Source organism: Lathyrus oleraceus, chromosome 4 (assembly GCF_024323335.1).
Source record: "Lathyrus oleraceus cultivar Zhongwan6 chromosome 4, CAAS_Psat_ZW6_1.0, whole genome shotgun sequence".
In the NCBI taxonomy this organism is placed as follows: Eukaryota; Viridiplantae; Streptophyta; class Magnoliopsida; order Fabales; family Fabaceae; genus Lathyrus; species Lathyrus oleraceus.
Window position 1 is genome coordinate 240,841,860 of NC_066582.1, and position 72,089 is coordinate 240,913,948.

Below are 72,089 nucleotides of genomic sequence, written 5' to 3' on the forward strand. Positions count from 1 at the left end.
AAAGTGATGGCGATCCCTCACGACAATCTCATGGTCAAAGGCTTTGGAGATTAGCTTTACTACGGTATGACAATCATTACATATACGCAAATTCTTTATTTTTCTGAATCTTCCTATTCTGATTTGTTCCTTGGCAGGTGGGTTTTACTTTGCTGCACCAATTGCTGCTAAAGACTCATTGCAGACCGCTGAACAATGTCATATAGAGACAGCAGAATTTCAGCATCAATCAATGTAATAATGAGCCACTCTAGGAAATCGGATTTCCTATTTTTGAAGAATTTCTTATAGAAATCGGATGTTGTGCTCCACAAATTTCAACTTGAAATCAAGACTTGCAAATCTCTGAGTTAACTCAAATTCATCCCGGAGATACTCCCATATCTGGCCGTATTTGGCATCTTTCCATGCGATGTCTCCAACAGTAGCTACGACTGATGACGAGTTAATAACAGTAGGTACAGTTTCATCACCCTTTTTTATCAGATGCAATTACAGGTTCCTCGCTTTTATCTGATACGGTTACAGGTTTTTCACTTTCTGCAACAGAACTTGAGAATATCATCTTCATCCTGAACAGGTTCCTCAATACGTTGCAGGTTACAATCTTTAGCCAAAGATCCAAATTTCATAGCTTCCTCAAAAGTTCAGTTTCGATTTGCATCTACACGGATAATAATCTGGCAGCCAACTTTCTTTCTTACTTTTTGTATTAATGTGGCATCTTGGATTATCCTTTTTAAGGAATATTCCTTGAACCTTGTTGTTTGGAGCGAAGCCACCGAACTTCACATTGCCGACATCGTTCTGATAAGGCAAGTTGTTGATATTATGAGAGTTTTGAGCTAAAACTGTGAATGGTGCTCTTGAAGTTTTGCTTGAATATTTATTTTGACATTTCGCTTCTTTGATCGATTTGGTAGGTTGGTGGCTCAAGTTGTAAAACATGGGCATGGCGGAGAGCGTATGCAGCGGCATAAAAATCATTAACCATGAAACGTCTGGCTTCATGAGAGAATTGCCCCTTCAAGTCTCTATTCAGTTTGTCAGCAAGGTGACGTAAACAATAGCCATGGTAGCAGTTTTCAAATATTTCAGACAATGACTTGAGTTGAATCTCATTTTGGTTTTGGGTACTGACTGTCGTGTGATTTGGTTTGATTTTCGCAGGGCTTTGGTTGTGTTTGATGCAAGGTCATCAAATATGCCGGCAATTCTGTTTGCCGCTGACCCACATTCTGCTCAAATTTGCATATCAGTATCCTTGAAGCAGTCTGCAAGCCACCTTTCAGCTGACTGTAAGTCCTCGTAATTGGGAGCAGAATCACTATCTGAAACATCAGATATCCATTGTGACACTTTCGGGAAAATATCCGCATTGGAATTGCCCGTCCCATTTAATGCCAAATATGCTGAAGACATTTGTACATCAGCAAGGGAATGACCCGTTCTGATTGTTGAACTGCAGCATCCTCCGTCTCTTGGCTTGTGAACAAGTCTCCGAACTTTCCACCTCTTCCCTTTGAATATTATTTAATTCACCATTGTTGATACTGTATGCAAAATCCCTTCTTTGCCTAGTAACCGTGGTAGCTCTTGAATATATTATGTTTTTTTTTTGTTTCATCCTAAGCTTAGAACTTTCCGATATTCAATGGATGATTATGGTTAGATGAATGAATGATTTGGAATATGAATGATAGTGTGGTGATCTTTAAACATGAATGAATGGAAAACCTCAATGTGAAAATGAAGAAAATATGAAAATGCAAATTTAAAAATATGACAAATGTAAAAATATGAAATAGTAAAATATGCGCATGAATGAAGAAGTATGTATGGAATTTCTTTGGATTATGAATGAATGTTTACTGAATTGTATTGAATGGAATTGGATATATTAAATGAAGGTTTGAAAGTTTGAATGAATTGTATGCTTATAGTTGTAGTTTGAACTTGATTGAAGTGATGGTAGAGAATAAGAATGGTTGTAACTTGGTTTATGGAAATAGGTGTTTTGGTTATAAAATGGATTTGGATTTTTTTAGAAATAATCTAAGACTAATCTACATGTCAATTAAAAACAAAACAATAAAAACCAATTAAAATCAAATTAATCTATAATTTGTTAAAACTACTTTGATATCAAATTCTAACATTTTATTTGGAAATTAAAAATCAATTAGAATTCGAATCATTAGTAAAAACACAATTAATATTAACTTGAAATTTGGAATTAGATTTATTTTGAAATTAAAATCAAATTGAAAATTAAAAAGTCAAATAGTTAGAATCCATTTTATAATCAAAAACACCATGATCAAAAAAAGTTAGATAATGACCAATGTTTATCAAAAAAATATGGATGTGGGAATGGATGGTTGCCTTTGGTCATGAATGCATGCAAATGAACTTTAGGCCAAGCGCCAAATGAAAAAATTCAGGACCAAAATCGGGGTATTGTAACACCTAAAAATTTGCCCTCCTCTCGTGGGACTAGTTTAACATATTTGCATAACATTTCTTAGGTCATTAGGCATTGCATATTGCATATCATGTGGTTACATTGTGCAAGTCATCCTCCTAAGTCTTGATCAGAAGATGAAGAGGTCATGATGCAAGCTAGGGTTTCATTGGACTGGATCATTAACTATCTGAGGGTGGTGGTTCAAACTAGGGTTTTGATTCTCAAGGAGATTGATATTGATCTTGATTGGAAGTGATACATCATCATCATCATGGTTTTGTTATCATCCAAGAGATTCAGAAGATTGATCATATACCTTGGGATTAGGGTTTTGACCACTAGTCAACCCTAATCAGTAGCATTGGGCCAATCAGGGCATGGCTAGAAGATGGGGTCTACAGTGGATATGGGGATCATCATGTGGTTATATTGAGCTTATGAAGGCTAGGGTTTCATCATTGAGCCATTTCATCAGAGGATTGAGGCTCAGATTGATCAGTGCCTTGCCAAATTCATCTATCAGTTGAAAAAGTCAATTGTGGTCAACTGTGCTTGATTTTATGGATTTGGAGGTGGGAGAGAGTTGGATATACTTCATTCATGTTGAAACAAGTTTCATTTGGCATTTAAAACATCAAGAATGAAGAAAATAAAGTCAGACAAAAAATTGCCAAAAATAGAAAGTGACTTGTAATTGAAGTTTCCAAAAATGGAAAGTTTTTCACCACAAAATTGCATGTCCAAAAAAGCTTCAAATGAAAATTTGTTCAACATGAAAGTTGTAGATCTTGCTCTCAACTTTCCAAAAAGTCCAAGAACTTGAAATTCCCCTGTATGGTTGGCAAGTTATGGTCCATTCATTTTCCAAAAAGGCCTATAATCAAAGGGGCATAACTTTCACATGGAATGTCCAATTTGGGTGATCTTTTTAAGAGCAAACCCCATTTCATATGTACTTTCATGGTGTATGGTCCAAATTCATCAAAAAATACTCATAGCAAAAAGTCAAATTTCAAGTGGATTTAAGTGCATTTTTGGTGTGAACATGTGATTTTGAGAAATACTTGGAATTTGAACATGAGACCAATGCCAACACACTCCAAATGCAAAATGTGACTTGTTCCAACTGTCATGTGCTGTCATAGTGCATAATTTGGCAAGGTCATTTTTGGACTTTCATTGAAAATGGCATTAGCACTAATCACTTCAAATTTGGTAATTGTGATTAAGGAAATGGATTAAGGTGAGGTATATATCATTAATCATAACAGAATTGTAATTACAATCACATTCTCCAAAGATCCATAACTGAATTTCACAAGAACCTCTCAAATTCTCAAAACTTCATCAAGCTTTTTTTCATCAATCTTCATCAAATCTTCATCATTCTTGCTGATTCTTCGTGGATTCATCTTCCACAAGGTTCATTGAGGAGCTGTTTTGCTGAATCATTGCCTAAAACTCCAAGAATTGGAATTGTCACAAGTGAGCACAACAATGGCAAATGGATGGATCTTGCACATGAAGCATTTTTGAGCTAGGACCTGCACTCCAATCATCTTCCTAGTCATTAATCTCGATCTGTTTGGCATCATTGGACCTTGAGAAGCACAAATTCGCAGCTGCCTTCATCACTAGGTCAATTTTCGAATCTCACCTTTGCTCAAATCATGATATGCATTTGAAAGATCTTTGAATGTAGAACATCATGATGTGTTTAGTTTTTGAATTGGTTAAGTGTAGGATGAGAAATCTGGACTTGAAGTTTTGTGTGCATTTCTTTTCTTGTTCGATTTGCTTCGTATGTTAGGAATTAGGTTAAAATGATTGCATATTCTTACTCCTTGTTGAGAGACGGTTCCAACGGTTATAAGATTGTAGCATTTGGTTAAAGTTTGATGTTCATGATTTTCTGGATTTTTGAAGTGTTCTTGTGAAGAACACGATGAACAGTACGTGTTTGATCTTCAGTTTTCTTGCCTGGATTTTGAAATGTGTTTAGCGCCAAGCCGAGCCAATCAGGAAGCGCCATTTCTTCTAAACGAAACGGCGTCGTTTTGCTCAGTGGCTTTAATATTACGCTTTTGCCATTGGCGTATTTAATTAATATATTATTTCATTTCTTTTTCATTTGTTTTTACATTTTGTTACATGAACTTGTAAAATTCATAACTCACTCATTTTTCATCCAAATTAAGTGAGACTTTTTTCATGATGATCCTTGAGATGTGTAGAATTTAATCATGATTTTTATTATTTTTGTGCATGTGTGTAAAATTAATTGGCTTAGGGATTGATTGTATGTGTCACATTTGTGTATACCATGCCATATCTCTCATGAAATGATGATGCCTTCAAATAAATGGATGAAAATTGTTGTGCTTGTTCTGGACATCTTGATGGTGATTTTCATGTAGAGTTTATGATTTTTGGATACTTGGTGAGGGAGATATGAATTTTTGAATTGAGGTGTGACAATTTGTGTCACACCAAGCTAGGTCAACTTCATGATTTTATTTGAGATGCTTAGGGACCATGGATTGAGCCAATTTTTTGCATGATTGAGCATTGATATGTCAAGATTACATGTGAATTTTGTTGGACTTATTGGTTGCATTTTCTAATTGATTGAATATTTTCTTCCCTGTGTGCTCATTTGGTAACTTTGTGTGACACATGTTGGTATTTCATTGGTGAAATTCTCATAGTGTATTGGATGAAGATGAAATTTGACATGTGGATTGTAGACACATTATCGGTCATTGTGGTTTTGTTCCCATTCATTTCTTAATTGTTGTCACTGTTTTATGATTTTTGGAAGTTGATGCTTATGTTAATGCCTTGTGTTGGCTTGTTTGAAATTGTCTGAACTTCTTGATTTTCATTGACCTACTTCCTTTTGTCCAATTGAGCTGAAAATTGACATGCTATCCATTGAATATGTTCTGTTTAGGTGTGAATTTTTGTGGAATTAATTGAATTGTTTTGGTATGCTTTTCATTGAGATAGTTCTGTTTGGTCTTTTGAAGTTGCAAATTGTATGTTGGATGCTATTTTGTGCATAAAATGATAATGGTGATTGATATGAGCATGGGACCAATTGCATTTGTTTCTAAATTGTTTGAATGTGATTTTGGATAATTTTCACTTGCTGTTTTGATTTTTTTTCATCCCCTTTGGACCCTAGGCTTGGCCTAGTGGTCTAGTTTCTCACATTTGGTTTGGATTTTCAGGTTGAAATGAAAAAGGCCTTAAGGAGAGCAATGCAAGTTGTAAATTGAGTTTGTTTGATGTTGTAAATTAACATTGACTTTATGTTGTAGGGTTTGATGCTTGAGCTTGGGCTCATAGCTTGCACTTGTGTGCATTAATTTGTGTTTGACTGTACAGATTAACATTTGCTGTTTACTGTTGGTTTGTCTGAGTACTGATGATACTTGATTGATTTCAGGTACATTAAGTTGCTTACAGTTCCTTAAGAACTTGCTTGCTGCTGCTTGGTTTTATAAACCAGTTGAGGTAGACTCTCTTGTCTCCATGTAGTCTGGAAGACCTGGCCTGTTACATGGCCAGGCACCTGTCTGAAGTCCTCCTTAAGAGGCGATGTTTGTGCTTGTTTACTTTTTGTGCCAAGCAGGTAAAGACCTCTATGAGGCAATTGGCGGAATCCAAGGGATATGCAATCTATCCCCCGCTATTCTGTTAAGTCGTCCCTCTGCTCACACCACTGTGTTGATGCATTGGGACATTAACCCAAGATCTTGCGATGTTGCACAGTCGAGTCAGAGTCTTGAGCGTAGAAGGGTCCCTCCGTTCTGGACCCACGCTCCTTTGTCTGAAGCTCTCCCTGGCCAGGGATAAGAGCTGTGAAGTCTAATCTTCACTCACCTTTCATCTGCTTCACCCTGACTCTCAATGTCAGGGTTAAGAGCGAACACTACCCTGTACAGATGACTTGCCTCGGCAGTCCACCCTTGTTTGAGCCTCACTTGACTGGATATAGTGTGTGCTACGTGAAATGTTTGTTTTATTTTGATTGATGCTTGCATGCTTGTTTTTCCTGGTTAGGATTAGCTTGCTGTTGTGCAAGTAGATAGAAACCACAACATAGGGCAATGATGCATGATAACACTAGGCTCAAGTACAGCTCCCTAGTAGTGTGTCTCCCCTTTGTATCTGGCTAGAATTTCTTTCCCTTTCAGGGGAACTACGTCGCCCTGATCCTCATACCAGATGAGGTACGTAGGCAGGAGACCGTGCGAGGTCTCTCCGGGCACTTTTCTTTCTTTTTTGTGTGTGTGTGCTTGACAGTTATAGGCTCGAGTTCCCGACTCCCTATTAACTTGTTTGGTTGTTGTGTGCTTGGAAGCTGATGTAAGTCCATCGAGTCGCATTCGGGTTCCAGTGTGCGTGTGTTTTGGTTCGGATGCCGATGTAAGTCCAGTGATTGGCTTTCGGGCTCCACGTTTGCCTTTTTGTGTGTGTTTTGGTTCGGATGCTGATGTAAGTCCAGTGATTGGCATTCAGGCTCCCAGTTTGCCTGTGTTTGTGTTTGCTTGTTTGGCGTGCGTGAGCCGAACTACGGCAGCTCTGGTTCTCGTTCCAGACGAGATACGTAGGCATAGGATGCGACGTCCTATCGAGCTCTCTTCCTCTTAACCCCATATGTGTTGTCTTCGGTGCGTGTGTGTGTGTGGTGTTTTAGCAACCTTTTCTTTTCTTAGAGCGTGGATCCCGTCGAGTACGACGGACGTGAGGGGTGCTAATACCTTCCCCTTGCGTAACCGACTCCCGTACCCTTTCTCTTTGGTCGCGAGACCATGCTTTTTCCAGGTTTACTCTGAGCGTTTCCTTTCCCTCTTTGGGATAAATAACGTATGGTGGCGGCTCTGTGTTGTGTTTTGTTTTAGCCCGCCGGTTGTTTTTCGCGGATGCGACAGGTATGACACGGGTATTCTAATTGTTGCTAAGAATCGTCGTCGTACCCTGTCTTTTCTCTCCATCCGAGTCAGGTATTCCAACCATTGCTAGGAATCATCGCTGAACCTAGTTGTTATCCCCCACTGAGTCAGGTATTCTTAGTTGTTGCTAAGAATCATCGCTGAATTCATATGGTTGATCCCCAATAGATGTCAGGTATTCCAGTCGTTGCTAGGAGTCATCATTGAATCAATATTTCCCCATCAGAGATAAGTGTTCCAACCATTGCTAGAAATAATCTCCTTTTTCTCTCCTCGGCCGTTGCTAGGGGCAGACACCCTTTCTCCTTTTTCCAAGAGGATCATTCCCTAGTGAAGTTTCTTCCCCCCGTCTCCCTGAAATCTTAACATCAAAAGATACTTATGTTGGATGCATCACATTACATGCATAATCCCAAACTAATATATCTATATCACCATTATACCTCAACAAAGCAAATTTCCGTTACTCCTAATAATATTTAATCCCTTCCTACCATGAATGCATTGAAAGTTGTTGCTATCCATACCTTCATGTCCGAGAAGATTAAATGGGGGCAACTGTCATACCCTCAAGTTTGCCCTACCCATATCATCTTCTTGAGCCTTGAACCCTAAGCATACATCTCATACACATCATCTCATATGCATTTTACACTTGATGACCACAATAATCCACAAGCCCGGGGCATGGGATTCATATGAAACGACCTAAGATCCTTTGAATATGTTGAGGTGTGCCCAATCCACCTTACCCTTAATATCATCCTCAAGCATCCCAAAAAGCTTAGAGGATCACTCAACACATCACACTCACTCCCCCAAGTCCAATTTGGGATGGTGAGTCCCCTTTGAAGAAGCTTCAAGATTCATCATGTCACCCAAGGACCAAACCCCAACTCTTGACCCTTCATTTAACTTGTATAAGTCTTTATTAACCATGGATCTTGACCATGCCATTAAGAAACCCTCAAATACAAAGTTTTTTCATGTCCCAAATCCTTTAAACACCTTAATTTAGCCCCTACATCTCAAACCCTAATTCATCTGACAATGGTTCTTGATGAAACTTGTGGCTCAAGAAACCCTAATTTGGGGATTTCTTGACCATTGAGCTTGATCATTTTTGGCCATCCAATCACCCTACCACTCATTCAACATTATTTCATGCCTATTACAATCAAAATCATCCATTTAAACATCTTCCCAATCCATGTTACAAGTAGTTGGTTCATACTTAATTTTTCAACTTTCCATGACTTGATCCACCCATGAATTTGACCTAAAATCATTCCACAAAAGTCCAAACTTCATTCCCCATCTTGATGTGATCATATGATTTCAAAACATCCATTATTTTGCTTTGAAAATCAATAAATCAAAAAAACCCCAAAACTAGGTCATGTTGGTAGGTCACATTTTGGCAAAAGTGGCCTATGGGAAGTTCCAAAAACCATAACTCTCTCATTTTTTGAGCTTTTTAAATTACACTTAGATCAAAATGTCCTAAATAAGTTCCTCTCCAAATTTGTTTCAATGTCTAAGACCTAATACATTGAGGAAGGGGTTCAATTTTGCTATTGGCCAAGCTGGTCCAACATGCCTACGATGCCCTAAAGTCATGTCATGACCTCTACTTTGACACATTACCATTTCTAAATCATAAAACCTTTTGAACTGGTTCTTTTTGAATTCAATCAAGTTCATAAGAAATAACAAATTTCCCAAAATTGAAGCAAAATGCACGAGCCAATTTCATTTGGCCTTGATTCAAAGTTGGTGTCTTGCCATGATGCACAAGTCAAATGCACATCAATCAGAATTTGCAATTCAACATGCCAAGCCCTCTAACTCACTCCTTCTAATCCCAATGGTCCACAAACATCTTAAAAATGATACTGAGGTGTGAATGAAGGTCAACTTGCATGCCAAAACACCTTCAAACCAAGAACCCGATGCCATGTGCAAAATTCAACTTTTTGCCCAAAATGGCAAAAAGCAAATTCTACAGTAGGGCTTCTTGTTGCCTTTGGTTATTCCAGAAACATGCTATGGGCCAAGACAAACTTGCCTTCAGAGCAAATGGTCATAGATGTTCCCCAAGTCAACACCAAGCTTGCTTCCACTTACATGCCGATTATGTCCAAGCTCTTTCAAATTCCCCCAAAACCATCCAGACACCTTCCCTATAAATAGGAGAAGGTGTCCCATTTCCAAGATGCTGAAAAATGCCCCCATCACCATTTTAGTATTTGCACAGAACCACCATTAGCAGAGCTTCAAGTTTTTAGTTTCAAAGCCTTTCAACCTCAAATCATCACCCAAAAACATTCACCACACATCACTCAAGCTTTCCAAACACTCAACCACCCTTCCCTGAGCCTCATCTGACCTGAGCTCAACCTTCAGAAAAATCACCTGAGCAACTTTTGATCAAGTAGAAATACTCACTCCCATCTCTGAAACAAGTTCCTAATCGCTTCGAAATCACCCACTGAAGATTTATCCTAACCTTTTAGCTTTGATTACTTGGTTTTTAGAGTTTAATTTTATATTTAGGTCATTTGTATTCGTCATTTTCTTGGCGAAAAAGTCCCCATTCAGAGCCAATCAATGGCTCATGAGTGGGGAGAACATTTTGTTTATGATCATACAACAAGTCTTGATGCTTAAAATTGGTTGAAAACTCATGTTTTGGAGTTTGGATTCTGAGTTGATTCCAGGTTGAAGACGATGCTTTGGTCGTTACCTCACGCGTATTTTGAATTCAAAATATTTTTGTGTCACACTATGATTGGCTGAAACGCGTGCATGTCTTATTTATTTATCATTCTTATTATTTATTTGTTTTTGTTCGGTTAATATCACAACCGGGCCTTTGGCCCAGTGGGTGAGGGGTTCAATTCCCCATGACCCCAAGGTCAGGGGTTCGACCCCAGCTTGTACAACCTGACCATTTATTTTTCAAGCGTGTGTCATTTTATTAATTTTATTTCCCCATTTTATTTTCCTTTTTATTTTATTTTTTAACTCTCTTATTTTTATTATTTTGAAAATATGTTGAACACCAACCCCCCTTATTTTTTCCTCTAGAATTTAATGGTGACTTAATTTATTTCATTTGGATTATTTTTGATGGACTTTTAAGGTCTTGAAGTTAAGGGCTAACGAAAACCACTTAAGTCATGATATGTTTGGATTAGTGTTGATTAAAACCTTCCATACTTCAAACCGACCATTGTATGATCATGTGTTCACCCATGGTAATTTGAAGCATGAATAGGTTGCCCCTATTTCAAACAACTTGGTCATTTGACTTTTGGATGAAGTCCTATTTTGTTAACTTGTGATTTCATCTGATACACTGTTGTTGCACTTGATTTGGTTAACCTACTAATCTCTCTATACTCTTTGGTTTATCATATTCACTTGTTCATACTAACCTTCTAACTTGTTAACATTATCTTGCCCATGTAACTTGTTAATATAACTTGCTAACTTAAAACAACTTAATCAATATTTCAACTATGGGTTGTATAGTCTTCCCTTTGTCAATCTATTGATAGATGGACTTGAGGTTAAACAACTTTCTTTGTTATAAATCTATGGTAGGTTGATCCATTGATCATCTTCCGTACTTTGTATCAATGATAAGTTATCCCTCGATGCGCCATATTTTGTATCTATTGACCTAAGGGTAGATAATCCCCTAATGTTGGTTCACTTGTTCATAACCATAACTTAACCTAATTTTTTATTACCATTAACCTCTTGTTATTGTCATCTAAAAACCACCAAATCATGATAAAATTATAAGACAAAAACAAGTCATGGTACTTAATCAACTTGGACTTAGAGGATCCCATTTAGGATCTTTGCTTGGAGGATTTTTCTTTACCATCTTATGACACTTTGTTTCAAACTTTGAGTTTCATTTATAACTTACATTCATGTTGTAATAATGACATCATGGCACCACCTTAGGGGGACATGTTTGTAAGACCATTATCCTTTGTTTAGCATAAGTCACTTTTGCACACACAAGGATTTCTCTTGGGCTACCTTACAATGAGACCCTTTTATTTCTTTGTTGTTTACTTTGCATTCATGTTGCATAAGTCAAATTTATTAACCAAATAAACAAACCTTTGATCCAACGTCAAGCGGATTTTTCTTAATCAAACTTAAAACACTTAATAATTATGATTAACATTATGCACCACAGGCCTTAAGTGGTGGAGAAGGAGTGAGAATGGAGCATTCCTACCCTCACTCTGATTATTTTGGACGCAATACGTTTATCTTGTTGTCTAGAATATTCACTTTGCCCATAGACTTTAGTGCAATCTAATCACAAACTCTTTTCATAAACCTTTGTTTAAGGTAAAATCAACACAACCCATCAAACCTATTTTTTTGTGCCTTAGGGCATCAACCCAAAAACCTTTTCTCAAAGGTAAAATCAACCAAACACACAAACATTTTCTACTCCGAACTATGGAGCTCTGATTCCTCATCCTCGAATGAGTGATACGTAGGCACAAGGGCCACAATCCTTGGCAAGCTTTATAATAAAAAAACATAACTCCTCTCTTTCACACACATTCTTTTGAAAATAAAACAATAATAGGTAAATCCCCATGTACGTAAAATAACCCAAATGGTTCCCATGGAATACCATGGACGTGAGGAGTGTTAATACATTCCCCTTGCGTAACCGACTCCCGAACCCTAATCTCAGTTGCGAGACTGATTCTTTATCCTTTCCCTAGCGCTTCCCTTGCGCTTATATTTTTTAGGGTTTTATCGACTATTTCCCTTCGCCTTCCAATAGAGGCACACAAATAATATTCGACGACGACTCTTCTGTTTTTTCCGTTCAGTTCGTCCATTTTTCCTCACTCTGAAACCCCGGTGGCGACACACTGCAAATTCCAAACAGAAAAATAAGTTTCAACAATAATAAGTGAACATCACCATATGAAGTTTGTTTTACGTGAACACCATTCTAGATTCCAACTGAAATCAATAAAATTCAGAAAACATCCTAAATCTTTGACAAGTACTCAACCTGTCTCTCATCTCACCATGACTCACTCAATTGATAGGGTAGTCTCTCAATCAGCATGAAAAACATCTTATATTGAGTTTGATCATGTTCTAATATAATTCATCAAATAAATCAAAATACACACACTTGAGGGTGTCATACCTTGAATAAAAGAATACGACCTTGCGATGCGCAATCCATGCTCGCGGGATGGACTAACAGAGTCTCCAACGAATTTTATTTATTCCTAAAGAGGGAAAGGGAAAATATCGATAAAACCCCTAAAATAACGACAATGATTATGGTCGTCACAACCAAATTGGGTTCGGGAGTCGATTACGCAAGCGGAAAGTATTAGCATCCCTCACGTCCATTATACTCAAAGGGAATCGTTTAGTTAGTTATGCGCATTAGTGTTTTCTGTAAAAAAAAAGTTTAGATTTTAAGTTATTAAAGAAAATAAGAATATGACTAAAAGGTTTATTTTTTTATTAGGATGCCTGACGAGACTCTGAATCTCGCTCCTACGTATCTCCAGGTGCGATGGAGAACTAAAAGCTACGTAGTTCTGGGTAGAAAATGTTTATTTATTTGTCGATTTTAGAAAATTTACCTTTGAAAATTAATTCAACCTGTCTGTCTGTAGATCCGAAAACTTATTGAATGAAAGGCATGATGCATGTATAAATTTATTGAATGATGGATAAAATTGCGGTATGATTTCAGAAATTAAGTACCCTACACTAATTGGCTCACCCCTTAAAAGAGACAAAAGTCCTAAGCACCGCTTCACAATAAATTGTGACTGATTAGATGCAGTTTCTAGAGTTTGCACAAAGAATAAGGCCCATGCCACAGGGATTTGGCAAAATTCAGCGGTTCTAAGTTGCAACGCTAAGCCCCACTCAATCACCCATTCAGCCCCAGGTCTATAGAAAGCATCAAGCATTTCTTAGGACATGATTTCGTTTATAACACAATGCTCATTTCTATAAGTCCTAAAGCACAAACGAGAGAATGTTGAAGATTCAAAATAGAATTAATAGCACTAGCAAAGTAGTCAATGTACTTACCTCACACATATGAAGTATAAGAGCCCACATCACTAAAAGCAACATTTGCATAAAACTTGAGGCCAATGGTTTTGTTGGTTTTCTGAATTAAATCATTAAAACTGACCCCATTATCGATGTTGCAACATTTCCACCACTTCTTCAAAACCCCTAAGATCATCGCATGCAAAAGCTCTTTCTCTCACGATATGTTAGTCCACCAACTTTAAATACTTTTCACCAGTTGCTTCAGAAAGAAACTTCAAATTTGGAAAACTTAGGGCATTTGGTGCGGGAGTAACGCATGATGATGAACCTCTTTCAACTCTGCCTTTTTTTGGACCCATTATGCCTACAACAACAAAAAAACTGCACAAAGAAAATATTAAGTAGAAGATGATGATTAAAAGATATTTGGGGTTAAGAGAGATTAGAGAAAAGGATTGTGAGGGAAAAAGAGATTTGAAAATCTCTATTTATAGGCAAACTTTCGTTCTCATCGTGCGCTTCATGCGTCCATCGCGTGCGTGATGCTAACGATTCTTCCAACATCTCTTGGCCAACGTCTTTATCGTGCGTGTCATATGTCCATCACGCACGCGATACTAAAGGATTCCAGATTCTCCAACGTCTCTATCGCGTGCATTATGAAGCCATCGCGCATACGATATAGCCCAGTCACACATGCTATAGGTTGCATGATTTTTCCAGGGGCTTTCCTTCTTTTTTCTTTTCTTATTTTCCTTTCACCTGTCTCTTCTCTACTTTATTTTTTTCACATGCGTTATTTTCTTACCAGATAACATACAAAAATCGACATGTTTTTAATTAAATAAAATGAAAAATTTTAAAATACACTTACTGATGGGTTGCCTCCCACCCAGTGCTTCTTTACCGTCATTAGCTTGACGGTCCATGCCTAAGGCACATCAAACGCAAGTGATACCCTCACATTGGATAATTTTCCTTTATTCCTTCCTTTGTTGTCCTTGATACCTTTGTCTTCAATCTGGTAGCATGTTTCTAGATCATCTGCATATGGTGCCCATTCATAAGCATTAAACACCATTTTTTCATTATTGAACTTCAAGCTAAGTTCACATATTTCCAAATCTATTAACGCTTTCCTGGTCGCCAAGAATGGTCTTCTAAGAATAAATGAACCACTTGTGTCTCCCTTCATATCTACTACCATAAAATATGCAGGAAAAACTAGATTGTCGACATGTACTAACACATCTTATAAAACACCATAAGGATGAGTCACAGATAAATTAGCTAAGGTGAGATTTATATTACTGGGTATGATCTCTCTCAAATTTAATCATTTCGCCTTATTAAGAGGCATTAAAGTGATACTCGACCCTAAATCACATAGAGCATGTGGGATCTCTACCCCACCAATAGTGTCAGAGATGGTAAACTTACTTGGATCCTTAAGTTTTGTTGGCATTATTTGGAGCAATGTCGTATCGCATTTCTTATACATATGTACCTGCTATTTATGCAGCTTCTGCTTTGTACCTATTAATAACGCCTTTATAAATTTAGAAAATTTTGACATTAGCTCTAAAACTTCATGAAAATAAATACTTACCTGAAGCTTGGTTAACATCTATTTAAACTTGGTAAACAACCCCACCTCATCTCCCTGTAGTAGTTTCTTCTTAATGAATGGATATGTCAATTTTACGTAGTTAGGTAGCTTTGGGTTAAGGTCATTAAAAATTTGTTTCTTAGTATTTCTCCAAGGGGAGTTTTTGTCTATCAATTGCTCAATGGTGACCCCCTCTCAGCTTGGTCACTCTGGTTTTCACTCTCCTATTTCTTAGACCCTACTTAGTCCTCTTCAATCAAGACTTCTTCCACTACTTCATCCTCACATATGTTTGTGATTACCTCGGAACCCGCTTCTAAAGCCTTGCAAGTCTCATTTTTAGGATTATCCACAGTGTTACCTGTAAATCCTCCACTAGAACTAGGTAAAACGGCCATTTGTCGAGATAGTTGACCAATTTGCATCTCCAATTTTTTTATAGATGCATCATAGTTCTTACTCATTACTTCATGCTATTTATTTACCTGTTCAAAACTGCTCTGAGTGGTCTGGATGGGTTTATTGAGGGTCTCCTCAAGGGGTAAAGGTTTCCTTTGGGTTGAAGCCTGTTGATTTTGCTGAACACCAAGATTATCACTTGTATTTTGATTATTGCTCCATCTGAAGTTTAGGTGATCCTTCCATTCTGGATTGTAGGTGTTAGAATGTAAATTATTTCTCTAGAAATTTTTAAATTGAGCTTCTTCACTCGACCCTTTCAAAGAGCACATTCCATTTTCATGTCCCTCTCCACAAAAATCACATTTTAGTGCTTGTGCCAGACTCACGTTAGCTTGACTCAAACTGCTTTCAACTAGATTTTTATTCAATAATTCAATTTGAGCTAAAAGTGTAGTATGAGTGCCAATAACTAACATACCTTTTGGTGTGCATGCAATTTTAGTTTTCACTGATCTTTCATTCTTTGAACGATATTCATTTAAAAACATCTTTTCAATCAAGTCTTTAACCTGTGGTTGTGTCATAGTTTTGATTGTCCCTCCCGCAGAAGCATCTAGAAGCAAGCATGTTTGACCCTTGAGACCTTTAATAAAATTATGCATTTGCTCCATGTTATTCATGTTATAATTTGGGCACCCACGTAATAAAATTTTAAACCATTCCCATGAGTCATACAAAGATTCAGTTTCTTGCTGCTAAAAGTTGGTGATTTCAGCTCTTCATTCAGCAAATTGAGTGATTGTGAAAAATCTCTCCAAGAATTTATCCTCCAACTCTTTCCATTTACATATAGTTTCATTTGGAAGGCAAATCAACCAATCTTTAGCTCTTCCAATTAGCGAGAAACTAAACAACCTCAACTTGACTTAGTCTCTAGTGACATCAATTGGCCTGCACATTGAGGCTATTTCGTAGAAGCGAGCAAGTGCTCCCATGGGTCTCAAATTGCATTCCCTTCAAATGGATTCTCTCTCAAACCTGAAAGCAAAAAAAAATTATGTCAAAGTTAGTGGGGTTTGCAGGTACAAGCCCTCTAGAAATCTGTTCCTCATCAGTCCTTTTGCAGTAGTCCCCTATAGTGGATGGTGGTGGTATGTCTACCATGATAATTTCCTCTTTGGAGTCTGGAGAAATCATTGAATTGTCTTCTACTAACGTCCTTTGAGTTAGATTCTCTTATCTAACCACTCTCCTTATGGCATGTGCAGTCCTTTCAATTTCGGGATCAAGCGATGTCAATTCTGATCCCGAGTTACGCATACACAAATAAGAAATACCTCAGTAGCACTTTAATTAAACAATTACGAGAAAACAAACATAAAAACAAAAACTAAATAAGCAAAATTTTACACAAGCGTTGCCTTGTTGAAATTATCAACAGTCCCCGACAACAGCGTCAAAAACTTGATGACTTCTCGGCTAGTGTTTCAATAGTGTCGTAGTATTAAAAAGAGTATCGAAACCACATGGACTGCTATTTGACAAATCAATAGTTGTGCAAGTACAAAAAGTAACAAATGGGAGAATTTTCAAGTTTGCAGTTGATAATAAAAGAAGTATTATGAAAATTTAGAGAAAATGGTCAGATTTTGCCCATAATCCCCTATTGATGTCTAATGCATTACATAAATCAAGCATCATTATATTTCCACGACGAGTTACAAGACTACTATACCAAATCCTTTGGTGTATATCTCATTGATTCCTACTAGAGGGATCATATCCTTATTCAACCGACGTAAGTGAAATCAGGCGATGATATAATACGTTAACTCTAAGGCCACTACTCGAGATCTCCTATCCCTATTCAATCGACGTAAGTACGATAGTTTCCCTAAGGGTCAGTATTCCATATACGTCTATAATTACATTAATAGAGTATCTCAAATAATATGCTTTAAGTAAAAGAAGCAATTAAATAGAAATATAGCTAAGACAAGTTCATCAGACAAAATCTAACCTAAAAGTGTTTAGCTACTCATACTGATAAAATTACAATACCAATTGATAAGAATAAGATTGCATAAGAATTCCTTGAAGATCTGGCCTCTAATGGCTTCGAATATGCTCAAAAACTCAGTTCCGGTGTTGTAAATTGTACTCTCCAGTCTCCAATCAAAGAACCCCTAAAAAAAGTCCAAAGTCTTCCTTTTTATAGCCACCAAATAGTACCTGAACAGGTCAAAAAATTCCCAGAAAAGGGCCCATCATGCGCACAATAGTCTGCATCGGGAGGGCGATGTTGCATTGACTGCTCTTCCACGCACACAATGACGCTCGATACCACTTTCTTCTTTTCTATCACACGCGCGATGCAACGCATAATTATTTCAGTGGCTTGCTCACTCTTGCTCCTTTTTCAACCAAATCTCTCTAAGTCCCTAATTCATCATACTTGGTCATTTTTGCATCGTTCTTTGCCCATTATTCATCAAACTTGATTATCTTCGACTTATTTTTATTTGTTTCTTCGATAGAAAACATGTAATGACTAAGTGTCATCAGCTAGCATCTCCATTAACTATGAAGCTTGAATGTCAGCCACTAATGTACTCGGATCCAGAATTCTGCCAAAGTCCCAACACCAATTTCCTTGAATCCAATCTCCCATGTCTACAACCCTTACTGAAGGATTAACCTAATTTTCAAAAGCCTCATGAAATAACCTACAAAAAGTTCTTTTACCATGCCAAATGGAGTGCCAAAAATCCAGCTCCTTTCCATTGCCAAGTTTGCATCTAATAGACTTACAAAACCATTTATCTATCTTCTTCTATTTGAAACAAACCTTTATCAAGCCCTTCCAGCATATAGAGTCATTCTTACCTAGGGGGATAAGAGCGACTAAGAATCTCCCATTTTATGTATCCATATCTAAATCTTAATAAATCAATCCAAATAGACTTTGGACCTTCAAGAATCCTCCAAAACCATTTGCTTAGCAACACCAAATTAAAGGCTTCATAATGTTTAACTCCACGACCTCCATTAGCTTTGCTTCTACAGATTTTTGACCAACTAAGCCAACACATTTTACTTTGGCCTTCACTACCACCCCATAAGAACTCTCTTTGGATTCTTATGATTTCTTTGACAATACTTTTGAAGCCATGAAATGAGAGAATTGATAGATAGGAAGATTTAACAAAACAAAATTGAGTAGCACAATTCTCCCACCTAGCAAAATGGATTTCACTGTCCACACTGAGAGACACTTTCTAAACTTGGTTAATAAGAGATTCTAATACTCTTGCCTTTTAGGTTTGGATCCCATAACCACTCTAAGAAATTTGATTGGTAAAGTACTTGTATCATAAGCTAGGAAAGTTGCAACAACAGATATATAATCATTTTTTAAATTGATGCCAAATTTTTTGGTTTTAGCAAGGTTCACACCGAGCTCGGAAACCAACTTAAAACCTCTAAGAATTCCTTTAATACTCCAAAGATTGTCCAGGTGGCCATTACTTAGCATGATGGTATCGTCATCAAACTGGAGAATGTCAAACTGAATGTTGTCACTCATAAAAAAAAAACCTTTATAATCTTTTGAAATCACTACATTCCTCATCATACCCGTGAGACCATCAATTGCAAGAATGAATAAGAAGGGTGATATAGGATCTCCCTGTCTGAACCCTCGACTCACTTGAATCTCAGTAGTTGAACAACCATTAACCAAAATAGAAAGGAAATTTGTAAAAACCATGGCCTCCATCCATTTCATCCATTTATGCCCAAAGTTCATAGACTTCAAAATATGCGTTAAATAATTCCAAGAGATATAATCGTAACTGATGCGGTGTTTCGCAAGTATACGAACGTGTCAGAGTAATATAAAAGATTATCGAATCCAAAGAGACCAAGTGTCAATCTATCGTTATCTGTCGTTATGGTGTTTATCAAAGGCAATCAAAATAGGTGTTTTTTATAGTGTGCAATGAGAAGTAAAGTATTGAAATAAAGATATAATTAATAAAGGCAGGGTCGAATGTAATTCACGTAATCAATTAATAATCCAAGTACTGCTAGTAGAGCTACTTATGGGCAATGTTTCCTACTTTGAAAAGAACTAATTTAACAGGAACTGTCGCTTTCGCGTATTCAGAACCGAGTTGTACTCCCTAATCAAACCCTTTTATTGTCACTTATAAAAAGGCGCGCATTGCGTTAGAGTAGTAAACCTATTTTTAAGAAATATAGTATCTTGACTAAGTTGAAAAGTATTATAACCTGGATTTCTTAACCAAAAGAGGTTCTCACGAACCAGACTCTAAACTTATAAACGCGTCCGAAAATAGTTTTAAAATCTCTTTTCTTCTTAATGTTAAAATCTCCTAATGAACTAAACAAAGCGCTTTCGCTGTTTTTGAAATAGTTAAAAACAATTAAGTTTAAAAAGACTTTGGACGGCTTTCGATCTTACCCAACGGAATTGAAGTGCGGGAAAACATAAGTTGAAAGTTAAAATGGCCCTTAAGTGTTTCTACGAACAATTGTACGGATTATCGGTTCAATTACGATCCTTACATTCTAACCTTATAGATTTAGTTAGACATGGTAAAGTAAAAGTGCATTAAAGTAAATAAAAGTAGTGAGAGTGCGGAAAGTAAATAAAAGTAGTGCGAGTGCGGAAAGTAAATAATTTAAAGCGAGTGCGGGAAATAAATAAAGTAAAGCGAGTGCAGGAAATAAATAAAGTAAAGCGAGTGCGAGGAAATAAATAAAGTAAAGTGAGTGCGAGAAATAAATAAAGTAAAGCGAGTGCGAGGAAATAAATAAAGTAAAGCGAGTGCGAGGAAATAAATAAAGTAAAGTGAGTGCGAGAAAATAAATAAGATAAAGACAAGTAATAAAAACCTGCTCCAATCGGAGGGTTGAATAAATTGCAAAGCGGAAATGAAAATGGCGGCAGGATTAACTTCCTTCCAAAGTGCTCCAAACTCGATTACAGACTCTATCACAGACTCGATTACACAATTGTGGTAACACTCCAATGCGAAGCGATTACCACTTTAAAATACTGAATATATGCCTAAGTGAAACAAAGTTGCTCTGAGTTTGCCTCTGCTCTAAGTTTGGATGATTGTAAAAGTGAATTCGAGTTTCTATTTATAAGCAAGTAAAAAGATGGAAATGACTTGGATGCCCTTCAACTTGAAAATGGGAGGGAAACTATTTTCCTCTTGTGGCGCCCGCCACAAGGCCATGGCGCCCGCCACAAGCACAAAATGAGGCGCCTTAGTGGAAGTAGTGGGGAACGTGGGAGTTGAGGGAAGTTGAGCTTGGACACGTCATGGCAGGGTCTATGGCGCCAGCCATGGGGTAGGCCACAAGAATAAAATGCTGAATTTTAGGGTTTTTGGCTCTTTTTCGCTCCTTTTCTCGATCGGGGCTCCGATTAAAGTAAAAACCTGAAAACAAAGGAAAACATACCAATAACACAACAAAATGATAATAAAACAACTAGAATGCATGTGAAATCGGAGTCGAAAATACGGTAAATTTTAGTGTTATCAGTAAGCTTGTTTAAAGTAGACCTTCACTACTAAACAATCCTTCTTGAATCTCTTTGTGTAATCCATAACTTCATTAACAAACAACCCTCCATCTTAAATGTGCCTTTGAGATATGAAAGCTGATTGGCATTGAGAAACTAAACAATTCACCACTTGCTTAAGTCTTGCCGCCAAGAGTTTGAGATGACACTGAATGATAATTATTTTTATATAGGAGTTAGTTCAATTGAAGCTGGAACAAAAGACTCACGAGGTTGGGTTTTTTAAAGCTTTATTATAACAAAATTTAGCATACAAAGGAGAAAGAAGACAAGTTTAGATATCTCATAAAAAAAGATATATTCAAATATACATGCTTGATTTTGTGTAATATATTTGAGTTTATGTTACAATTTATGTTAAGCTTGTGTTATTAAGCTACTTCATTTCTTTTTCTTTTTTTTCATTCTAGAGAGATCTTGTCCATGTCTTTCAGGAAATGATATTGAGTATTGAACATATGTTTTTTCTTATATTTGTATACAAATTATAAAAATCAATTTGGAGGAGGATCTACATTAAGAAACTTAATCATGAGAGTTGCAAAAGATATGAAGCAATTGGTCGAGGTTAACAAGGAATATTATGACAAGATGATGACACTATAGATTCTAAATTTTGGACTCAATTGCATTTCATTTTTTTACTCAAAGATTTATATATGTATATAACATATGATTTATTTATTTTTGCTTTTAGTTAGTTAAGTTGGCCTCGTGGTTAGTGAGATTATCTCTAACCAACTTTTCTCATTGTGCTATTAATAGTTTGAGTTGTACTATATTGGTCAAGAAAATGATTGAATAAATGTTTTTCTTCTTTTTTCATTTGTCTTTTTCTGTCTTAAGAATTATGATTTTGTTGTGTAAAGTTTAACATGGCATCAAAAGCTTATAATTGTTCTGATATTATTACCATTAATCTTTTTGCTCATTAGTTCTTTTAACGCCATCAATGTTATCTATAATTTCATCATTCCTCTTGTGTCTTAATTCTCACTGGCTTTCAATATTCTCATCATTACCTTATCATCTTTCAAGATAACACACATTTTTATCTTTTATCTGCTCATGACTCACTCTCATTGGACCTCCAGGATTCTCTTCATCTCGTCCTTATCATCACTTATCACCATAAAAGTTTAAGTTCATTTTATTTTTCTCTTTCTCTCTCTTTTACCACTCTCATCTCTCTCCCCTCTCACAAATTCATCTACCTAGAAAATCCCATCTTCATCACGATATTCATCCACCAAGAACACCAACAAAAAAATCTTAATCTTCACCATTTCATTTCCTAATCATCAAACCAAACAATTTCTTCATCTTTCTTTAATAATTACCCATAATTTTTATTTCCCTAACCATATCTATGAAAATCTACCTAGAAAGTTTCAAATCTTCATCAATCCTTTCAACAACAAATCGTAGACCTACCCATAAAATTGCTATTATATATAATCCTTCCTTCAATCTAATTTTATCATCTTCAATCAACCCATATATCAAAACCCTAATGGAATACCTTAGCCTACCTAGAAAGTTATTGTCCAACATCAATCTTACTTCCAATTTTCATCATAACAACCATTTCTTTTCTAGCAACTTTCATCCATGGAAGACCCAACTAATGGAACCTATACCAAAAATTCTCCAAAATAAATTCCTACATCTTCTTCTTCCACCATTAAAGAACCTAAAAAAATTTCTGATCAAAACAAAAACCTTATATGACATGCTTAATCTGTTTTCATGCACCCTAATGACAATCCTGGCTTGGCCCTTGTTTCTCCATCCTTATCCAACACCAATTACCACTTTTGGGCTCGTTCTCTCAAAGTATAACTTAGCTATAAAAAAATAGGGTTCATAGATGGAACCCTAATTCGTCCCTCTGTTGCTGATCTGACTTAAGTTGCATGGGATCATTGCAACACCATGGTCATGTCCTGAAAAACTAATTACTTGAACACGATATTTCTGAAAGCATATGTAAATGGACACAAATATTGAAATCTGGAAGGAGATGCGTGAAAGGTATCACTAAGGATATGTTTTCATATCTCAGATCTCGAAGAAGATTTATACTCTCTCAAACAAGTCAATTCCAACATTACTCAATACTGAAATACTCTCACGAAACTTTGGTAGGAGTATAATAATTTTAGGCCTCTTTATCATTGTACTTGCACCATTTCTTGTAGCTGTTATCTCATTCCCACCATCAAGGAATACAGAGAAAATGACTATGTTATCATGTTTCTAAAAGGCTTGAATGAACAATATGCCTTTGTTTGATCTCAGATTATGCTCATGCAACCTTTTCCATCCATCAACAAAGTGTTTTCTCTTCTTGTTCAAAAAGAAAGACAACATATCAACAATCTTAAGGACAACAAAGTTATCACCTTCATTAATAAACCACAATTTAGTGGAAAACCACATGATCGAACTACTCAACATGTAGTGGTAGGAAGAGGACGTGGAACAAAAATCTTCTCATATTACAACAAGATTGGACACACCAACGGGGTATGTTTGAAGAAACCCAATGTTGCTAAATTCGCTCATGAAGATGTTGGTATCAATGAGACCCAACTTACTACCATTGAAGATATTCCTCACCAAGATGATCACTACTACAAATAACCCCATTTCACCTCAAACACAAAAGAGATATAACCTCGGCTACACATGCGAGGTAACGAAGGGCGACATGAAAAACTGTCACTTTAGCCCTCAATTTTTTATTAACTGAGGTTGAAATGACACTAGTTATGAGTTCGATCCCCAACAACTGCATTTTTTTGGATTTTCAAAACGGTATTAGTTTTATACCTCGGTTTTTAACAATAACCGAGGGGTAAAGTCTTGTTTACAAAATTTTAGTTTTAACCTTTTTTTTAATCTGCAAAGCATCAAATTTGTTGACAAATTCTGAATCTTCCTCATCATCATCATCAATACCACCACCAATAACAACAACAAAAATAAAATCAATAAAATCATTAAATCTCAACAACAACAACAACAATAACAACAACAATAAAACCCATGGAATCTTTAAACATTAAATCTCAACAACAACAACAACAAAAACAACAACAACAATAAATAAACAAAATCAATAGAATACTTAAATACTAAATTTCAACAACAATAACAACGACAATATTAAACATTTTACGTGATACAACTACAACTAACATTAATAAGTTACTTTTATGCTTTCCTAAATAACATTAAATATTTTTAACAAAAAATTACTAGAGAAATAATTACATTAAGAAACCAACCTTAAATATTTCCACACTCTTGCTTTCATAATCATTGTTTTCAATATGTTAAGTTAAAATTTCAGCATTTTGCATCCAAGATGAATAGTTGTGGCATTCACGTTTTAATTGGTTAGTGAGAGTTTTATGCAGATCACTAATGTTTTATGTGGATTGATAATTTGCAATGTCTTGACCATTGTTACTTTATAAATGGACGACAAAGATTCGTTAATTTATTTTTCATCAAATTGGTCATAAATAAAAAATAAAATAAAAATAAAATACGCTACTTTATCCCTTGGTTTTCAGCAAAGCCAAGGTAATAGGTCATAATTTTTTTTAAAGTTAAAAGGTGATAAAATGTAGTTGCTGGGATTCGAAGACGTGTCCTCTAAATACTTTATCCCTCGGTTTTCAGCAAAGCCAAGGTAATATGTCATAAAAAAAAATTAAAAAAATTAAAAGGTGCTAAAATGTAGTTGTTGGAATTCGAAGGCGTGTCCTTTAAATACTTTACCCCTCGATTTTCAGCTCAACCGAGGGAATATATGATATTTAAAAAAAAATGTGACTCATGTATGGTTTACATCTCGATTTTTTGTTGGGTGAGGTGAAAGTTTCGTCATGAAATATATTATTTGTAGTAATGAATGCAATTAGATTCACCCCAGATCAACAAAAGTCTCTCCTTGATCTTCTCCAACAAAGTCATCAATCATTCTTTTCTATTATCCATCATCTTCATTTCAGCACGACTAACATTCAAGGTATTTATACATCTCTCAATATTTTACATAACAAGTCCCAATCTAACTAGATTCTGGACACTAGGGTCACAAACCATGTATGCCAATCCATGTCTTTATCATCCCATTTAGTGGAAATCAAATATGTTCATATTTGAATCCATAATGGAGCCATGATCACCACCAATTTCTCTAGTACTATATATTTGGATAACAATTTCTACCTTAATGATGTGTTTTATATCCCTACTTTTTCTACTAACCTCATCTCTATTCTTAGGCTTACTAAAAATCTTGATTACATTATAAGTTTTACATCTTCTGGCTGTATGATATAGGGGAACCATACCCGTATGATGATTGGTGCAATTAAGCTTTCTAATGGCTTATACTTGCTCACCTTCCTCACCATCTATCCTCTTACTCTTAACCCATCTACTTCCACACTTATTGTTAACAATTGTAATATGTGGCATAGTCATTTAGGCCACCCTTCGCATGACACCATTCTTGTTGTTAATAAAAATTTCCCTTTATGTAATGCTTCCAAACATAATATTCCTTGTGATACTTGTCTGTTTGCTAAACACAAAAGATTTCCCTTTCTGGATAACATTTATCAATATATTTCTCCTTTTGATTTAATTCACATGGACATATGTGGCCCATTCCTAACCCCTCCATATTTTGCCATAAATATTTTCTGACTGTTATTGATAATTATAGTAGATTTTGTTGGATTTTTCTTATGAAACTAAAATTTGAAACAATTTTTTTAATCAAATCTTTTGTCTCCCGCTTTAAAGCTCAATTTAATGAAACTATCAAATTTATAAGTTACGATAATGGGCCCGAGTTCACTCTAATCTTTTTTTACATGATCACAACATACACTATTAGACCTAATATACTAATACTCCTCAACATAATGGATTGGTTGAAAAACAACATCAACACCTCATGGATGTTACTCGTGCTCTTTTCTTTCAGTCAAAGCTTCCCAATATTTTTTGGAGCCATGCTCTTTCTCATGCAGTTTACATCTTTAGTAGATTACCTTCAAAACTTTTATTTTTTAAATCTTGTTTTCATTTTATTTATAACATGAGACCAAATTATACAACTATGAAAGTGTTTGGTTGCCTTATTTTTTCTTGCAGTCCCAAAAGACTTATAACTAAGTTAGATCCTAGGTATCACAGATGCATCTACTACAACACAAACACATATCTTCATCCCTACAACACCCATTCCCACCTCTACATCTACATCTACTAGCCCTCCTCATACACAAACACCTATATACAACCCTACACTACCTCCTCTCCCCCATGCATCCACACCTCTTCCCCATAACTCAACCAATTACCCTACTACCCATATCCCTTCTCCAATCCCAACCAATTTCCCTACCAACTACAATGACAATTTTTCTACAACTATAAAACCTTCCAGAATTCCCGACCTCCAACATATCTCCAATATTATCACTGTTGACTTCTTGAAGGTAATCATCCTCATAATTCTTTTCTTCCAAGTAATCCCCGTTATCCCCTTTCTCATATAATCTCTTATAATAATTTATCTTCAACACACAAATTTTTAATTTAAAAATCTCATCTATTATTGAACCAACTTGTTACACCTCTACCATTACCGATCCTAACTGAAAGCAGGTTACGTCTACCGACTTTCAGTCTCTCATTAACACCAACACTTGGACTTTGACTTCTCCCTCTAATAAAAAGGTATAGGTTGTAAGTGGATTTGTAAACTTAACTTTCATGCTAATGATAACATAGAAATATACAAAGCTCGTCTTGTTGCTAAAGGTTTTACTCAAACCGAAGGCATAAACTACCTAGAAGCATTTAGTCCAATTATCAAAATAACAACAATTAGAATTATTTTATCTACATCCTATTATACATTAATACACCATTTTTGAATGTTAATCTAGATGAGAAGTCTACATGAAATATCCTCATGTACTAACTGTTCCCTAATAAAGGCCTTGTTTGCAAGCTCAAAAAGTCAATCTATAGTCTTAAACAAGCAAGAAAACAATGGAACCATAAATTAACCTCTAGTATATAAGATTTAGGTTTTATCCAATATAAATATATTTATTCCTTATGTACTAAAAAGTCTACTAATTATTTTACTTGCATTTTGGTTTATGTAGATGATCTCATACTATCAGGGAATAACATTACAGAAATCAATCAAATCAAGACTGTTTTGGACAATAAATTCAACATCAAAGACTTAGGAAATAATATTTCCTTGACTTCGAAATTGCAAGATCTTCCCAAAGCATATCCTTATGCCAACAAAAATATAGTCTAGATATTCTCCAAAATGTGGGATTATTAGCAGCCAAACCGACTTCTACCCCCATGGACCATGGTCTCAAACTTGATAATTGACACTTTGCTGCCCGATGCAACTCAATTAAGACACCTCATAGGTAAACTCTTGTATTTAACACACTAATGACCTGACATCAGTTATGTTGTATGCATGTTAAGTCAATATATGTCAAAACCAACAAACACACATGCAAGCTGCTCACCGTGTACTCAGATACATCAAGAATGCTCCCGCACTCAGACTATTTTTTAGAAAGGAATCATAACTCAAACACATTGGCTTCATTGGCTTAGTTTGGGGTGCCTGTTCCACAACCAGAAGGTCAACCACCGAATTCAATTTTTTACTGGTACAAGTCTTATAAGTTAGAAGTCCAAGAAACAACAGGTTGTCTCCAGATCTTCATCCAAATTCGAATACAAAGTTTTAACCAACATCTCTTGTGAGGCCCAATGTCTGCTATACCTTCTTCATGATATCTCAATTAAACATCTGCAACCAGTTACTATTTTATGTGACAACAACAACACTATTCACATTGCCTCCAATCCCTGTTAGACAAGTCACTTAATAATGTCTTGACAGTAATTAACCACAAATCATATGTAATTAGAATATTTGATTTTGTCTTTATTAGTTTCCTTATTGGTAGCTTGTACATTAAGTTTCCTTGATTCTTGGATCATGAATGATCATCTCTCTCTTGTATATGTACTGTAACTTGTAATGAGAATCACAACCCTTCAAATCATTCTATTTGTATTTCTAACTATCCCATTTTTCATGAAAGAATGAAATACATTGAGATGAATTGTCATCTCGTTTGTGACAAGATTTTGGCAAAACTGATTCACCTCATGACTATACACTCAAAAAATTAAGTAGCAAGCATATTCATAAAACCAGTTCATCTTGGACCTTTTTCTACTTTAGTTTCCAAACTTGGAATGCTTGACGTACATTCTAATTTGTGGGTGGGGTGTTAGAATATAACATATGCTTTATTTATCTTTGCTTTTGGTTAGTTAAGTTGGCCACATGATTAGGAGACTATCTCTAAACAAACTTTTTCATTGGACTATTAATAGTCTGAGTTGGTACTGTATTGGTCAAGAAAAATAATTGTATTGGTCAAGGAAAATAATTCAATAAATTTTTCTTCGGCTTTTTTTCATTTATGTCTTTTTCTCTTATAAGAATTATGATTTTACTGTGTAAAGTTTAACAATCTACTCACATATAATATAACTGGAGCTTTTATTGAAAGGATTCTATAAGCTAGAGATAAACCAACTATAGTCTATGCTAGAATGGATTAAATGTTACAAAAATGTTTGTTGAAAAAAGAGTCAAAGGAGAAAAGCCTAAAAAGAAATTTGATATCAAGATTTTAGAAACAAAAATGCGAAGAGGGGAATAAATTTAAGGTGTAACATATTTATAAGAATATTTTTGAGAAATTTATTATTGGCTTGTAGGCGACTTACCAAACTACCAAGTATGCATGTTGTGATATCTTTCACGAATGGTTTAAATCAAAATACTTCATTAATAATTATTACACACCTACTTATTTGATAAGACGAGATTAATCTAAATGATAGAGAAAATTAATGACTAGCTTTACACAAGGATGAGATTATTCCCTATCATATGAAGTGAAATCCAAGACACCAAAAATGTTAATAATGAGGAGACATGATAATGGGTGCATTTTATTCGCAAAAGGGGTAAGTACTTAACATAACACATTACAAACTTTTAAAGTACATGACAAATTATTGTCTTATACTATGTTTAATGAATAATGGACATGACAAATAAAATAATTTTTATTTACAATAATGTAAATATTAATAGTTGAGGAGAGAGATATTTTTTTTACTATAATATCTTTTATAAATGTAAATATTGATATTAATATAGGGGGAGGGAGGGATATATATATATATATATATATATATATATAGAGAGAGAGAGAGAGAGAGAGAGAGAGAGAGACTAACTTGTACTACATAAAAAAAGTATTTTTCATTTTTTCATATTGTAAATTAATAGACGAGGACGAGAGAGAATATAGTTTTAGTAGAAAATAAAAAGTTATTTTCATATTTTTAATATTTTTTGCATTTCGTATTATAAATATTATTAGAGAAGAAAAAGATAGAGAATATATTTTTTCTTAGAAAATAAAAAGGTATTTCATATTTTAAATTATTTGTATTGGGGACAAAAATGTTGTCACATGTTTTACTGATAGATTATTTTTTTGGCCTTTGTCTAGTCCTAAATCTTAATTTACATTCTATTATGTGAATATTTTTTAAATCAAACATTGAACAATTAGAGTTGTGTTATTCAATTCCTTATTTTTTAACGGATCAAACACATTTAAAAATGCAAATCCATCAAGATCCTCAATGGGAACCACTTGCTTGTATCAATGTATATGGATGTTGTCTATCTGTATGTTGCTTGCTATCGGTGAAATGAGATGAATAAGAATAAGGTGTGAGAGAAAAGGTTATAAATTAGTGTGCTCGCCAAGGATTTGGGCTCTTGTGCCTACGTACCCTCATACGTGCAATGAGGAAATAGAGCTCCGTAGTTCCGCTCACAAACATAGTGTGTGTTTGCTTGTTTTTATGAATAATATTGACATTCACGTGCTCCTGTCCACTTGCTTGTATGCTCAAACATGGGAGCGGAAAGTATTTGTTTTTTTGCGGTAAAGTGGATGCGCTTGGATCACACTCTAGCAATTAAACCTTACTTGCTCACACATGGAGGCTTAAGCGTCGTTCATGGTAGAATGGAAGTAACACGTCCCTTTTTGAAAGGTTTGAAGAGTGCACTGAGGCAAAAGATGATTTGATTTGTTGGGGTTGATTTTAGTACGGAGACAAGCATCAGACCCTTGGCTAGATACAATCAACAATCCAAAAACTCAGGAGTTGAGAGGATAATATTATCCTAACCACTCCTTTTCATCCAAAAGAGATTTGAATTGTGAAAAAGGTTTGGAAAGTCTAATCATTGGAACTTAGAGGGAGACAAGTATCTGACCCTTGACTAAGTACGACCAACAATTAGAATACTTGGGAGTCGAGAGGACAATGGTATCCTAACTACCCTTTTTCTCCCTCATAGCACCTAGATCTAACTTGTTTCAATCATTAGATATTTTAAGGGGGAGGTCAAGTGTCGGGTCCTCAAGCTAGGTACGACCGATAACCCAAGTGCTTGAATGTTGTGTACAAGCACGTACACCCTATTTTTGCATTCCGTTTGTTATGAAAATGTTTTGAAAAAGGAACTTGACGTTGGATCAAGTGTTTGAATTTATTTATGAAAAAGTGTTTGAAGAGTGGAAGAGATAGATAGAATGAGATAGAAGAGAATGGAGAAGAGATGTGGATCATGGAATGGATGGGAGATACTTGACGTTGGATTAAGTACTCACGTTGTTATGATATGAGTTTGATTTGGAAGACACTTGACGTTGGATCAAGTATGCCTTTTGTCTTTTGAAATGCTTTATTTATCATTTGTTTTTATATTTTTAGTTAGCATGCATGATGAACTAATAAAAAAAATAAACCTAAGCTATTACACTTTCATGGGATGGGGGAACATGTGACCCACTATGGGGGGATGACATCATACAACAAAATGGGAAATGAAAAGATATTAGACAAGTTACACCAAGTACCATGCCTAAAACATACAAGTGGTATGGTATCCTCACGCAATACAAGACTATTGAAATGGATTAAAAGTTCATGAGTAAATTGGATCCAAATTGAATCTCCATGGCACATGTGGGCACAAATATGAATCAAATGGATTAGTATGCATTAACAAATGAATTAGAATGAAAAATTAAATGCTAAAACAAACAAAACGGATCATGAAATGACAAAATTATGATGAAATGATAAGATGATCATGGTAAACAAAATATACACTAAATTAAATTTAAATGACATTTTCAATTTAACCATTAATCATAATCAAAATGTAAACAATTAAAATTGAATTAATCATGGCCTATGGAATTAATATAGAACTAAAATGTAAACAAGTCAATTTTACCCTAACATGACATGTTAATTGAATTTAAAAATAAAGATGATAGATCAAGACTACTCAAAATTAAACATGGTTATTAATTATTTTTAGGGATTTTTCATGGTTAAAAGGTGAAATTAACATCTAAACCTAATCAATTAAATTCTAAATGACAATTGAACATAAAAAGAATTTTTTCTAATATTTTCTAATCATGCTAAAAAATAAAAAATCACAATCAAACAATTAAAAAAGAAATAAAATTGCAAGAAAATGAATTAAAAAATGCAAGAAAAGTGAGCAAAAATAATAAATAAATTCAATGGGCCAGGGCCATGAAATTATGGAAATGGGGTGTAGAGTATAATGGCGCGCATGGGCCTGACTGCTAGGCCCATTGGAAATGGCTTCCAGGTTGTGGGTGTGAACTGAATCTGGGAATGATGGAAATGAATTCGTGTTAGGCTCAACCGTGTGTGGCCCATCAGAAACCAAACTCATGGATGAATTGAACAATTCACCATGTGTTGATAAAAATGAGTCAGCAATGTCCAAAGTCAAAGGCACGTGGGGTGTTATGATTGGAAGCTAAATTGAATTTAAAATGAGCATAAAATGCGCGCCACCAAGGAAAACAAACTTAGGTCAACCTTCAAACCAACACCGCCGTGATCCATCGTGCCTAAAATCGTTTATGGAGACGGTGGCCACCAAAATTAAAAAATGACCACATCACCAGCTCCGTCTCAATCACCTGATCACGAATCCACCCTTGATTTTACCTAATTCTTACCCTAACACCAAAACCGAATCTAAAGCTCAAAGAACCCTAAAAGTTCAATCCTAAATTAAATCTTACACGTGAGGATTCAAAGCCCCCGGGGTTGGGGCTTTGAACCTCCTCTTCGTCCTCTACATCTCAGTAACTGGAAATGAAGAAATGGAAGATCTTGGAACTTACCATGGACGGAGGAGGATGAAGATGATGACGAACACCGGTGAACTCCTATTTCTAGGTAATGATTCTGACTCTTTCTTCTTCCTTGGAATCCTTTTTCTCTCTCTTCTTATTTCTTCTCTGAGTTATTGATGTTAAAGAGTATTGTTGATGAGTATTTGATTCTGAAGATGATGAAAAGGTGATTAATATGATGGGATTCGGTGTTCAATGATAGAGGTTGAAGGTTGATGAAGATTTTAGGTTCAGAACGATTGAGATTGGAGAGAGAAGTTCTGATGAATGTGTATGGGTGAAAAACTGATTGGAGTGTGATTAAGAATAATTCCAGAGAGGATTGCAATGATTGGAGATTGTTTGTGAAAATGAATGGAGAGCGTGCAATGATTGGAGTGAGAAGTATTTAATGGTGGTTTTGACCTTGGGATTGTGAAAATTCTGTTAGGATTTCAGTTAGGAACTTTGTGGAATTTTGTGCCATTATGTTAGGTAGTTATGATTTGTACAGTTCCCTGGGCTAGGTTAGTTAGGTGGTTAAGTCAGATTGAGTTAGTTTGTGGTAGGTTCAGTTGAATTGATGGGTTATGATGCTTTATTGTTTGGACTGTGATATGATACTGAATGTTATGATGTTGTAGCTTGGTCCGGTTTCAATGCGCACTGATTTAGTTATTAAGATGGCCTTGTATTGATGTCTTTCTGCAGGGTCAACTTGTAACATTGTTTATGTGTTGTTCTGAACTTGGTCATGGTGTGCTATTATGTTTTGGAGAATGGCTTGGTGGATTACAAGCTTGTGGCTTCACTGACTTGTAGATGCAAATTGGTTTGCCTTTTGCATCATGGATCCAATGGACTGCATTGTGTAGGTCTTGTTTGGTGTGCTACAATTGTTTTGTATTCATGCCTTGCAGATAGGTTCTGACTTGGACTTGCATTATGGTGGCTTAGTTTCAAAGCATGTTGATGTGCAAGTATGATGCATGGTTATGGCTTATGGTTTCACTGCATTTTCATTGTTTTGGCTTTAGTTCACAACATGGTTCACTTGGTAGCTAGTTTGTGTTCTACAGTAGGCATTGTGTTATATAAAACTGTGCATTTGGTTTCACTTTGGATTGTTTTCTGCAATCCCTGTTTGGTATGCATTTTGCAGGGTCTTTTTGGCTTGTACATGATAATGCTTCCTTATTCAGGTCCTTGGTTTTGCTTCTTGAAACATATGTATCATATGGCTCATGTATGTATTGATTCATGTGGTATTAGTTAACCTATGCATTTTTGACTTGGTTAATGTGCATGATGATTGCCATACTAACTTGCTTCATGTTGTGTGTTGCTTCATGGTTTTCTCTTGCAGCATATGTATGTCATAGTTCCATGGAGGCTTATGGCATGCTGGTTGGACAATGCAAATGACATTAAGGTTGGAATTTGAAGCAACATGTACAATTGGTCAATCAAAGGTCAACATGGAACATGGAAATTTAGGGTTAGAATTAGGGATTGGGAATTTAGGTTTTTTAGGATTGGGTTGACTTTGGTCAAAGTTGACCAAAAAGTCTACTGTTGACCAAAGTTAACATTTGGTTAAAGTTCATTTTTTTTGTATTTTCCTCATGTAATGGGTTGTAATGAATGGAATTTGCTACTCTTGAATGAAATAAGATTAGTATTTGAATTGAATCTTCTATGACTTGAATAAATTGTATGAACATGCCTTGAACATTAATTGATGTTGAATGAATTGTTGAATCATGGCTTAAATGGAAAATGATGAAAGGCCTTCAAATGAATAAACCATTAACATGAATCAACGGACATGACCATATCTTGGATTGAATCGCACTAGGCTTTAGAAAACTTGGATGGACAAATGATAAGCATGAACCAAAGATCCATGGACCAAACACCAAGCATTGAAAATGCCATGATATGAACTTGAGTGAAATTGAGTAGATGAAACCAAGCAAGGTATGAACTGTGAGGGCAAAGGTTCTTAGTCCTTGTTTTAATGATGTCAAACCTTTTTAGTAGCTCATATTGTGTACTTTGGACAATGTCATCATATCGTAGAGTGCGTTCATTCTCTAACATGCTCAAAGTATAAATTTAATGTGTCTATGCATATAAGAGCATCTCATATATGTCAATAATGCACTTGATCATTATTGGTACCATAGGTCCATAAGAGAATGGCTTGGATTGACCAAAATACGTCTCAAAAACTCATTTTTGACCATTTAAGAACTTTGAGTCGACTCATGCCTTGGAGCGGTCGACTCATTCATGCATGTCACATTTTATGTAACTCTCGGGTCTGAACAGGTCGAGTCATAGGTCGTCTAAATCCTGGAAAAACAAGATGAGTCGACTCATCCACCTGTTGCATCGACTCATTACCCGCTTCATTTGAATCATATTGTTACAGATGTGAACAGGTCGAGTCACAGGTCGACTCAATTCTGGAAAAACCTGTTTGAGTCGACTCTTTGCCTGTTTTATTTGAGTTATTTGGATATGGGTCTGAACAAGTCGAGTGACCTGTGTGAACAGGTAGAGTGGTCGCAGTTTTCACTCCATTTTTTGCTGTGTATTTTTGCAAAAATATTCTGTTGTGCTTGTGACTTGGTCTATGCATCATATATATATATATATATATATATATATATATATATATATATATATATATATATATATATATATATATATATATATATATATATATATATATATATATATATATATATATATATATATATATATATATATATATATATATATATATATATATATATATATATATATATATATATATATATATATATAATATATATATATATATATATATATATATATATATTCTAGAGTTTCTTTTTCAATTGTCAACAAGAAAAGTGAAAGATATACACTAAAGTTCCTCTTCATCTTCATTCTTCATTGCATGTTTCAACAACTACACATAACAATTTTTGTTGATCATAGTGCATTGTCGTGGTGATAACGTCCAAATAGGATTGTGTAATCTTAGTTTGGGTAGAGGCTTTGAGTGGGTTTTTCTTGAATAAAACCGTAGGGTTTTGTCCTCCAAGAATTGGGGTTTTTTGCATAAATCTTTGCTTCATAGATTCATCCGATTGAAAGGTTTGAAGAACGATGGGTTCGTTCGAACAAGTAACGGTAACCGAAGGATTGTGAAGAAAGGTTTGGGTTGAAGCGTATCGCGATCGAAATTAGCCAAGCTAGAGTTTTGGAGAACATGGAGTTCTTGCAATAAGGTAGCTACAATCGGAGGTTTGTTCGAAATGTTTGAAGCACTTGGTTCAACTCGAATCAAGGGGAGAAAAGTAAATAGGATCTGCAAAAACACTTAGGTTTGCTCGGTGGTGATCATTTATTCTCTTGTATAAACTTTTGTTAATACCTTGGGATTGGCATTAATTTTGTAAAACAAATAATGTAATCATCTCTGTTGTTTTAATATGTTGGGTTGAAGAAGTTCAACACCTGGACCAACATGTCATGTACGATGTCACGACATCATGTCTGTGACATCGCACATGTGTAGAAAACTGAATTAATTAATTCAGTATATATTCTGGGATTAGTGAGGATATTTGGTGAATATCCTAACTCCCATGTGGAGGTCTTAAAGACTCAATTAGAATATATATATAGGCTCAAAATAAGGAGATATATATGGAGAGATTTTAGGATTGAAGACCTTGATTGTAGCAGAAAGTTTCTGCTGACTTTGTAACAGCAAAGGAGAAGTTTGCTTCGATTTCTAAAGGCCCAAATCCAGTTGGGTGATTAGGTTATAAATAGCATATTGTAACCTAGTTTTTGTAAGCCTCATAGAATGAAAATTTAGGGGTGTGTGTGAGGTAAACCTCCCAATCTGTGGGAAGGTTACCATGTGTTTCTCAGTGGTCAAAGCTGAGAGTATTTGTAACTCAAAGCCTGTAGGCAAGAGTGATTATGGTCTTGAATGAAGCTGTGAAGCAAGTTCAAGTTGTTTTAACATTACATTGTATTTGTAGTGATAGGAATGGAAACTGGAGGTTTCTATCTAGGAGTTCCTAGGTATAGATTGCATTGGGTAGGGATTAAGTGAAGAGTTGTAAACGGGGGAGTTTAACTCTGAATTAATACTGCTGATAGTGAATCTTCTTCCTGGCTTGGTAGCCCCCAGACATAGGTGATGTTGCACCGAACTGGGTTAACAATTTCCTGTGTTTGTTTTCCTTCAGCATGTTATAATCCTTCTGCCATAACACAGCTGGTATTCCAGTCTACTTGTCCAGATGATAACAGACCTGGTATATAGCCTACTGTTTGAATGTCAATCAGAATGTTGTGACATTCATCATTAACAGCATATACTGAATACTAGGCAGGTTGGTTTCAATTCAGTAATTAAGTCTGGTCTTCAAGAGGATAACATACCTGGGCAAAGGACCATTGTGAAACTGTCAAACTGGATGTCCTGACAGTTCTTCCTGTAGGCTGATACTGAAGTAGAGACTGGTTGGTCTTTTACAGTACAGTAAATTTAGCACAGTCGGTTTTCAGGAACATAACAGAATCAGCAAAAGGTATATGTTCTGGTTGTCAAACTGAATGTTGTGACATTCATTCCTGACAGCATGTGCTAAATTGTAGGATGATTAGTTTTTCTGTTTCAGTATTGTTCTCAGGCTAGTCGTTAGGAATTCAACAGCTGAGCTAAAATCTAGGAAACCAACAACTTATCTATAATTAATGAACCTAGCTAATAGCCTATTAGTTAGCTCCTTAATGCGTGGAAATTGGTTTGACTTGTTCAACCTTTATTTTAGGAAATACATGTACAAGGCAAGCAAACTGAATAATGTAACAGTTGATGTTCAAATCACTATTGAGACATCTTGCTGATGACTGTGTAAGAAAATAACAGAATTTAGTGCTATGGATGATCTCTGCTGAGTCTTTCCACCAGATGCACAGAACTAGGTGTTCCTCCATACTAGGGTGATATAGAAGCAGATGTCGTGACATCTGTGAACGTGTGCATATTAGTACAGGGTTTAATAACTGTCTTGCAGTATTAGTTACAATGTTGGATCAGATGTCATGACTTGGAGTAGAACATCTGAAATCTGACTATGCCAGAATTACAACTTTGCAACTTGATAATAAATATCTCAATTCTAGTTTTGGAGTTGGGGGCAGACGTACCCTAAGCGAGGACGAAATGGGAACTGCCTAAACAAATCTGGTGTTGTTCTCTCTTTCTCTAACTCTTTAAATTCTGCATAAATTGAATCATATATGAAATTAATTGTAAACTTCATCTCGCTTAATTGTTATGCATTAAAGTTGTTCGATAAATTATTGCAATCACTTTGATTGCAACTAAGGAAAATTCTACACAATTAATTCTTGTGAAATTGAGACTTGGTGTAGTGTGTACATCAAGTGTTTGATAAAATTAACTTCACACAAGCTTATCAATATTTTTCTTGTTCTCTCATTGTGTTAACTCATCATTAGTGGTAACTATATCAAGGATTTGTGTATTTGATCGATTGATTAAGATAGTTGTTGACTATCTTTATCTTAGTCATTCCATTAGGTTTCACGCATATCCGGTCTTTCCATTAACGGATCGTTTAGACGATCGTGGTCTAGGGAGCTTTCGCAACCTTTAAAAACAATTTCAAAAAGCACTAAATTTTAAATACTGATCTATTCAACCCCCCCCCCCCCCCCCCCCCCCCCTTCTAGATCGGTACTATCGTCTAACAAGTGGTATCACGAGCACCGGTTCATCTAGTGCTTCACATATAACTTTTTAGAAAATGAGTAACGATCCTAAAGGGCCGCACAATAGAGCGCCTATTTTCATTGGTGAAAACTACATTTATTGGAAATATTGTATGCGTATTCATATCAACTATATTGATAGGAAGGTATGGAAAGTCATCCAAGATGGTCCTATGGAAATAACTATGACCAATACGGATGGTGTTGTTATACCTAAACCTGAAGCACAATAGAATGAAGAGGATGAGAAAAAGTATAGCTATGATTGGAAAGCCAAAAATATGATCATCGTCGCCTTAGGTGTTGATGAGTATTATAGGGTTTCCCATTGTACTAGTGCTAAAGCTATGTGGGACTCATTGCAAATTACCCATGAGGGAACCGATGATGTCAAACTAGCTAGAATCAAGACTTTGACTCAAGAGTTTGACATTTTTCATATGAAGGATGATGAAACCATTGCTGATATGCAAAAGCAATTTTCTCATCTAGTCAATCGGTTAAATGCTCTTGATAGAACTACCACTAATGATGTTGCTACTAACAAAATCTTAAGATATCTTAACAGGGAATGGCAACCAAAGGTCACCGCGATTAAGGAAGCCAATGATCTAAGAACATTGGACAAGACAACATTGTTTGGTAAGCTTCAAGAGCATGAGCAAGAGCTCATGAACCTTGAGAAACATGAAAAGAGTCAAAAGAAGGAAAAGAAGGATAAAGCAAAAGACACCGAAAAGAAGTCTATCGCTTTAAAGGCTTCAAGTTCTAAGTCATCCACCAATGATACATGTGAGAGTGAGCCAAGTGATGATGATAAAGATTTGAATGAAGACATGAGGTTGTTTGTAAGGAGGTATAACCGATACCTTAGAAAGAATGAAGTTCAACATTCGGATAAAAATCTAGTCAACTATAGAAAATAATCAAAATTCCCAAATCAAGAAGAAGGTAAGACAACTAAGTCAAGAGGATCATGTTACAATTGCAGAAAGGCCGGTCACTATAAGTCGGACTGTCCATTATTGAAGAAAGACAAAGGAAGAGACAAACGTCACAAGAAATCTAGCAAAGCTAGAAGAGCATACATTACATGGGAGAGCGATAGTCAACCCTCAAGCGATGATAACTCAAGTGATGAAGAAGAAAAGGTCAATCTTTGTCTTATGCCTCATCAAAAGAAGAAAAAGAATGTAAGTCATTCTAAATATGACCGTTTTGATAAAAATGTCTTATTTTGACCTGCAAAAATCCTTTAGTACTTTACACAATGAGTCCAAGGAAGCTTTTAAACGCTTAGCCTCAAATAAGATTTTTTTGGGTATTTAGAAAAGAAGGTTTTTGATTCTGAAAAGGAATTAGAAACTCTTAAGAAATCTAATGTAGAGGCTACTAAAGGAAAAACTGAAGGTGATAGGGGATTTTGGTTTTGATGGTCTGGATGTGAAACTTGTCACATTTGGCAAAGAGAGGTTAGAACTATTCAAGCTAAATTAGACAAGGCTTTACAACCTAAAGTTACCTTTGCTATTGATCAATCACATTTTAGAAGTAACATGAATAATCCTTATCAAAAATACACTTATGTGATAAAGGATCAAGTTAGCAAAATCAACTCTCATCCGAACTTAAATTGTCTATATTGTTGCAAGAGGGGACATACTATTGCTAAATGCCGATTTAGGAGATTTTTGGTTCCTAAAGGCATTTTTAAATGGTTGCCCACCCAATGAAAATTGGGTACCTCCTTCCCTCGTTTAATTTGTAGGTGGAATGTCTTGAGGCTACGGAGAGAATATGGTTTCTCGATAGTGGACGCTCAAGACATATGACAGGTGACATTTCCTTATTCTTTGACTTTGTGGCTAAGAAGAAAGGATTAGTAACCTATGGTGATAATAACAAGGGAGCTATACTCGAAAAAGGTAGTGTAGGTAATCCCTCATTTACTACTATCTCAGACGTCCTTTTAGTTGAAGGCCTTAAGCACAATCTTACTAGCATTATCCAATTATGCGACAAAGGATATAAAGTATCATTTTCAAAAGATTGTTGCATGATTGAACATAATGATAAAAAGAATGATGTGCTTAAGGTCTTAAGGGTAAATAATGTATACATGCTTTACTTGAATGAAGTATCTTTGACTAGCGCTAAATGTCTCGTCTCCATGAGTGAAAACTCTTGGCTTTGGCATAGGAGATTAGCACATGTTAACTTTGACTTGCTAAATAATGTTATTGCAAAAGATCTAGTAATTGGTCTACCCAAAATCAAATTTTCAAAAGATCACTTATGTGATGCATGCCAAATGGGAAAGAAAACATGGATCTCTTTTAAATATAAAAACATTATTTCTACAACGAGACCCCTTGAACTTCTCCATATGGACCTTTTTGGGCCATCTAGAATTAAAAGTCTAGGTGGAAACTACTATGGTTTTGTTATAGTAGATGACTACTCTAGATTTTGTTGGACCATTTTCTTAGCAAGTAAAAGTGACACTTTTTCAGCTTTTGAAAAGTTTGCCAAGATTTCTCAATATAAATTAAACACTAGCATAATTACTATCCAAAGTGATCATGGAGGTGAATTTGAAAACCACCTCTTTGAGGAATTTTGTGAAACAAATGGCATTGATCATAATTTTTCTGCTCCAAGAACTCCACAATAAAATGGAGTAGTGGAACGTAAAAACCGAGTTTTAGAAGAGCTTGGAAGGACTATGATCAATGAAAATGGCCTTCCTAAATATTTTTGGGTCGATGCCATAAACACGGCTTGTTATGTGTTGAATAGGATACTCATTCGTCCTATTCTAAACAAAACTCCTTATGAATTGCTAAAGGGAATGATACCTAATGTTTCACATTTTCATGTCTTTGAATGTAAATGCTTTGTGTTAAATAATGGTAAAGAAAACCTTGGTAAATTTGACTCAAAAGTCGATAAAGGTATCTTTCTCGGATACTCTCAATCTAGTAAAGCATATAGGGTATACAACAAAAGGTTACGTATCGTTGAAGACTCTATGCATGTTTCCTTTGATGAATCTTATCCGAAAATTGTCAGAGAAGGTAGTTTTGTTGATGGTGGAGGTGTTCCTTTGGAAAACATAATAAAAGATCAAGAAGAAAAGAGTGTTGAACCCAATCCGGAAAAAGTTGAGGAGGAGTTGGATCACATATCTGAAAAGAAAGAGGAGGATCATCCGATTAATAACAATGATATACCTTTGAAATGGAAATCTTCTAAGGATCATCCCATCGATAATATTCTAGGAGATATCTCAAAGGGAATCACCACACGGTCAAAGATAAGTAACTTTTGTTATCATTTCGCTTTCGTCTCTCAAATTGAGCCTAAAAACTCCAAAGATGCATTACTCGATAAACATTGGTTTTTAGAAATGCAAGAGGAACTTAATCAGTTCAAGAGAAATGAGGTGTGGGATCTTGTCCCCCCTCTGCGAGGTCATCGAGTAATTGGTACTAAATGGGTGTTTAGGAACAAGTTAGACGAAAACAGAGTTATAACTCGCAACAAGGCTCGCCTTGTTGCTCAAGGGTATAACCAAGAGGAAGGCATCAACTATGAGGAGACTTATGCTTCGGTCGCCCGACTCGAGGCTATACGCCTTTTGCTTGCCTATGTCTGTTCTCAAAACTTCAAATCTTTCAAATGGATGTTAAGAGTGATTTTCTAAATGGATACATTAATGAAAAGGTCTATGTACCTCAACCTTCCGGTTTTAAAAACTATGAGCATCCTAACTGTGTTTATAAGCTTAAGCGTGCTTTGTACGGTCTCAAACAAGCCCATAGGGCATGGTATGAGCGTCTTAGCAAATTTTTACTAGAACAAGGATTCTCAAGAGGGAAGGTTGATACAACCTTTTTATTAAGCGTCAAGCAAAGCACTCTATTTTAGTTCAAGTTTATATAGATGCCATTATTTTTGGATCTACTAACATAAATTTGGTTAAGGAATTCTCTAAGTTGATGCAGGGAGAATTTGAAATGAGCATGATGGGGGAGCTAAATTACTTCCTTGGACTTCAAATCAAGCAACTTGAAGAAGGAACTTTTGTGAGCCAAACAAAGTACTTCAATGAGTTACTCAAGCACTTCGATATGGCAAACTCCAAAGTAATCGACACTCCAATGCCTACTGTGGTAAATATGAATCAAGATGAAAATGGTAAGGCTGTAGATATAAAAAGGTATAGAGGTATGATAGGTTCCCTCCTTTATCTTACCGCATCTCGTCCATATATTATGTTTAGTGTATGTATGTGTGCTAGGTATCAATCACGTCCCGAAGAATCACATTTAAAGGTCGTCAAGCACATACTTAGATACCTCTGTGGTACTTCAAAGTATGGGCTTTGGTTTTCTAAGGGAAGTGGTTGCTCTTTGGTTGGCTACTCTGATTTCGACTTTGCTGGTTGCAAATCGGATAGGAAAAGAACTAGTGGTACTTATCATTTTTATTCAAATTCCTTAGTAAGTTGGCACAGCAAAAAGCAAGTTTTAGTTGCTTTGTCAATAGCCGAGGTGGAATACATTATAGCCGGTAATTGTTGTGCTCAAATCTTGTGGCTCAAACAACAATTACTCAACTTCAATGTTCAACTTGAACATATTCCCATTTTGTGTGACAATACAAGCGCCACTAATTTAACCAAAAATCCTATACTACATTCACGCATTAAACATATTGAAATTCGGCATCACTTCATTAGGGATCATGTTGAGAAAGGTGATGTCGTCTTCGAGCACGTTGATAGCAAAAATCAACTTGCCGATATTTTTCACAAAACCACTTGCGACAGAGCCTTTCTTCCACATCCGTAGGGAACTTGGTGTTCTCGATATCTCATATCGCTTTTAAATTTATATATGATGCTTGCTCTATATCTATGCTTGTCTATTCTTTGATGAATAACTTTGACAAGTGCGAGCTATGTGAGGGAATTTGTCGTCTATCGTCATTGGAGGTAATATCATTCATATCTATTTGAAATATCTTGATCAATTATGTATGTATGTACTTGTTCCATATAATGCACTTTCTTGATGTTCATTTTATGGTTTGGTCTAAGCTTAATCCATTTCTATGTTTGAAATATGCTTGAACTTGCTTAGGAATCATATTTAACATGTATTTATCATTAGGAGCATTGTTGAAGTTCATACCTTCGAATTATTAACTTCGGGTCCCAACAGGTCGACGTGTGAGTCGACTCGTCGCTACGAATCCCATATTTGCATTAACTTTGGGTCCCAACAGGTCGACCCATGAGTCGACTCGTCGCTACCCAGAGTCCACTCATATGAGGTTTCAAACATGGATGTGTTGACTCATTACATGTATGAGTCAACTCTTCGTTGCGAATTCCATCGTTGCATTAATTTTGGGTCCTAACAGGTCGACCCATGAGTCAACTCTTCGCTACCCAGATTCCATTCATTTGTGTTTTTAATAGGTCGACTCATTTCAAATGCATCTCTCTTCACCTGTATAATCAATCACCTAGTTCTTATCTCCTCTCTCTCTCTCTCTCTCTCTCTCTCTCTCTCTCTCTCTCTCTCTCTCTCTCTCTCTCTTCTTCACACAAACCCTAAAAACCCATTACCTCAAATCCCTTCAAAAACAACATTCCAATGGCTTCATCAAGAACCTCTAGAAAAAGAACTGCAAGGGGACCCTCTTCTCGCACTGGTACTGCACAACCTCGCTCAAATATGTCAGTTATTTCTCTCTCCTTACTCTCTGATGGTCTTACTGAATCCTTTGAAAAGAAGTTTAAAAAGAGAATAATTGTAAAGCAGTACGTATACTCACCATTAGTGGTTGGACTCATGCGCATTCCAGAAGTTGTTGAGCGGTTAAATGCTCAAAGAATTGACTTATTCTTAGACTGTACTACTAAGTATAATGAATATTTAGTCAAACTATTTTATACTGGTGTTGTTGGAAAATTCGAGGGTTATGAGTTTAAATGCAATATCGGTAATAGGGTTCTTGAAGTTAATGATGATGTTTGGAAATCTTTCTTTGAAAGTGACAACTTTACCTCTTTTGCAACTCTCCAAGAGGAATGATACTTAGACTTAAGAGGTCAGATTCAAACCCAAAGTTACAAATTCAATTCATTTTCCTCCACAATTATGCAACAGATTGATGTTATGGGTTCCAATCATCGCTCTCTCACTGAATCCTTCAATACGCTTAACTAGAACTTCATTGAATTCATTGACCTCTATGAACAAGACAGACCTCCATGTCAACCTTCTATTTATAGAAGCAGAAATAACCCGTCATGGGAGAGAAGACCTTAGATGATTGATTCATTCAGTGCATTTCCATTTCTTCACGCTTGCATGTTATTGTATTTAGTTATATGTCTTGGAGCTTATGTTGAACAAATTTGGCTATGTAATTTACTAATTTTTTTTGCTCCGTGCCTTATTTATGACTATATTTCTTACATTAACTTCATTTTATGTGAATGGTTGTTGATGTTAATCTATTGCAAAGTGGTTAATTACGTGCTTATGAATATATTTTGTTTTCGGTTGACCTGTCCTTGTCTCTTTTTGATGTTGTTAAAGGGGTAGAAGCAATGGAAACACACAACTTGATTATGATAACAATTTTTTTAAAGGAATGCATAAAATCAGGGGGAGTATGTGAGGGCAAAGGTTCTTAGTCCTTGTTTTAATGATGTCAAACCTTTTTAGTAGCTCATATTTGTACTTTGGACGATGTCATCATATCATAGAGTGCATTCATTCTCTAACATGCTCAAAGTATAAACTTAATGTGTCTATGCATATAGGAGCATCTCATATATGTCATTAATGCACTTGATCATTGTTGGTACCATAGGTCCATAAGAGGATGGCTTGGATTGACCAAAATATGTCTCAAAAACTCATTTTTGACCATTTAAGAACTTTGAGCCGAGTCATGCCTTGGAGCGGTCGACTCATTCATGCATGTCAGATTTTGTGTAACTCTCGGGTCTGAACAGGTCGAGTCATAGGTCAACTCAATCCTGGAAAAAGAAGATGAGTCGACTCATCCACCTGTTGCATCGACTCATTACATGCTTCATTTGAACCATGTTGCTACGGGTGTGAACAGGTCGAGTCACAGGTCGACTCAATTCTAGAAAAACCTGTTTGAGTCGACTCATCTCATGTTTGAGTTAACTCTTAACCTGTTTTATTTGAGTTGTTTGGCTGCGGGTCTGAACAAGTCGAGTGGTCGCTGTTTTCACTCCATTTTTTGCTGTGTATTTTTGCAAAAAGATTCTGTTGTGTTTGTGACTTGGTTTATGCATCATATATATATTCTAGAGTTTCTTTTTCAACTGTCAACAAAAAAGTGAAAAATATACACTAAAGTTCCTCTTCATCTTCATTCTTCATTGCATGTTTCAACAACTACACATAACTATTTTTGTTGATCATAGTGCATTGCTGTGGTGATAACGTCCAAATAGAATTGTGTAATCTTAGTTTGGATAGAGACTTTGAGTGGGTTTTTCTCGAATAAAACTGTAGGGTTTTGTCCTCCTAGAATTTGGGGTTTTTGCATAAATCTTTGCTTCATAGATTCAACTGAGTGAAAGGTTTGAAGAACGATGGGTCGTTAGAACAGAGGATTGTGAAGAAAGGTTTGGGTTCAAGTGTGTCGTGATCGAAATCATTCGAGCTAGAGTTTTGGAGAACGTGGAGTTCTTGCAATAAGGTAGCTACAATCGGAGGTTTGTTCGAAACATTTGAAGCACTTGGGTTTGCTTGGTGGTGATCATTTCTTCTCTTGTATAAACTTTGCAACTTGATAATAAATATCTCAATTCTAGTTTTGGAATTGGGGGCAGACGTACCCTAAGCGAGGACGAAAGGGGAACTGCCTAAACAAATCTGGTGTTGTTCTCTCTTTCTCTAACTCTTTAAATTCTGCATAAATTGAATCTTGTGTGAAATTAATTGTAAACTTCATCTCGCTTAATTATTATGCATTAAAGTTGCTAGATAAATTGTTGTAATCACTTTGATTGCAACTAAGGAAAATTATGCACATTTAATTCTAGTGAAGTTGAGACTTGGTGTAGTGTGCACATCAAGTGTTTGAAAAAATTAATTTCACACAAGTTTATCAATGTTTTTCTTGTTCTCTCATTGTGTTAACTCATCATTAGTGGTAACTATATCAAGGATTTGTGTATTTGATCGGTTGATTAAGATAGTTGTTGATTATCTTTATCTTAGTCATTCCATTAGGTTTCACGCATATCCGATCTTTCCATTAACGAATCGTTTAGATGATCGTGGTCTAGGGAGCTTTCGCAACCTTTAAAAACAATTTCAAAAAGGGATAAATTTTAAATATTTATATATTCACCCCCACCCCCCTTCTAGATCGGTACTATCGTCTAACATGAACTATGTACTTGAAAGGACCAGATTAAATGGAACTAAGCAAGGCATGAACTTGGACTAGGCATGATGAGGTGATCAGATGAAATGCTATGGATGCATGCAAATGAAAGTTTTGGGGTCGTGCATTTAAACTCAACCCAATGGACACAGACAAGCACAAGGTGCACATGTGAGGTTATGGAATTATACCCAAGAAAACAACATGAATGGCCATGAACAAGTGATTACTGAGTGAACCTTTGACCAAACAAATGAAATCAAGCACCATGAATGATGAGGAGTCAGATGAAATTAGGGTTAGGAGGCCACACAATGAATGCTAGAAATAATTAGGGTTTATGGACACCATCATCAAGTGAGGATCCCCAAACTAGGGTTTTGCTTCACCAAGAAGCCCAAGTTGAATCACCAATGATGGGAACATACACAAACATCAAGATCCATCTTCCATGAGGGTTTGATTGTTGAGCCACCTCTAGTTGCAGGGAAACTCTAGTCTCTACTAGGTGCAAGCACAAAGCTTGGAATCCATGATACTTATCCCCTTGTATTGGACCATGGTTATGCATATGAAAGGAATGACCATAGGGAAATGCATATGATTAGGGTTAGTGACGTAGATGAACATTGTGAAGGGTATGGTGAATTTTGGGGTATGACAGTTGCCCCTATTTAATCTTCTCAAACCTGGATGTGTGGATAGCAATGACTTCCGGAAATTCAAGGTAGGGGGATTAAATACTAAAATATCAAAAAAATTGCCCACCAGGAACAAATGGAATGTAATGTGAAGATAGGTCACACAAAAATTCTTCACTGAGGTATAAGATGAACAAACTGGATTTTGTGTAGGGCAGCTGCTAGGGATTGACAAGTTATCTGGGTAAATGGATAATTATGAAGTGTTAGATATGCATGACGTATGTACAATGCTAATACAATATGATTGATCTCTCCGGCAAGCATTGAAAGAGTTTTCCGCTGGGCGAATATGGTGCAAGGTATTTGAAGAATGGTTTGCTAGGTTGGGGCCTGGACTTTGAGAAAAGCTGGGGAAGAAAAGATGGACCCGTCATGCACTGGGCTCTATGAGGGGATTTTTTTTTTGTCTTCAGTATGAAGGAAGAGGACGCCAAATAGGGTTTTGGGCTTTGCTGGGTAGAAGGGCTAAGTACGAAGCTTAGGCTTAACGGGTGTAACAAGGGGCTAAGTTCACGACTTAGACTTGATGGGTAGAATGGGTAAATACAACCGAGATTCGGATTCGATGGATACGAAGAAAAAGGGTAGAAGGGCCAAACACAACTGAGATTTGGGCTCACACTAGGTAAAAGGGGTAGAGGGGCCAGATGCAACTGAGATTTGGGCTAAAGCTGGATAATGACTTCCAAAATTAACCTTATTGGAATAGGATAGAGATGCCAAATACAGAGATTCAGGCTGAAGCTGGATAGGGGTGGGTTCCAAAATTAACCTTATTTGAACAAGTAGGAAGAAATGTCAGATGCAAAGATCTGGGGTAACGTTTGAGATGAGATTCCGAAGTTAACCTTATCGGAAATAGGATAGGATAGAAATTTCAAATGCGGAGATTCGGGCTGAAGATGGAGATGGAGAATTCCAAAATTAACCTTATTGGAATAGGGTAGAAATGCCAAATGCGGAGATTCAGGCTAAAGCTGGGAAGGGTTCCGAAGTTAACCTTATCGGAACAGATAGGGAAGAAGGGCTAAACACAATCGAGGTTTAGGCTAAAGCTGGACATGGAATAATGAACACAAGATTTAGGCTCTGCGGGGAAGAAGGGCTAAGCACGAAGGCTCAGGCTTAAATGCTGGGGAGGAAATGCTAAACTCGAAGGCTTAGGCTTAAACGCTGGGGATGAAGGCCAAACACAACTGAGATTTGGGCTTGAGCTAAGGAAATAACAGAAGTTAAAGTTTCTGTTTTTGGGAAGGAAAGGCCAAATATAAGAGGATTTGGGCTAAAGGCGGGTGTAAGGTAATGAACAATGGTTCAAATTCGGTTGGAGATTTGCCAAGCACGAGGGCTCAGGCTTAGGGTATACAAGAGGTAAAACAACAATTAAAAACTTGCTGGGGTAGAAAGGCTAAGCACGAAGCTTAGGATTGAGGGTGGTGTGGCTAAAACAACGGTTTAAGCTCACTACGGGAACATGAAGGGTTAAACAACAAGGTTCAGACTTGTCGGGGGAGATGGCCAAGGGCGAAGCCTAGGCTTGGCGCATGGGATAATGTCTAACCAACAGTTTAGACAAAGTGGGTGCCAATCATGACTTGGACTTGAAGATGAAGTGAAAGGTGACCAAATGAGGCTCGAGTTCGGGAAGAAAGGCTAAACGACAATTTAAGCTTACGGTGCAGAAACAACAATTTGGACTCGTCGGGGAGAAAGTGAATGTTAAACACTAGGTTCAGGCTCAAATGGAAGTACTGGTTAAATATGAATTGGATTTGCAAAGACTCACAGGAAGGTCTAACAATATTTATGTTTGATAGTACTGGAAAATAGGTGAAGATGGGCTAAACGGAGTTTTGGCTCAGACTGGTTTATAATTAAGGTTTCAAAAAAACGGAGGCCAATCAGGACTTAGGCTTGGGTAGAAGGGATTAGGTTTCCATCGAAACTGGGCTCTAGGGATGGGCTTGTCACCGGAACTGGACTTAATGATGGGTTTAGTAATTATACTAGGGATAAGAAAAAGGTTTTGCCAACGAAATTGGGCTTTGGGTAGGTTTTCTAGACAGGAACTGGGCTTAGGGATGGGTTTTCTAGACAGGAACTAGACTCTCTGAGGGGATACAAAAAGGTTTTGCCAACATGATTGGGCTTTGGATCAGGTTTGCCAATGGGATTAGGCTTTGGATTAGGTTTGCCAATGGAATTGGGCTTGGGAGCAAGTTTGCCAGGTAGGGACTGGACTTGAGGATGCTATGTCAATTGGGTACTTTGTTGTAGGCACGAAAACCTCAGGGAGTCCCACAGGCACAACGGCGGGGATGAATTTTTTGAAACATGGTTATCCTTCTCGGGACTTACCAAACCTACACTAGGTATTTCAAGATGAATCAAAAAGAAAAAACTTGACAGGGACAAGCCTTCTTACACGAAGAGGCTTTCCAACAGAGTTGGGCTTTGGAAAAGGGTATGTGTTATTTTTTTAATGCCGACGGGGGTGGGCTATGGAAATGTGCCAACAGAAATGGGCTTAAGAAAGGTGCCAACGAAACTGGACTGTTGAATAGTTCCAAGAGAGTTTAGGGCTCATTTGTGCTTGTTAGAGATCTTCATGCTGCTAGATGATGTGCATGAATGGTATGATGAATTATGCATGACATGTTTAAGCAATGGTATGAGGGTCTACGAATGCTCCAAGTTTGGGCATGGTGTGCCAGACATCAAGGGAAATTTTCTTGGGTTTTAAAGCTTCTAGTTTACTGGGTGTGAGTTGTGTCTCATAAGACTTCCTGACATCATATCTTCTCGATGTTGTTTGAGGAAGAATCTGACATGTACCTTCTGTCGCATCCGCGAAAAACAACCGGCGGGCTAAAACAAAAACAACACAGAGCCGCCACTGCGCGTTATTTATCCCAAGATAGGGAAAGGAAACGCTCAGAGAAACCTGGAAAAAGCATGGTCTCGCGACCAAAGAGAAAGGGTAAGGGAGTCGGTTACGCAAGGGGAAGGTATTAGCACCCCTCACGTCCGTCGTACTCGACGGGATCCACGCTCTAAGAAAAGAAAAGGTTGCTAAAACACCACACACGCACACGCACCGAAGACAACGCAGGTGGGGTTAAGGGGAAGAGAGCTCGATAGGACATCGCATCCTATGCCTACGTATCTCGTCTGGAACGAGAATCAGAGCTGTCGTAGTTCGGCTCACGCACGCCAAACAAACAAATAAACACACCGGCAAACATGGAGCCTGAATGCCAATCACTGGACTTACATCAGCATCCGAACCAAAACGCACACCAGAAGGCAAACGTGGAGCCTGAAAGCCAATCACTGGACTTACATCAGCATCCGAACCAAAACGCACACAAGAAGGTAACAAGCAAACACACACAAAAAGAAAAAAGGTGCCCGGAGAGACCTCGCACGGTCTCCTGCCTACATACCTCGTCTGGAACGAGGATCAGGGCGATGTAGTTCCCCTGAAAGGGAAAGAAAATCTAGCCAGAAACCAAGGGGAGACACACTACCAGGGAGCTGTACTCGAGCCTAGTGTTATCATGCATCATTGCCCTATGTTGTGGTTTCTACCTACTTGCACAACAGCAAGCTAATCCTATCCAGGAAGAAAGCAAGCATGCAAGCATCAATCACAATAAAACAAACATTTCAAACAAATATTCACAAAGCACACACTATATCCAGTCAAGTGAGGCTCAAACAAGGGTGGACTGCCGAGGCAAGTCATCTGTACAAGGGTAGTGTTAGCTCTTAACCTTGCCATTGAGAGGCTAAGGTGAAGCTGATGAGAGGTGAGTGAAGATTAGACTTCACAGCTCTTATCCCTGACCAGGGAGAGCTTCAGACAAAGGAGCGTGGGTCCAGAATGGAGGGACCCTTCTACGCTCAAGACTCTGACACAACTGTACAAAGTACAAGATCTTGGGTTTGTGTCCCAATGCATCAACACAGTGGTGTGAGCAGAGGGACGACTCAACAGAATAGTGGGGGATAGATTGCATATCCCTTTGATCCACCAATTGCCTCATAGAGGTCTTTACCTGCTTGGCACAAAAGTAAACAATCACAATCATCGCCTCTTAAGGAGGACTTCAGACAGTTGCCTGGCCAAGTAACAGGCCAGGTCTTCCAGACTACATGAAGTATAGAGAGTCTACCTCAACTGGTTTATACAACCAAGCAGCAGCAAGCAAGTTCTTAAAGAACTGTAAGCGACTAAATGTACCTGAAATCAATCAAGTATCATCAGTACTCAGACAAACCAACAATAAACAGCAAAAGTCAATCTATACAGACAACACAAGTTAATGCACACAAGTGCAAGCTATAAGCCCAAGCTCAAGCACCAATCCCTACAACACAAAAACATGTTAGTTCACAACATCAAACAAAACTCAATTTAATCAACTTGCACTTTTTCCCTTTAAGCCTTTTGCATTTCAACCTGAAAATCCAAACCAAATGTGAGAAACTAGACCACTAGGCCAAGCCTAGGGTCCAAAGGTGATAAAAAATCCTAAACAGCAAGTTCAACTCATCCAAAATCATATTCAAACAAATTAAAAGCAAATGCAATTGGTCCCATGCTCATATCAATCACCATTATCATTTCATGCACAATTTAACCTCAATCATGCAATTTGCAACTTCAAAAGACCAAACAGAACTATCTCACTCAAAAGCATACCAAATCAATTCAATTAATTCCACAAAAATTCACACCTAAACAGGACTCATTCAATGTATAGCATGTCAATTTTCAGCTCAATTGGACAAAAGAAAGTAGGTCAATGAAAATCAAGAAGTCCAGACACAATTACACAAGCCAATTCAAGGCATCAACACAAGCATCTACTTCAATAATTCATACAACAGTGACAACATATTAGAAATGAATGGGATCAAAACCATGATGTCCTATAATGTGTCTAGAATGCTCATGTCAAATTTCATCTTCATCCAATACACTATGAGAATTTCACAAGCAAAATGCCAACATGTGTCACATAATGTCACAAAATGAGCACACAGAGAAGAAAATTATCAATCAATTAGAAAATGACATCAACAATTCCAGAAAAAGTCACATGTATTCTTGACATATCAATGTTCATCCACACAAAATTTCAGCTCAAATCAACATTCCTAAGCATTTTAAATAAAATCAGAAAGTTGACCTAGCTTGGTGTGACACAAATTGTCACACCTTAATCCAAAAATTCATATCTAATCAACCAAGTATCCAAAATTCACAAACTCTACATGAAAATCACCATCAACATGCCCAGAATAAACACAAAAATTTTCATCCATTTATTTGCAAGTATGAGCATTTCATGAAGGTTTTGGCAAAACATACAAAAATGTGACACATGAACAAGATCAATAGGCCAATTATTTTTCTACACATGCAAAAAATCCACAAAAATCACCATAAAATCCTACACATTATCATGAGAATAATGCAAAAAATTGCACTCAATTTGGATGAAAAATGAGTGAGTTATTAATTTTCTAAGTTCACATAACAAAAAGAAATAATCAAAAGAAAAAGGAATGAAATAAATATTAATTTAAATGAAGCAGTGGCATTTTTGCAATTTTGAAGCAATACGCCAAAACGGCGTCGTATTGATACATGGCCAGGAAATGTTCTGATTGGTTAAAACCGGCGCTAAACAGCTTATTCAAACAGCAAGGCAAAAACACGGATCAAACATCACTATTTCATCGTTCTTCACCAACAATTTTCCAGAAAACGCATAAACATCATGAACAATGAATCTTCACCAAAATCAACATGTTTATAACCATTGGAACCGTATGAACACAAGGATCACGAATATGTAATCTATTTAATCTAATTCTCAACACAGCCACGGGATCGATCCAAAAAAGAAATGCATATCAAACTTCAAATCATGATTACACATTCAATAGTTCACCAAATCAAAAACCAATTACATCATGTTCATCTACGTTGCAAGCTCTACAAAAGCCCTAGCATAGTTTAAGAAATGAAGAGATTCGAAAATTAACCTTGTAGGTGAAGACAGTGATGATTTGCGCGTGTCTTGATGTAATTCTTCAAAACAGATGAAGAAGAAGGTTGAGGAAGATGAATGCAATGCGTACTTTAGCTCAAAGATGCCTCAGTTGGAAGAATCATCAAGTTGCCATTGTTGTGCACCTTATGAACAGTTGCGATTTTGATGTTGTTGGCAATGGAGAGGTCCAAACAGATGGAGATCTTGATCCAAGGAAGATGAAGCAACAAGAATTTCTCACTTTGGTTGAGAATTGATGAAGATTTGGTCAAAAAAAGTTTGATGAAGATTTTGAGAATTTGAGAGAAAATGGAGGGAAAAGTGGTTACAACTCTTGGAGAATGTGAAGTGATTACAAATTTTGTTATGATTAAGGTTAAATACTCACTCCTTAATCCCATTCCTAATCCAAATTAACAAAAATGAGTTAATTAGTGTAATGCCATTTTCTTAATGCAAGGGCAAAAGTGACATTTCACATTAGGCTATATGACAGCAATGTGACAGCTCAGACATCTTCTAAATGCCATTTGGAATATGTTGGCTTTGGTCTCATGTCAATTGGCCTTGTATTTCTCATTTTCACTATGCCATGCCAAAAATGCACTTAAAGTGAGAGTTCAAAAATAGCCTAGCCAAATATTGATCCTTGACAACTCATGACAGTTCAAACCATTTCTATTTGGCATTTGTGATGTGTTGCAAAAACTCCCATTCCAAAATTCCAATTATTTCTCAACTTGGACCATTTTGCCCTTGGATTTTAATTGTACACTTGAAAATTGACCTTTTGCATTGACCATTTTTGATGAATTTTGATTATGCACCATGAAAGTACATGTGAAATGGAGTTTGCTCATAAAAAGATCACTCATTTTGGACATTCCATGTGGAAGTTATGCCCCTTTGATTATAGGTCTTTTTTGAAATTGAATGGATCATAACTTGTCAACCATACATGGGAATTTCAAGTTCTTGGACTTTTGGGAAAGGTTAGAACAAGCTATACAACTTTCATGTTGAACAAATTTTCATTTGAAGCTTCCTTGGACATGTAATTTTGTGGTCAAAAACTTTCCATTTTTGGAAACTTCCATTACAAGTCACTTTCTATTCTTGGCAATTTTTGTTCTGACTTTATTTTCTTCATTCTTGAGCTTTGACATGTCAAATAACACTTGTTCCAACATGAATGAAGTGTATCCAACTCTCTCCCATCTCCAAATCCATAAAATCAAGCACAGTTGACCACGGTTGACTTTTCAACTGATAGATGAATTTGGCAATGCACTGATCAATCTGAGCCCCAATTCTCTGATGAAATGGCTCAATGATGAACCCCTAGCCTCAATAATCTCAATAAAATCATGGAATGATCCTCATATCCATCATAGACCCCATCTCCTAGCCATGCCCTGACTGGCCCAATGCAACTGATTAGGGTTGACCAGTGGTCAAAACCCTAATCTCAAGGCAGCTGATCAAACTCTTGAACTTCTTGGATGATAACAAGACCATGATGATGATGATGAATCATTTCAATCAAGATGAAAACCAATCTCTTTGAGAATCACAAAACCCTAATTTGAATCCCACAACCTCAGATGATTGATCCAATCCAATGAAACCCTGGCTTGCCCAATGACCTCTTCATCTTCTGATCAAGACTTAGGAGGATAACTTGCACAATGTAACCACATGATATGCAATATGCAATGCCTAATGACCTAAAAATGATATGTAATATGTTAAGCTAGTCCCAAGAGAAGAGGGCAAATTTTGAGGTGTTACAGCTGCCCCTATTCAATCCACTGTGAACCTATCGATATGAATAGCCTCGGCTTTCAGATGATCAGGATGAAGAGTGATTGAATACCAAGAACAGACGAACAATTTGCACTCTGATGGGAAAATAATTAACCACGCCTGTCAGAATCGGCGAAGAACAATCTTCTGAATTGAGAATCCGTCTGGTATGGAGAAAGTCGGCCTGATCACCGAAACAACGTCGACCTGGATACCAAAATAAATGGTAACACAGGGATAACCATGGCCTGAACGCCACATCCGCTCGGGATTATTATTTCTTTCTTTTTTTTTTCCTTGAACCCCAAAATTTTCTCTTGCGCAAATGATCCTCGGATCACTGCATTTGAACCTCGTTCTCCTGTTTGCCAAAATAATGAACCCCATTCTCCGGTTTGAACCCCAGTCGCCTGACGATAACTTGTGATCGCCATTGTGAACCCCATCTCCAGAAAACACCTCGTGTCTCCTGACGATAACCCGCGATCGCCAATGTGAACCCCATTCTCCAGAAAATGCCGCAACACTTCCCTTTCTCCATTTGAACCCCATCTCCAGAAAATGCCTCAACATCTTCTTTTCTCCGTTTAAACCCCGATCTCCAACCTCTCGTGATAATTCCGCTGGCAATGACGGAAATAACACCAAACACCACTCTGAGGGCGACATGTCAGAGGGTAAACCTTCACAAAAGGAAGGCAACATGTGCATCTCTTCATCCGAAGACACCTATAACGACCTCCATTGGCCTCAGCCAAAGTCTAAGGTGACACATGAACAGAAGATAATCCTTCGGACCTCATCCAGGATAAAATCTTCATCTCCAATCTCCATATGAACCCCAGAAAATGCCTCAACACTTCCTTTTCTCCATTTGAACCCCGATCTCCAGAAAATGTCTCAACATTTCCCTTTCTCCATTTGAACCCCGATAATCGCGCTGATCGCGTAACATCCTTGACTTCATTTCCGTCTTTGTCCGACGGAAAAACTCCTCCAGTATCGCACTACTGGAGAACATTGCTGATCTGACATCATGATGCTAAACTCCTCAGAGTGACATCTTCACCATCCGGCGAAACCAAAACTCCAAGCGGTAACCACGGCTTGAATTGCGCTGATCGCGCAACATTTCCCATCTCTGCTCGACGGAAAAAACTTCCCCCAGTATCGCACTACTGGGGAATATCCTTGATTAAATCACGACGCTGAACTCCTCGGAGTAACACCTTGCTATTCGGGCAAAACCACCTCTCAAACAGTAACCACGATTTGAGACTAGCTTATGCTTGCAATATGATGCATGATCGATTTTTCTGCGTAATGCTCCATAATCATGGAAATGCTACGCGATTCATTATTTTTCTATGCAACATGCTATGCTATTCTACATGATGAATGCATAAAAAGTATCCCCCTCAAGAGACTCTTCTGGGGAGCACGAGACACTCTGCTGAGGAACTCGGCAATACTCCGATTCCACCCTGCTGGGGAATATCACTGCTGCTGGGATAAGGCAAACCCTCGCTGGGGAAGAACTTCCTTTGCACCCAATCCTCTCGAGAAACTGCTGGGGATGAGAACCACCAACACTCTGTGGGGATACAACAGTCTTTGATTTGCTGAGGATATCAATCCCGACTCTGCTTCGGGGAATCCTCACAGATACCTAACGACTTCATTGGGGAAATGCTCATAGATACTCTGCTGGGAAACAGCAACCTCCAGGCCTGGCAACTGGGGAAGCATCGATCTGACACCTGCTGGGGATAACCATCCTGACCCTGCTAGGGAAGCGAATGCCACTCCGCTGAGGACAACCCATGCAATCCATAGGTAGAATCAACTCAGCTGGGGATGCAGATACCAGTCTGCTACGGAAACTCATCCAATCCACTGGTAGGATGAACACTGCTGGAGATATATTTCATTGAAACCCGCTCCACTCGGGGAATAGCAACCTTCAGGCCTGGCTGCTGAGGAAACACCGTTTTCAACCTGCCGGGGATACAACAGTCTTCGACTCGGCTGGGGATCCATAGACCTTGGATCTGCTGGGGAGTTGATCTTCCGATTCTGCTTGGGGACTTAGCTGGGAAATGAGAAAAGTTGGTACAGAACACCCGTCGACTCGTCGAACTACGGTATCCACCTCCCAAACTCGTATCAGCTTTCCACTTTTGAGAATTCCCAGACTCGTCTGGACCTTTTCTGCTCCATCATCTTGTATTCCCAATTGTTCCGCGCTCGACGAGAAACATACTCCTGGGATCTATACAGAAATTTCAATTTTCCGACTTTGAAGAGTCTTCTTGATTAATTCCAAAGGTCGTCGTACGCCTCTCGTCGTCTCTTTACCGTTCTCTAACTTGCTTGTCCCTGGTCGGACTCCGCGGGGAATTTCTACAGACTTTCCAATCTTCCGATTTTGAAGAGTCTTCTTGATTATCATCAAGGATCGTCGCACGTCTCAACGTCTTCTCGTCATCCCTTCATATTCTTTCGTCCGTCCCTCGTCCCTGATTGGACTCCCACGGGGATTTGTTTTTTGTCGACAAGCTTCCACATCACAACCTGCAAGTGAGTGAAAATATCCAACAGTACCTGCAAAACAGATCGTTAGATAAAATCGTGCCCCAGGCGTGTCAAGATTTCAACACTTAGACCACTCAACCTTCCGAATAAGATTTCAAGTTTTCAATCTTATAAACATGCATTGGAAGGGACCTGTATGTCTTAAAATGCAAGATTCTTTATCAAAAATATTGGATGTTTTTGCAATCAAAGCGGTAATGAAAACAAAAACAAAATTATTTGACTGAATATGCACTTTATTGATTGGAAAAAGTGTGGCTCAAATTGAGCAATACAAAGGAAGCAATTCCTGAAAAGAGGTAATTGCGCACAAAAGGAAAAATCTATCCTAATGGCAATGTGAAACCCGTGATCTCATCGAGTTCCAACTCAGTTACACCTCATATGTCCTCAGACTCTCCGTGCTTTCTGCCTTCTGAACAAGACAATTCTGACTGATCCCCACCGGGTATTGTCCATGATGCTTTAACCAAAGCGCAAACGATCATGCCAGACGCAGTTGTTCGTTTCAATCCCTCTTTTGCCTGGACCGCCCTCTCGGGTTTTCAGTCCACCGGGATACCCATTTTTGCCCAAGTCGCCTTTTCAGGTTCTCGACTTGCCGGGTGTACAGTTTTTTTCATTTTATCCCTAATTTTTGCCCGAACCTTTCTTTCTGTTTTTTGGTTCGCCGGGATGCCCATTTTTGCCTGGACTATTTTATTCTTTCCGTCCAGCGGGTCTCTTTACACGAAGTATTTTTTAACTGCGTCCGCATTCACAGGGGATGGAAAATCTTCGCCATCCATGGTCGTTAACAACAAGGCTCCGCCAGAGAAAACCTTCTTGACCACGAATGGACCTTCATAATTCGGTGTCCATTTGCCCCTTCGATCGTTTTGAGGAGGAAGGATCCTTTTCAGCACCATATCACCTACGTGATATACCCGAGGACGCACCTTCTTGTCAAAAGCACGTTTCATCCGTTGCTGGTACAACTGCCCATGACAGATGGCTGCTAGCCTCTTTTCCTCTATCAGGCTTAACTCTTCGTACCGGGTCCTTACCCATTCAGCCTCTTGCAACCTCACGTCCATCAGGACTCTCAAAGAGGGAATCTGAACTTCAACAGGTAACACAGCCTCCATTCCATATACCAATGAGAAAGGAGTTGCCCTAGTAGACGTGCGTACCGACGTTCGATACCCATGCAATGCAAACGGCAGCATCTCATGCCAATCTTTATAGGTTACCACCATCTTCTGCACAATCTTCTTTATATTCTTATTGGCTGCCTCAACCGCCCCATTCATCTTCGGACGATAGGGAGAAGAATTGTGATGCTCAATCTTGAATTCCCAGCACAGTTCTGCCATCATTTTATTGTTCAGATTAGAACCATTATCAGTAATGATTCTCTCGGGAACCCCATATCTGTAAATGATGTCTCTTTTGAGAAATCTGGCCACGACCTGCTTCGTCACATTCGTATAAGAGGCTGCTTCCACCCACTTGGTGAAGTAGTCAATAGCCACTAATATGAACCTGTGCCCATTCGAAGCCGTAGGCTCAATCTTTCCGATCATATCAATGCCCCACATAGCAAACGGCCATGGAGACGACATTAAGCTCAACGGATTTGGAGGCACGTGCACCTTGTCAGCATAAATCTGGCATTTATGACACTTCCGCACGAAATTGAAACATTGGGCCTCCATTGTCATCCAATAATAACCTGCCCTCAGCAGCTTCTTTACCATTGCATTCCCACTGGCATGGGTACCGAACGATCCTTCATGAACCTCTTTCATCAATTGGCTTGCTTCTCTATCATCAACACATCGAAGCAAGATCCAATCAAAGTTCCGCTTATACAAAACCCCATCCTTATTCAGATAAAACACCATGGCCAACCTCCGCAGAGTCTTTCGGTCCTTCTTAGATGCTCCCTCAGGATACTCTTGAGTCTCTAGATAGGGCTTGATATCGTAATACCACGGCTTCTCATCATCAGGCACTGTATCAACAGCAAACACATAAGCCGGTCTATCCAGACGACCTACTTCAACACTGGGGAACTGATTCCACCACTGCACCTTAATCAATGCGGCCAGAGTAGCCAAAGCATCAGCCAAAGGATTCTCCTCTCTAGGAACATGATGCAACTTCACCTTAATGAAAAACGTCAACAATCTCCTCGTATAATCCCGATACGGCACTAAATGAGATTGATGCGTATACCATTTCCCGTTAACCTGATTTATCACCAGAGCTGAATCTCCATATATGACAAGGTTCTTGATCCTCAAATCAATCGCCTCCTCAATCCCCAATATGCAAGCTTCATATTCAGCTACGTTGTTGGTACACTCAAATGTTAGCCGGGCAGCAAAAGGAATATGGGATCCTTTCGGCGTAACCAAAACAGCACCAACACCGCTCCCATTCACGTTAACGGCCCCATCAAACATCAGAATCCATTCGGATTCAGGGTCAGGCCCCTCCTCCGGGATTGGTTCCTCGCAATCTTTCGATTTGAGAAACATGATGACCTCATCAGGGAATTCAAACTTCATCGGTTGATAATCATCAATGGGTTGCTGAGCGAGGTAGTCAGACAATACACTCCCCTTTATCGCCTTCTGAGAGGTATACTGTATATCATACTCAGTCAAAATCATTTGCCACCTCACAACCCGTCCGGTCAATGCTGGCTTCTCGAAAATGTACTTGATTGGATCCATCTTGGAAATCAACAAAGTGGTATGAACCAGCATGTACTGCCTTAGTCGGCGAGCAGCCCAGACCAAAGCACAACAAGTTTTCTCGAGCAGTGAATATCTTGTTTCACAGTCGGTAAACTTTTTGCTAAGGTAGTATATGGCATGCTCTTTTCGACCAGACTCGTCATGCTGCCCCAATACACACCCCATAGACCCCTCGAGGACTGTCAGGTACAGAATTAACGGTCTTCCCTCCACAGGAGGCATCAAAATCGGAGGCTCCTGCAAATACTCTTTTATCTTTTCAAATGCCGCTTGGCAATCATTATTCCACCTGACCGTTTGATCTTTTCTTAGCAACTTGAAAGTTGGTTCACACGTGGCTGTTAGATGAGATATGAACCGCGAAATATAGTTCAATCTACCTAAGAAACCACGAACCTCTTTCTCTGTTCTTGGTTCAGGCATTTCTCTTATTGCTTTTACTTTTGCAGGATCAACCTCGATTCCTTTTTCGCTTACAATGAACCCCAGCAATTTACCGGACCGCACTCCGAACGTGCACTTGTTCGGATTCAACCTCAGTCTGAACTGTCTCAACCGGTCGAACAACTTGGCCAGATCTACCAAATGCCCCTCTTCTGTTTGGGACTTTGCTATCATGTCATCAACATAGCATTCGATTTCATGATGAATCATATCATGAAACAAAGTCACCATGGCCCTCTGATAAGTAGCACCGGCGTTCTTGAGACCAAATGGCATCACCTTGTAACAAAAAGTACCCCACGGTGTAATGAACGTTGTTTTCTCCATATCATCTGGCGACATTTTGATTTGATTATAGCCAGAAAAGCCATCCATGAAGGAAAACACTGAGAATTGAGCTGTATTATCTACCAACACATCAATGTGAGGTAGTGGAAAATCATCTTTCGGGCTAGCTCTATTCAGATCTCGGTAGTCCACACACATTCTTACCTTCCCATCTTTCTTCGGGACTGGCACAATATTCGCGACCCATGGCGGATAATTAGTGACAGCAAGGAAACCAGCATCCCACTGCTTCTGCACTTCCTCTTTAATTTTCATTGCCATGTCAGGTCGAGTTCTGCGCAACTTCTGCTTCACTGGAGGACAATCTGTTCTCAACGGTAGCTTGTGCACCACAATATCGGTATCCAACCCTGGCATATCTTGATAAGACTAGGCAAAGATGTCGACATACTCTTTCAACAACACTACCAATCTGCTCTTGACACTTTCCTCCAAAGCAGCCCCGATTTTCACTTCTTTCTTAACCTCGTCGGTACCCAAGTTCACAACCTCAATCGGCTCTTCGTGCGGCTGAATCACCTTCTCCTCTTGTTTCAACAACCTGGCTAATTCCCCTGGTAGTTCACAATCTTCTTCGTCTTCTTCTTCAGCAAGATAGATTGGATTGTCGAAGTCATACAAGGGTGTAACAAGATTGTTATCAATGAGATCCGGAGAATGATCGCATCTGCATGAATGTTGATTCATGCATTGCTTTAGAACCGGTGTGACAAAATAAAAAAGGAAAAATGAAAACATTGCCATTTTTATTTTGTTTTTATTTTTAAACTGCAAAAATAAATGAAAAACAGGGAACACCGCTTTTTACTGAAAAACATCCTTTTATCAATGATGCGAATTTGCAAATATGAACATGAGGTGACCCTTACAATGAACCATTACGTGTCGGGCAACACGTATGGCTTTCATGCATATAAACTGAAAACAAGAAAAATATTACTCTTCCAGCAGAGTGACCCGGATGATCTCTTCAGCCTTCCAGTTCTGGATTCCCATCCCTGGTGCGCACGGCTTTATCCACCGGTCCATGTCACAGTCGCTATCAGCGTCATCACTCATCATACAGATGTGATCCGGATCCAGCATTCCGGCACTTGTGAAGGTGACTGACGTACGACGTCCTCTGCCCTGTCCTGAGCCTCGGCCCGGCTGATACCCCACTCCAAAGCGATCTTTCTTCGCGGAGATATCCATCATTCTGCCCCAACCAGGAGCCTCTCCACTCTTCACCACCTCAGCGGCCTGTTTGTATGAAGAAATGGACGGTTTCTCTTCCTCTTTGGCAAAAAGAGCATTCTCTACCTTAACGGTTTCAAATGCTTGACTAGGCGTCTCCCAGATTTCGCCGTCCATCTCCACATATTTGAACGAGGACAGGTGGCTGACAAAGATGTCCTCCTCTCCGCACACAGTGACGACTTGGCCCTCCCAGATGTACTTCAACTTCTGGTGCAAAGTCGACGTCACTGCCCCAGCAGCATGAATCCATGGCCTACCCAACAAGCAACTGTATGTCGGCTGAATATCCATGACATAGAAAGTCGATTTAAACACCTCTGGGCCAATCTTCACTGGCAGCTCGACCTCTCCAAATACAGCCCGCTTTGATCCGTCGAATGCCCGCACAATCAAGTCTGTCGGAGTCAAAATCAGCCCATCACAGTTTAGCTTTGCCAGAGCCTTCTTCGGTAACACATTCAAAGAGGAGCCGGTATCAACCAGCACATGCGAAAGCACAGCTCCTTTACATTCCATAGCAATGTGTAGTGCCCTGTTGTGATTCCTCCCATCCACCGTCAGATCCATATCAGTGAAACCCAGCCCATGGCTGGCATGCACGTTAGACACCACTGTCTCCAACTGATTGATTGTGATCTCCTGAGGAACATAGGCTTTCTTCAAAATTTTCAGTAAAGCCTCCCTATGCCCTTCAGAGCTCAACAGCAATGACAAAATCGATATCTTCGAAGGAGTCTGCTGCAGATGGTCAACCAGCTTGTACTCGGACTTCTTGATGATTCTCAAAAATTCCTCTGCATCATCATCAAGTTTTACATCCGACCCTGCAGGCGCCGGTGTCATCGCTGGAGTACCTTCACCGACCACAGCTTTTCCTTTCGCCCTGGCTAAAGCCTCGGCCTTTTCTTTTTTCTCTTTTTCTCCCTCTCCTCCCCTCAGGGCATCTGGAGCAAATAACCTTCCACTGCGAGTGAAACCGCTGGTACCGGCATTACCCACCTTTGAAATAGTGGTTTCATTTGCAGTATGTTCCTCCACTTTCTCACCATTGCAATATACCTCCCCACCATAGTGCCACGGCACGGCATCATCTTTGTCATACGGAATGGGTCCAGGTACCGTGATGGTAACTGGAGCCGCTTCAGCTAGATTAGACAAATCCACCGGATCAAAGTAGATAGTTATGGTGGAGACCTCATCTTTCCCCTTATCAACCTTCTTTTCAACCACAATACTCCCCTCGTCCATCAAACCCTGGACAGTCCTCCTCAGAAGTATGCATCCCTCAGGAGCAACAGTGCACTCAGCACAACCATAACCACAACCCGGGTAGACCCCATTTATCATCAATTGCCTCTTGACCTCAGTCAGAGGAGTCTTCAACCGATCCACGACAGACAACCATTCCTGTTCTCCTCAGAGATAGCATTCACCCCCCTTTGACCATGCGCGGGCATGGGATTAGCATTGACATTGGGAGATGGTGCGAAGTTGATTGCCTTCGAATCCACCAGGTCTTGAACTGTGTGCTTAAAAGCTTTACAGTTCTCAATGTTGTGTCCGGGAGCACCCGAGTGGAATTCGCATTTTGCATTCTCATCATAGCTGGCTGGCCTTTGATCAGGTCTCAAAGGTGCCAAAGTTCTCGTCTGTACCAACCCCAGATCCATCAGCTTTTTGAACAGGAAAGAATAGGTCACCGGAGGCCTATCAAACTGTCTGTCCATAGCTCTTCCCTTCATCTGATAACCAGCCCTTTGAGGCCTCTGCTGGAGGGGTTGTCTCTGTTGTTGAGGTTGTTGTTCAGCAGGAATAGTTACCGCAGCAGTGTGCTGAAAGTAACGGTCCCTACTGGGTCCTCGTTGAGCATACACGGCGCTGGTATCGCCCTCTTTCTTCCTCTGGCCACCATTACCAAACGGTTTCTTCGATCCCGAAGAAGAGGCGCTACCCTGTATCTTTCCGAGCTTCAGCCAGCTCTCGATCCTCTCTCCAGCCACAACAATATCAGAAAAGTTGGTCACCGGACAACCAACCATTCTTTGAGCAAATGCCCCCTGCAGGGTCCCCATGAAAAGATCCGACATCTCTCTATCAACAAGTGGAGGTTGCACTCTGGCAGCCAGCTCCCTCCATCTCTGGGCATATTCTTTAAACCCCTCGTTGTTTTTCTGAGACATACCCTGCAGTTGGGTACGACTCGGGGCCATGTCCGCGTTGAACTGATATTGCTTGAAGAACGCGTCCCCAAGATCCTGCCAATTCTTTATATCTGAGGACTTCAGCTTGGTATACCATTCCAGTGAGCCTCCGGACAGGCTGTCCTGGAAGAAGTACATCCACAGCTTCTGATCCATAGTATATGCCGAGATCTTGCGGACAAAAGCCTGCAAATGCGTCTCAGGACAAGAACTTCCATTGTAACGGTCAAACGCGAGCGCTTTAAACTTTTGTGGGATCACAATCCCCTCCACTAGCCCCATATTTGACATGTTAACCACCCCAGGTGTGGCATAACTTTCCAGCACCTTAATCTTCTCAGCCAACAGTTGAATCTCCTTGCTTTGAGGCTGGACCCCATATTGCCCCAAGGGCTCATTATGCATTGAAAACTGGTCTGCTTCCCTGTCTTCCTCTCTGTCCTCATCAAACCCGTAGAATGGAGGCAACAGACCGTCCTTCATATTCTGCCCCAGACCGGGCCCAGGTTGACCACCAGCACCAAAACCAGCAGCATTGTTCACTACACTAACAGTTGTCCTCTTACCACCGTCACGAGACCCCAACCCCTGGTTGGAGACACCATCCAGGTTTACACCACTGTTTGCTGCAGAAGCCCGCTCAAGCTTCTCAACCTTATCTGCTAACGCCTTCTGACCAACTGCAAAGCCCTGCATGATGTTGATCAGCTCATTCATCTTGTCCTTCTGCTCGAGGAGATCAGTACTTGGAAGATCCATCAGTCGAGGAGTGTTGCGCCTTGTGAAGTATCTGTGAGGACAGGTTGAGTGCAAGGGTACAACTCTACGAGCACGAGCAATGATTCCTGCAAAACAGCAAACAGGTTAATATGCATGAATGCAACGTCTATCCATATGAGGAAGATTCTGTCTTTTGATTCTGGTTTCATCGAGACAGATAATATTTTGACATCCGCATTCTGAAATTCAAGATGTCTCTCAACCAGATTCTCAATCAATGATACTCCCCATATGGCTAGACGTAGGTTTGGTGCAGGTGAATGCAAAATGAGAATGATGCAGATGTATGAATGCAATGCACTGTGCCATCCTCCGAGTCATCTGATCATCTGTTGCTCTGAGTCACAGCCATGATCTCTGAACTGATCACAACCATCTGAGGGAATATGTAACCACAAATCCATCTCAAGGGTTCCGAAATAAACGGAAGAAAGATACACCATCATCATCATCATCAGACACCTCTGAGCAGATACCCATAACCATCTGAATCGGCCCGGGGAATCCCGAAATAAACGGATCCCCACTGATAAATAACTCGGACAGCACTTCGGCGTCTCAGCAATAAATGGCCATAAATCCGACTTATAAATACGACTTTGATTAACGGAACCATTAGTCACCATCAAAGTCACCATCCGAACAATGCATCTGTAAGAATCACCCTCCCCTCACAGGTAAATTCTAATCAGGTCATCCTAAGGCGGATAATAGTCTCGACAATCGGGCAGAGATACTCAATGGGTTTGCCCTTTCGGGTGTGCCATTGTAGCTCCCTTAAGATCGTCTAAACTAAAGATCCGGGAAATGATCGGTCACCAGAGTCAACAGTTCAGATGAAGTAACTAAGCCAAAGTGGAGTACCCCACAGAGGAAAGCACTATCAAATGAACCTCGTCCGGCTTGTGGTACATCACGTTGCCAAGCACATGTTGACCTAACATGAAGGAGGCAACATGAGACCACACTAATCCTAGGTGTACACTCGGGCCTGGGTTTTAGCCCCACTCAGAACACCCACTCCCAAACAGAGGAACCACCTGCACAGAGGACGACAACATGATAGTATGATGCATGCAACTATTTATGCAAATATATATGGTCAGAATAATAAATGCAATAAATAACACAACACAAGCAACCTAAACTATCCTAAAGCGCTAGGAGAGACTCGCTTAGGGAAGATGGACCAGCACAGGTCAACATCTCGGTTCAATTCCCCAGCAGAGTCGCCAGCTGTCGCATCTGCGAAAAACAACCGGCGGGCTAAAACAAAAACAACACAGAGCCGCCACTGCGCGTTATTTATCCCAAGATAGGGAAAGGAAACGCTCAGAGAAACCTGGAAAAAGCATGGTCTCGCGACCAAAGAGAAAGGGTAAGGGAGTCGGTTACGCAAGGGGAAGGTATTAGCACACCTCACGTCCGTCGTACTCGACGGGATCCACGCTCTAAGAAAAGAAAAGGTTGCTAAAACACCACACACGCACACGCACCGAAGACAACACAGGTGGGGTTAAGGGGAAGAGAGCTCGATAGGACATCGCATCCTATGCCTACGTATCTCGTCTGGAACGAGAATCAGAGCTGCCGTAGTTCGGCTCACGCACGCCAAACAAACAAATAAACACACCGGCAAACATGGAGCCTGAATGCCAATCATTGGACTTACATCAGCATCCGAACCAAAACGCACACCAGAAGGAAAACGTGGAGCCTGAAAGCCAATCACTGGACTTACATCAGCATCCGAACCAAAACGCACACAAGAAGATAACAAGCAAACACACACAAAAAGAAAAAAGGTGCCCGGAGAGACCTCGCACGGTCTCCTGCCTACATACCTCGTCTGGAACGAGGATCAGGGCGATGTAGTTCCCCTGAAAGGGAAAGAAAATCTAGCCAGAAACCAAGGGGAGACACACTACCAGGGAGTTGTACTCGAGCCTAGTGTTATCATGCATCATTGCCCTATGTTGTGGTTTCTACCTACTTGCACAACAGCAAGCTAATCCTATCCAGGAAGAAAGCAAGCATGCAAGCATCAATCACAATAAAACAAACATTTCAAACAAATATTCACAAAGCACACACTATATCCAGTCAAGTGAGGCTCAAACAAGGGTGGACTGCCGAGGCAAGTCATCTGTACAAGGGTAGTGTTAGCTCTTAACCTTGCCATTGAGAGGCTAAGGTGAAGCTGATGAGAGGTGAGTGAAGATTAGACTTCACAGCTCTTATCCCTGACCAGGGAGAGCTTCAGACAAAGGAGCGTGGGTCCAGAATGGAGGGACCCTTCTACGCTCAAGACTCTGACACAACTGTACAAAGTACAAGATCTTGGGTTTGTGTCCCAATGCATCAACACAGTGGTGTGAGCAGAGGGACGACTCAACAGAATAGTGGGGGATAGATTGCATATCCCTTTGATCCACCAATTGCCTCATAGAGGTCTTTACCTGCTTGGCACAAAAGTAAACAATCACAATCATCGCCTCTTAAGGAGGACTTCAGACAGTTGCCTGGCCAAGTAACAGGCCAGGTCTTCCAGACTACATGAAGTATAGAGAGTCTACCTCAACTGGTTTATACAACCAAGCAGCAGCAAGCAAGTTCTTAAAGAACTGTAAGCGACTAAATGTACCTGAAATCAATCAAGTATCATCAGTACTCAGACAAACCAACAATAAACAGCAAAAGTCAATCTATACAGACAACACAAGTTAATGCACACAAGTGCAAGCTATAAGCCCAAGCTCAAGCACCAATCCCTACAACACAAAAACATGTTAGTTCACAACATCAAACAAAACTCAATTTAATCAACTTGCACTTTTTCCCTTTAAGCCTTTTGCATTTCAACCTGAAAATCCAAACCAAATGTGAGAAACTAGACCACTAGGCCAAGCCTAGGGTCCAAAGGTGATAAAAAATCCTAAACAGCAAGTTCAACTCATCCAAAATCATATTCAAACAAATTAAAAGCAAATGCAATTGGTCCCATGCTCATATCAATCACCATTATCATTTCATGCACAATTTAACCTCAATCATGCAATTTGCAACTTCAAAAGACCAAACAGAACTATCTCACTCAAAAGCATACCAAATCAATTCAATTAATTCCACAAACATTCACACCTAAACAGGACTCATTCAATGTATAGCATGTCAATTTTCAGCTCAATTGGACAAAAGAAAGTAGGTCAATGAAAATCAAGAAGTCCAGACACAATTACACAAGCCAATTCAAGGCATCAACACAAGCATCTACTTCAATAATTCATACAACAGTGACAACATATTAGAAATGAATGGGATCAAAACCATGATGTCCTATAATGTGTCTAGAATGCTCATGTCAAATTTCATCTTCATCCAATACACTATGAGAATTTCACAAGCAAAATGCCAACATGTGTCACATAATGTCACAAAATGAGCACACAGAGAAGAAAATTATCAATCAATTAGAAAATGACATCAACAATTCCAGAAAAAGTCACATGTAATCTTGACATATCAATGTTCATCCACACAAAATTTCAGCTCAAATCAACATCCCTAAGCATTTTAAATAAAATCAGAAAGTTGACCTAGCTTGGTGTGACACAAATTGTCACACCTTAATCCAAAAATTCATATCTAATCAACCAAGTATCCAAAATTCACAAACTCTACATGAAAATCACCATCAACATGTCCAGAATAAAAACAAAAATTTTCATCCATTTATTTGCAAGTATGAGCATTTCATGAAGGTTTTGGCAAAACATACAAAAATGTGACACATGAACAAGATCAATAGGCCAATTATTTTTCTACACATGCAAAAAATCCACAAAAATCACCATAAAATCCTACACATTATCATGAGAATAATGCAAAAAATTGCACTCAATTTGGATGAAAAATGAGTGAGTTATTAATTTTCTAAGTTCACATAACAAAAAGAAATAATCAAAAGAAAAAGGAATGAAATAAATATTAATTTAAATGAAGCAGTGGCATTTTTGCAATTTTGAAGCAATACGCCAAAACGGCGTCGTATTGATACATGGCCAGGAAATGTTCTGATTGGTTAAAATCGGCGCTAAACAGCTTATTCAAACAGCAAGGCAAAAACACGGATCAAACATCACTATTTCATCGTTCTTCACCAACAATTTTCCAGAAAACGCATAAACATCATGAATAATGAATCTTCACCAAAATCAACATGTTTATAACCATTGGAACCGTATGAACACAAGGATCACGAATATGTAATCTATTTAATCTAATTCTCAACACAGCCACGGGATCGATCCAAAAAAGAAATGCATATCAAACTTCAAATCATGATTACACATTCAATAGTTCACCAAATCAAAAACCAATTACATCATGTTCATCTACGTTGCAAGCTCTACAAAAGCCCTAGCATAGTTTAAGAAATGAAGAGATTCGAAAATTAACCTTGTAGGTGAAGACAGTGATGATTTGCGCGTGTCTTGATGTAATTCTTCAAAACAGATGAAGAAGAAGGTTGAGGAAGATGAATGCAATGCGTACTTTAGCTCAAAGATGCCTCAGTTGGAAGAATCATCAAGTTGCCATTGTTGTGCACCTTATGAACAGTTGCGATTTTGATGTTGTTAGCAATGGAGAGGTCCAAACAGATGGAGATCTTGATCCAAGGAAGATGAAGCAACAAGAATTTCTCACTTTGGTGGAGAATTGATGAAGATTTGGTCAAAATAAGTTTGATCAAGATTTTGAGAATTTGAGAGAAAATGGAGGGAAAAGTGGTTACAACTCTTGGAGAATGTGAAGTGATTACAAATTCTGTTATGATTAAGGTTAAATACTCACTCCTTAATCCCATTCCTAATCCAAATTAACAAAAATGAGTTAATTAGTGTAATGCCATTTTCTTAATGCAAGGGCAAAAGTGACATTTCACATTAGGCTATATGACAGTAATGTGACAGCTCAGACATCTTCTAAATGCCATTTGGAATGTGTTGGCTTTGGTCTCATGTCAATTGGCCTTGTATTTCTCATTTTCACTATGCCATGCCAAAAATGCACTTAAAGTGAGAGTTCAAAAATAGTCTAGCCAAATATTGATCCTTGACAACTCATGACAGTTCAAACCATTTCTATTTGGCATTTGTGATGTGTTGCAAAAACTCACATTCCAAAATTCCAATTATTTCTCAACTTGGACCATTTTGCCCTTGGATTTTAATTGTACACTTGAAAATTGACCTTTTGCATTGACCATTTTTGATGAATTTTGATTATGCACCATGAAAGTACATGTGAAATGGAGTTTGCTCATAAAAAGATCACTCATTTTGGACATTCCATGTGGAAGTTATGCCCCTTTGATTATAGATCTTTTTTGAAATTGAATGGACCATAACTTGTCAACCATACATGGGAATTTCAAGTTCTTGGACTTTTTGGAAAGGTTAGAACAAGCTCTACAACTTTCATGTTGAACAAATTTTCATTTGAAGCTTCCTTGGACATGTAATTTTGTGGTCAAAAACTTTCCATTTTTGGAAACTTCCATTACAAGTCACTTTCTATTCTTGGCAATTTTTGTTCTGACTTTATTTTCTTCATTCTTGAGCTTTGACATGTCAAATAACACTTGTTCCAACATGAATGAAGTGTATCCAACTCTCTCCCATCTCCAAATCCATAAAATCAAGCACAGTTGACCACAGTTGACTTTTCAACTGATAGATGAATTTGGCAATGCACTGATCAATCTGAGCCCCAATTCTCTGATGAAATGGCTCAATGATGAACCCCTAGCCTCAATAATCTCAATAAAATCATGGAATGATCCTCATATCCATCATAGACCCCATCTCCTAGCCATGCCCTGACTGGCCCAATGCAACTGATTAGGGTTGACCAGTGGTCAAAACCCTAATCTCAAGGCAGCTGATCAAACTCTTGAACTTCTTTGATGATAACAAGACCATGATGATGATGATGAATCATTTCAATCAAGATGAAAACCAATATCTTTGAGAATCACAAAACCCTAATTTGAATCCCACATCCTCAGATGATTGATCCAATCCAATGAAACCCTGGCTTGCCCAATGACCTCTTCATCTTCTGATCAAGACTTAGGAGGATAACTTGCACAATGTAACCACATGATATGCAATATGCAATGCCTAATGACCTAAAAATGATATGTAATATGTTAAGCTAGTCCCAAGAGAAGAGGGCAAATTTTGAGGTGTTACACCTTCTGATGCCCCAGGCTGGATTTGAGTCGGTAAGCTGAAAAGGATTACTATGGCGAATGATGATTC

General features: G+C 38.2%; 1 long non-coding RNA gene and 1 other non-coding gene across 3 annotated transcripts; both read left to right on the plus strand.

Annotated features, from left to right (window-relative positions):
- The first annotated feature begins 16,204 nt into the window (after positions 1–16,204).
- LOC127077504 (small nucleolar RNA R71) lies at positions 16,205–16,311 on the plus strand. The gene has a single exon (XR_007787305.1). It is a non-coding gene; the product is annotated as a small nucleolar RNA R71 (small nucleolar RNA).
- A 15,872-nt stretch (positions 16,312–32,183) lies between these two features.
- LOC127074809 (uncharacterized) lies at positions 32,184–34,284 on the plus strand. 2 transcript variants are annotated; one of them, XR_007786118.1, is made up of 3 exons: positions 32,184–32,627; positions 33,275–33,813; positions 33,930–34,284. It is a non-coding gene; the product is annotated as an uncharacterized LOC127074809 (long non-coding RNA). The 2 variants fall into 2 exon arrangements; XR_007786117.1 differs by having other exon boundaries at positions 32,185–32,627; positions 33,275–33,809.
- Positions 34,285–72,089: the final 37,805 nt, after the last annotated feature.